General features: G+C 48.2%; 7 protein-coding genes and 1 pseudogene across 10 annotated transcripts; 6 read left to right on the top strand and 2 right to left on the bottom strand.

Moving 5' to 3' along the window:
• Positions 1–7,652: 7,652 nt before the first annotated feature.
• LOC112873360 lies at positions 7,653–13,376 on the top strand (annotated as a pseudogene).
• Positions 13,377–13,768: 392 nt separating this feature from the next.
• Positions 13,769–14,717, top strand: LOC112873838. The gene has a single exon (XM_025936919.1). The coding sequence runs from the start codon at positions 13,960–13,962 to the stop codon at positions 14,434–14,436; it is 477 nt and encodes a 158-aa protein (XP_025792704.1). The 5' UTR covers positions 13,769–13,959; the 3' UTR covers positions 14,437–14,717.
• A 1,027-nt stretch (positions 14,718–15,744) lies between these two features.
• LOC112873837 (geraniol 8-hydroxylase-like) lies at positions 15,745–17,613 on the top strand. The gene is made up of 2 exons (XM_025936918.1): positions 15,745–16,705; positions 16,911–17,613. Exons 1-2 carry the CDS (start codon positions 15,815–15,817, stop codon positions 17,514–17,516), a joined length of 1,497 nt encoding a protein of 498 aa, XP_025792703.1. The 5' UTR covers positions 15,745–15,814; the 3' UTR covers positions 17,517–17,613.
• Positions 17,614–20,480: 2,867 nt separating this feature from the next.
• On the top strand, positions 20,481–24,368 carry LOC112873361 (protein IRON-RELATED TRANSCRIPTION FACTOR 2-like). The gene is made up of 3 exons (XM_025936332.1): positions 20,481–20,750; positions 20,856–21,197; positions 24,177–24,368. Exons 1-3 carry the CDS (start codon positions 20,481–20,483, stop codon positions 24,273–24,275), a joined length of 711 nt encoding a protein of 236 aa, XP_025792117.1. The 3' UTR covers positions 24,276–24,368.
• A 1,103-nt stretch (positions 24,369–25,471) lies between these two features.
• Positions 25,472–32,623, top strand: LOC112874685 (autophagy-related protein 9). Of its 4 annotated transcripts, none has more exons than XM_025938159.1 (10): positions 25,472–25,724; positions 26,453–27,086; positions 27,174–27,494; positions 28,175–28,397; positions 28,571–28,750; positions 29,224–29,430; positions 30,167–30,244; positions 30,323–30,393; positions 30,490–30,600; positions 31,134–31,437. In XM_025938159.1, exons 2-10 carry the CDS (start codon positions 26,512–26,514, stop codon positions 31,165–31,167), a joined length of 1,800 nt encoding a protein of 599 aa, XP_025793944.1. In that variant the 5' UTR covers positions 25,472–25,724; positions 26,453–26,511; the 3' UTR covers positions 31,168–31,437. The 4 variants fall into 4 exon arrangements, with proteins under 4 accessions (XP_025793944.1, XP_025793945.1, XP_025793942.1 ...); XM_025938160.1 differs by having other exon boundaries at positions 25,473–25,724; positions 31,168–31,437; XM_025938157.1 differs by lacking the exon at positions 31,134–31,437 and adding an exon at positions 31,460–32,357 and having other exon boundaries at positions 25,476–25,724.
• Positions 32,624–35,074: 2,451 nt separating this feature from the next.
• LOC112878003 (ACT domain-containing protein ACR8-like) lies at positions 35,075–38,156 on the bottom strand. The gene is made up of 4 exons (XM_025942377.1): positions 37,601–38,156; positions 36,674–37,499; positions 35,972–36,076; positions 35,075–35,755 (listed from the first exon to the last, which is right to left on the bottom strand). Exons 1-4 carry the CDS (start codon positions 37,660–37,662, stop codon positions 35,396–35,398), a joined length of 1,353 nt encoding a protein of 450 aa, XP_025798162.1. The 5' UTR covers positions 37,663–38,156; the 3' UTR covers positions 35,075–35,395.
• An 11,401-nt stretch (positions 38,157–49,557) lies between these two features.
• On the bottom strand, positions 49,558–51,858 carry LOC112875218. The gene has a single exon (XM_025938988.1). It carries the CDS (start codon positions 51,740–51,742, stop codon positions 49,790–49,792), a length of 1,953 nt encoding a protein of 650 aa, XP_025794773.1. The 5' UTR covers positions 51,743–51,858; the 3' UTR covers positions 49,558–49,789.
• A 2,263-nt stretch (positions 51,859–54,121) lies between these two features.
• Positions 54,122–59,097, top strand: LOC112877294 (ATP-dependent Clp protease ATP-binding subunit CLPT1, chloroplastic-like). Its single transcript, XM_025941542.1, has 6 exons — positions 54,122–54,428; positions 54,627–54,662; positions 54,743–54,852; positions 55,820–55,999; positions 58,418–58,545; positions 58,628–59,097. Exons 1-6 carry the CDS (start codon positions 54,220–54,222, stop codon positions 58,658–58,660), a joined length of 696 nt encoding a protein of 231 aa, XP_025797327.1. The 5' UTR covers positions 54,122–54,219; the 3' UTR covers positions 58,661–59,097.
• The last annotated feature ends 1,851 nt before the right edge of the window (positions 59,098–60,948 follow it).

The following is a 60,948-nucleotide window of genomic DNA, read 5'->3' on the forward strand; positions in this document are numbered from 1 at the left end:
CCCGAAGCCCAAGTATAACATCATTAATGCTATGCTTCAAAAGGAGGATCTTGACACAATGGAAGTAGGAGAACTTGTGGGGGAAATTCGCGCTCATGAAATGAGCATTCTTGGTATGTCCGAATAGTCAAATTCAAGCAAATCAATTGCTCTAAAGACCAAGACAAACAAATCCCGCAAGCTCAAGATGATCAAGCAAGATTCAAGCTCAAGCAATGAAGAAGATGATCATCATGAAAGCTCATCCGATGTTAAAGATGATGGAGAACTTGCCCTCATGATGAGAAAGTTCACACGCTTGAATGAAAAGATCAATAAAAAGAATTTCAACTTTGATTCCAAAAAGGGAATGTTTCGGCCAATGGACGTCAAGAACAAGATTTGCTACAATTGTGGCGAAAAAGGTTACATCCGTCCAAATTGCTCCAAGCCGGACAAAAGAAACAAGGATAACAAGAGTAAGCATCGCCATGATTCGAGCGATGATGAAGAAGAGGAGAGGAAGAACAAAAACAAGAAATTTGGGAAAAAGAAGACCCATGACAAGAAGACCAAGCTCTTCCCAAAGAAGAAAGGACACATCAAGAAAAGTTTCTTGGTGGAAAAACAAGAGTGGGTGACCGATGTCTCATCAAGCGAAAACTCAAGTGATGAAGAAGACATTGTCACCATCGCCCTCACCAATGAAGAACCACCACTACCTCCGCCTCCTATGTGCCTCATGGCAAAAGGTAACACCAAGGTATGTGAGGTAGATAGTGAAGATGATAGTGATGAAGAGTTTGATCCTAATGAATTCACTAACCTCATCAATGAGTATACATCCGTCATCAAGAGGGAAAAGGGCAAAGTCAAAGTTCTTGAGAGCACTCATGCCAAGTTAGAGCTTGCCCACTCCGACTTACTTGGTAAGTACAATGACCTGCTCAAAAAGCACAATGAGTCACTTGTACTTGCTAAGCAAGTTGAAGAAAGCCACAAAAAGCTCAAACAAGAGCATAGGGAGTTGGCTCACAAGTATCAAGAACTTGAATTTGCTTATGAAGTTATTGACCCAAGTCTTGAGAAAGTTGCTTATAAAAAGGTCAATGCTTCTACTTCATGTGATGACCTACTCATTAATGCATATGCCACTAATGTTGTGCCCAAGCTTGCTCCTTCTAGGGAAAAGGAATTGATGGATCAAGTGGCAAGCCTCAAGAGTAGTGTGGAGAAACTCTCAAGAGGATAATACATCCATAAGGAGATTCTCTTCAACAATGCCCGTGACTATGGCAAGAGAGGTCTTGCTTCATTTCCGGAGCCAAACATAGCTACAACTTCTTCTCCGGAGATCAAGACAAGCTTAATCAAGGAAGTGGGTTCATATTGCCAACATTGCCAAGTCACCGGGCACCACACTAGGGAGTGCACTTTGCCATCACGTTCTCTTCCTAACTTACCCAAGAATTACTCATCAATGTTCCAAAATAACCATTTTCTCTTGAGTAAAGTGAAGGGCAAGGTGAAGGCCAAGTTCATTGGCAAAATTGCTAAGGAGTCGAAGAAGAAACTCCCCAAGCAACTTTGGGTCCCAAAAGCTCTTGTCACACATGTGCAAGGCCCAAAGCTTGTTTAGGTTCCTAAAACTTAAAAATGAATTCTCATGTGTGTAGGTGAACTACAAAGCCGGTGGAAAATATTGGGTACTTGATAGCGGTTGTTCTCAACACATGACCGGCAATGATAGCATGTTCACCTCTCTTGAAGACCCCGGCGATCATGAACATGTCACTTATGGTGATAACTCAAAGGGGAAAGTTTAACGTTTGGCTAGAATTGCAATTTCAAAAGATTTATCCATCTCAAATGTTTTGTTTGTAGAAGCACTTAGTTTTAATCTTATTTCTATTACACAATTATGTGATCTTGGACTAACGTGTGCCTTTGACAGGAATGGTGTTGTAGTGACTCATGAAAAAGACAAGTCATTGGTATTCACGGGGTTTAGGCATGGCAATATCTATTTGGTGGATTTCTCTTCAAAGCAAACACACACTATGACTTGCCTCTTCACCAAGTCGTCTCTTGGGTGGCTTTGGCATAGAAGAATTGCTCATATTGGCATGAGCAATCTCAAGAAAGCCCACAAGAGAGGGATGATCACCGGCATAAAGGACGTCACCTTTGACAAGAACAAGCTATGCAAAGCATGTCAAGCCGGGAAGCAAGTTGCAACACATCATCCTATCAAGACGATGTTGTCTACCTCCATGCCGCTCGAGCTACTACACATGGATCTCTTTGGTCCAACTTCATACAAGAGCATTGGTGGTAATCTCTATTGCCTAGTAATTGTTGATGATTTTTCACGCTACACTTGGGTCATGTTTCTAGGCGATAAGGGTGAAACTCCGGAAATCTTCAAGACATTTGCAAGAAAAGCTCAAAGGGAATACAATTCCCCAATCGTGAAGATCCGGAGTGACAACGGCACCGAGTTCAAAAATATAAAGATTGAAGATTGGTGCGATGAAGAGGGAGTCAAACATGAGTTTTCCGCCACCTACACGCCTCAATAAAATGGACTGGTGGAAAGAAAGAATAAGATACTCATCACCCTTGCAAGAGCAATGTTGGATGATTATGGCACGTCCGAGAAGTTTTGGGCGGAAGCAATCAACACGGCGTGTCATGCATCCAACCGAGTGTATCCTCACCGACTCCTCAAGAAAACTCCATATCAGCTCATCACCGGGAGGAAACCAAATATATCATACTTTCGAGTCTTCGGTTGCAAATGTTTCATCTATAAGAAGAAAAGGCTCGGTAAGTTTGAAAGTAGATGTGATGAAGGTTTCTTTTTTGGTTATGCATCAAACTCCAAAGCATAAAGAAGATGTCCATTGGGGATATGAAGCCGGAGGAGGTGAATGAAGACAATGATCAAGGGGGAGAAACTTACTCATCTTTACCAAACACCTCCACGGCACCCCAAGTGGATGAAGATCAAGATAAAGTTGATCCACTACCTCAAGAAAATGTGTCAACGCCAACACCCCAAGTTCAAAAACAAGAAGAGCAAAATATTCCACCACAAGCACAAGTCACTCATGATCCACCCCAGCAAGCATCCACGCAAATACCGCTAGTAAAGCATGGTCGTATCTCCATGGATCATCCAATTGGTCAAATCATTGGTAATCCTTCCAAAGGAGTAAGAACTCGCTCTAAGCATGCTTCATTTTGCGAACATCACTCGTTTGTTTCTTATATTGAACCCACTAGCATAGAGGAAGCACTTGAGGACTCGGATTGGGTGATGGCCATGCAAGAGGAATTGAACAATTTCACCCGCAATGAAGTTTGGGTCCTCGAAGCTCCTCCGAAAGACAAGAACATCATCGGCACAAAGTGGGTCTTCCGAAACAAGCAAGATGAACATGGGGTGGTGGTACGCAACAAAGCAAGACTTGTGGCAAAAGGGTTTTCTCAAGTCGAAGGTTTGGATTTTGGTGAAACTTTTGCTCCGGTCGCAAGACTTGAAGCTATCCGCATCCTTCTTGCTTACTCTTCACATCATAATATTAAGCTATATCAAATGGATGTGAAAAGTGCTTTCTTAAATGGCTTTATTAACGAACTTGTTTATGTCGAGCAACCTCCCGGATTTGAAGATCCGAGGAATCCTGACCATGTTTATAGGTTGCACAAGGCACTCTACGGGCTCAAACAAGCTCCAAGGGCTTGGTATGAGAGGCTTCATGACTTCCTAATCATGCAAGGCTTCAAAATCGGGAGAGAGGACACCACCTTGTTCACAAAAGACGTCAACGGGGATCTTTTCATTTGTCAAATTTATGTTGACGATATTATCTTTGGCTCAACTAATGATTTACTAAGTCATGAGTTTGCTACCATGATGTCTAGGGAATTCGAGATGTCCATGATTGGCGAATTGACTTTCTTCCTTGGTTTTCAAGTCAAACAAATGAAGGAAGGGACATTCATCTATCAAGAAAAATATACTAAAGATATCTTGAAGAAATTCAAAATGGATGAATGCAAGCCAATTAAGACTCCCATGGCTACAAATGGGCATCTCGACTTGGATGTGGACGGTAAACCAGTTGATCAATCCCTCTATCGTTCTATGATAGGGTCTTTGCTTGTGTGCCCGTTTTCAAGCTAATCCTAAGGAATCACACCTTTCGGCTGTGAATAGAATCCTTCGGTATCTCAAGCACACTCCTAGCATAGGCTTGTGGTACCTCAAAGGCGCTAGCTTAGATCTCTTGGGATATTCGGATTCGGACTTTGCCGGAAGCCGTGTGGATCGCAAGAGTACCTCCGGGGGTTGCCATTTGCTTGGGCGTTCTCTAGTTTCTTGGTCGAGTAAGAAGCAAAATTCCGTGGCTTTGTCCACCGCGGAAGCGGAATATATAGCAGCCGGTGCATGTTGTGCCCAAATTCTATATATGAAGCAAACCCTTTTGGACTTTGGTGTAAAACTAGACAAGATACCACTCCTTTGTGACAATGAAAGTGCCGTAAAAATTGCCAAGAATCCGGTTCAACACTCTCGCACAAAGCACATTGATATTCGCCATCACTTCTTGCGTGATCACGAAGCCAAGGGGGACATTTCCCTTCAAGGTGTGAGATCCGAGGAGCAATTGGCGGATATTTTCACAAAACCTTTAGACGAGAGTACTTTTGTTAGGCTAAGGAATGAGCTTAATGTGTTAGATGCGGCAAACGTCATGTAAGTTGCCATGTCATATAGAAAAATGCATACATAATAGGACACTTGTCTAACCATGGTAAGATAGTGATGAGCAAGGGTTTAGCTAGAGGTGGTGGTCCACTTGTTTTCCTCTAGACTTGTAGAAAGGCTCATCATGATGAAGCTTTCCATGGGATCAAACTTGACAAGTAAAATTTAAATTCTCGCTATGCATTTCTTGTCATATAGTTGTGCACTTCATGTTTACCTTTTTTTTCGCATGTGGTTGTAGTTTGTATTATCATTGCATGCGTAAGGGTCACAAAGGAGATCACTTGATGAAAATGAGACTTGTTTTACGTACAAGATCTTAATTCATGAGAAGTGAAAAGAGTAAAAGTGTTAGGTGCGTTATTGCCTAGTGAGCAATGTCGTGATGAGTATGAAGCTTTCCTTCCTCAATATTCCTACGACATAGCTCATACATCTTAATTTGGAGTTTTGTCTCTCTTGCGACTTTTCCTTGGTTTTGAAAAGAAAAATTATTTAAGCTAGCAAGCTATCCTATTTACTTTGAGGGGTAAAGTCGCCTATGCAAGTCCATTAACTTGAGTTTAGTTGAATTTTATAAGTTCATTGGACTTAGCATAGAAGAGTGAGCTGAGAGAGCGTTTTTGGCTTCACCGGTTAAACCGACATTCAATGGATCTATACCCATCGGTTTAAACGGCGTTACTAAGTTTCAGGATCAGCTCAGTCATTTCAGGCGTTCAACCGGTGTATACAAAATTTGCAGCATCGGATCAACCGGTGAACAGATCACAAATTTAACCTGAAAATCAGCTGTTGTTTGCATCGATCAGCCGACGAGTTCATTTTTAAGAGCATCGGTTCAACCGGTGTACAGATGCAGATTTGGCAGAGTCTCTAGGAAACTACACCGACGCAATCAACCGGCGCTCAAAACCTAAGCGTCGGATCAACCGGCGATAAGAAATTCTGCGGGGTCCACATGTCATATGACTCTCTTTCCCACTCGCAGCCTCACACTCATCTTCATTTCCGTCGACCCCTCGCCTTCGTTGTCGCTTTCGTCCTCACCGCCGTAGCCTCTGCCACCGTGCTGCGCCGCCGGCCGCCGTCACACCGCCGCCCTCGTGCCGCCGCCGCTTGCGCCCGTGCCGTCTCTCCCGCATTGCGTTGCCGTCCGCCGCTACGCGCCACCATTCACCGCCCGCACTCCTCCATGCCGCCGCCGCCACCGTCTTCCACGCAGCCGCCGCCGCCGCTTGCGCCCGAGCATAAGCACTGCACTGCACATCCACCGTGCCACCGCACTGCACCTCCACCGAGCCGCCGCACACGCGCATTGCACCGCTCTCGCGCATTCACGCCGCGCTCCCTTTCGCTCGCCGTAACTCGCCGCGCCGCGTCTTTGTTCCTGTCGGTGATCGAGATGGGTCGTGACAAGAGGAAGGGTAAGGAAGTTGTGGTCGAGGAGCCCGCTCGCAAGCGGACCCGTGCAGCGAGAGAGGCCGAGAGGGCCGAGATGGTGGCTAAGGCCGCCGAGGAGCAGGCATCAGGCCGTGCTCGTCCGTTCGCCATCAGGGACACGCCAGCCAGGGGCAGAGGCAGAGGCAGAGGGATGGGCAGAGTCAGAGGTGCCAGGGCCACCAGAGCCGCAACAGCAGCAGCAGCAGAGTCAGATCAGTCACCTTCAGCTGCAGAGTCGGATTCAGATACAGAGACAGAGGAGTCCGAGCAGTCACAGGGGCAGGGCACTCAGTCACCAGCTCTACGACGTTCTGGCCGCACCCGGCAGACGTCCCCCGCAGGTGACACTTCAGCAGCGACCGAGCGTCGCACCGGACCGAGGACGCGAGGAGGTCACCAGCCACAGGAGCCTCGCAGGTCCACAGCAGCAGCAGCAGCAGCTCGTCGAGCCGAGGCCCTAGCGGCTGAGCACGCAGTGTTCCGCATGGACACTGTCGTGCGTCTGGAGCCAGATGTGCTGCTCCAGAACTTGACCAAGGCCAATGCAGCAAAGGTCAAGAGGCTCAGGTGGAGTGTACAGGAGGAGGAGTGGTTCCCCGTGACACGTGACTGCAGGGTCGATCGTAGATTCTGGACACTTCTTCAGTCCAGTTTCTACGAGACCTACCAGAGGCGGGGCCACAGGATCTTCCCGTATAGAGTGCTTGACTGGGTTTCACTGAGGACAGCCGCAGGGGGAGCAGATGTCAGGGAGCATTTTGCTCATTTCAGGGGACTCCGCAGGTTGATTTCGATTCAGAGGAACAGATATATCGAGGACTGGGTCAGGGTTTTCTATGCCACAGCTTGGATAGCCCCAGAGCGCAGAGCTGTACATTTCATGTTTGGAGGGCAGGTCTTTGGTTTGTCTAGGGCTACGCTTGCAGGGATTCTTGGAGTTGACCTAGTTGACGTCTCTCTGCACGAGATGGTCTATGGTGATGCAGATCCTCCACGCAGGGCTATGATTGGCGGGATTGCACCTTCACACGAGGCGATCTCTCAGTGCTTCCGCCAGCCCTTCCCGGCCTCCTACGCCAGAGTCCCTAGCCTGCTGACCCCAGAGGCTTACGCTGTTCACATGGCACTTCGGAGGACTTTGCTCCCGAGGAGTGGCTATCCAGAGGGGTTTACAGGTCTGCAGCAGCTACTGCTTCTTCACATCCTTACTCACGAGCCGTTCGACGTTGTTGACTTCATTTTGGCTGAGATTGAGGATGTCATCACTGACGGGATGGGTGTCGTGCGTCAGTTTCCATATGCTCACTGGATCAGCTTCATTTGTTCTATGATTGTGCCAGCTGAGTCCCCCGTCAGTGCAGTTTACAAACAGGACGAGGTTCCATGGTTTCCAGTCTACCGTCCGACAGCACCCTCAGACAGGAGGAGAGGCAGACAGGCCGATCGAGCTGCTATGGCACAGTTGGCACCCGAGATACAGGCCCGAGTGGCCCAGGAGGATGAGGCATTGCTAGCCGCTGAGGCACAGCTTCCAGGAGGAGAGGATGAGATTCACTGGTCTGATCTTGAGTCAGACTCCTCCGAGGATGAGGAGTACTTCCCTGCGCCAGCCCCAGCCAGTCATGATCATGAGGCAGGGGGATCCGGAGAACCAGCTCCAGTGACAGCTGCTGCCGCTACAGTTTCTGAGTCACAGGTGTCTCAGCCGTCTGAGCTCACCGCACTTCTGCAGCAGCTGGTCACACAGCAGAGAGAGGACCGTCGCGCACAGTAGGAGGCCAGGAGAGCCCATGAGGCCCAGCTTGCCGCGATACAGAGAGAGGCCGCCCGAGAGCGAGCTGCTACAGAGGAGCGTTTTGTCGGCCTCATTGACAGAGTATCTCAGAGGACAGACGCTCAGTTTCAGCAGATGCAGCAGGGCATGATGGCGATGTTCGGGATGATCTCACAGCTATACTCTCACACCGGACTCGCCCCGCAGCAGCCGGGTCAGCCAGGCCTTCAGAGCGTTGGAGCACCTCCACTTGCAGTCACACCAGCTCCAGCCTCTACTGCTCCAGCTTCTTCTGCGACCCCGGAGATCATGTTTTCGTTGTCCGCACTACTCGGGTCTGCAGGTCGTCCATCCTTCTCTCCACTGCCAGCGACTTCACTCTTCCAGGAGTCACCTCCAGTTGTGCAGTCAGTCGGCCTCCCCGTCGTACCACAGCCACTACCTTCAGGGGAGGCGGAGAGGTTTCCTTGCTTCAGCAGTCATCACAGCCGGCAGCATCAGCTCTTACTACTTCAGATGTTGACACATCTTCTGCTGAGCCGGCTACTACTTCCACGGATTCTCTTCCCGGCAGTGCTAGCACCAGAGCCTCGACGACCGCTACTCCTCCAGTCAGCTCAACGCCAGCAGGCACTTCAGATCAGCAGCTACCGTCCGTCACTGAGGATCCACCGTCCGACGACGACGACGATGACCCGGATCGCTTCCTTGCAGTACCTCGTCAGCTGGATCCGTAGCTCGCTCCTTTTTGTGCTTTGATGCCAAAGGGGGAGAGGGAGTGAGAGTCAGGGGGAGGGTAGCATTAGAGAGAGCTCGTGATCAGGACTTTGTTGTTTCATATTGTATCATATTTGATATTAGTTCATGGATATGTACATTTGTCATTTGAGCATGTTGAGTTTTTGAGACATATCTATGGATTTGGTTTGAGCCGCTGAGTTCTTTGATTCTCTTTTCCCGAGTTTGCTTGTGACTATCCTTGCCTTATCTTTCTCGCTCTCTCGTTATTTATGTTTATATTGTCATCAATCACCAAAAAGGAGGAGATTGTAAGCATCTAGGCCCTCAAGGTATGTTTCGGTGATTAATGACAACCATTATTGTGACTAATGAGTTTGTGCAGCTTTATAGATCATTATCGCTCATTTGGTTATATGACAAAAGAGGCCCCTAATTTTCATTATTCAAAAAGGCGACCTAATTTTCATTATTCAAAAAGGCGATCTCGACATTCAACTCAATAATATATCAAGACTAAGAATCCTTCTAGTTCTAAGTGTCATAAGGTTGAGAAGGACGCTTAGGTTAGTATAGGTTTTATAGTTTTGTAGTGATCGCATTATTAAGAGGGGTTTAGGCTTAGTAACTTGAGCATGGACATGGTCATTTGAAAATGGATGCACACAATGGTCACTCAGGTTTCTAGAAGCTCAAATAAGTGGTTCTCAACTTATATCTCAAGAATATTTGGATTTCATTCAAGACTCAAATCAGAAAAAGGCAAAATCAGGAAAAACCCTTAATACCGGTTTAACCGACGCCTCAACCTTTCTATACGTCGGTTAAACGAGGTCAGCAGAGTCTGAATAAGTCAATACACCGGTTAAACCAATGATATTTGAAATTGGACGTCGGTGCAGTTGTCCAGAGACGTGGTTTTCCAGTTGATCAATGGATGACTACACTCACCGGTTAAACCGATGATACGACGGTTAATCTGCCCAAGCTGTAACGGCTAGTTTTCAGAAGGGGTAGTTTACATTCACCGGTTAAAACGACGATGACTATTGGATGGACGTCGGTTTAACCGGCGCTACGCAGTTTTCTGGCTGCTTTTTCTCCAACGGCTCTATTCGTGTGAGCTGCCTATATATACCCCTCCAATGGGTCATTTTACTACTCTTGACACCAGGCAACATCCAAACACTCATACTATAGTCAAGAGCCACCTTGAGTTTCATCATTTTATATACTTGTTCATTCAATCATTCAAGAAGCAAGATTAAGGACTTGAGTAGAGAGAAGCATGTGTGCATCCGTTCTTGGTGATCGGTTCTTGCTCAAGTGAAGGTCTTACCTTGTTACTCTTGGTGATTGGCATCATCTAGGCGATCTTGGTGATCGAGGTGATTCTCGCGGAGCTTGCCAAGGATTGTAGGAGCCCGGAGAAGAAGATTGTACGTGGCTTGATCTCCACCACACCGGGATGGTGAACGGAGACTCTTAGTGAGCGCCCTCGTCTTGGTGACTTGGGAGGTGACAATACTCTTTGTGAGTGTCACAACGTGGATTAGTGGTGTGTGCCAACACATCGATACCACGGGAAAAAATCCGGTTGTCCCTTGTCCCTTTTTACTTATTCAAGCATTATCTTTCATGCAATTCATTCATGTGCTTGATTTAGGGATCACTAGTTAGCTCTACCTTGCTAGGCTTTACCTCTTTTTATCTATCCTAGCTTGCGTAGGTAGTTTAGTTACCCGGTTGGTGAATTGGTGTCTTTCTAGCTTTGCATAGGTTAAGGTTGCTTTACCTTATTTTAGAAATTGAAAAAGGCCCAATTCACCCCCCCCTCTTGGTCCATCGATCATTTCAGCAAGGAAACAAATCAATGAAAATTTAACAAGCAGTGGCAGAAACTTGATGAACTAACCGGGAAAAAAAGAAGCGAGGACGCGGCAAAAACCAAAACTGCACAGGACGAAGGAGAGGCTTTTTGTCCTTTGCCAACAGATACTGCACGTACTCGGAGGAGGTCTGGATCAGCGGTCAAAACCTTTTCTGAATGGATTGAGAATAAACCGAAGGAGAAGTGGGCGTTGCTTTACGATACCAATGGTGCAAGGTACGGCATAATTACCACCAACTTCGCCGAGGTTTACAATTGGATGATGCGAGGTGTTCGTAGGCTTCCATTGGTTGTAATTATAGAATTCATCGTCCACGGGTGTACCGATTACTTTAGAGATCCATTCACTAAAAATCAAGCATACATGCAAGATCCTGACAGACATTTTGGGAGCACGATGACAGATTATATGACCAAGAAGGCAGCTAGCGCCCAGCTACACCACGTACGTTAATGTGATACACAGGAGCTCAAGTTTGAGGTAGCTCCCAGAGATAGAGCACGACGTGGCATGAGACGTCAGACTCCAGTAAAGGAGTGCATCCTCAAGATTGATGGTACTTGTTGTTGCTCATGCATGAGGCCAAAGTTGCTGCACAGACCTTGTTCTCATGTAATGGCTGCTTGTGCGGATATTGCACATCCTATCGATATATATATTTCCCATTACTTCAGAAAGGAGACAATTGTCAGCATATGACAGTATGAGATCTATGGGTTCCGTATGGTTGGAGCGTTCACTGAGACAACGAATCCTGTGATCTAGATTCCAGACCCGAGAACAGCTCGGGTTAAGAGAGGGCGCCGTCAGACGCGACGTATTCGTAATGACATGGATGAGTCAGAGCTCCGTACGAGGATACAGCGCTGCAGTGCATGTAACCAGAGTGGACACACGTATAAACGTTGTTCGAACAATGATGCTAGGCCTAGTTCTGCTGAAGCTGGCGCTACATGTGATGCAATAGATGGAAGACCTCCGGTTGCATCAAAGAGTGGGAGACGTCGGTGATTGAGTGCTACTACGATATCAGGCACGTTTAGTTGTAATTTTATTTGAACGTTGTTTGCTCATGTCTAATATTTGCCGCGTTGAGTTTGTATCAGACCTGGATGTGTATTTGTAATTTTAACAGACCATTATGTGTATTTGTAATATTTGCCGCAGTGACTTTTAACAGATCATTATGTGTGTTTGTAATTGTAACTGTGACTTGTCATTTGTATACTCTCTGTTGTATTCGTTATGTATGTTTTTAATATATGTATCGTACTTAATTTTTCATGCAGATATTTCTAATGGCTTGATGTATCGTACTATCGTAATAATTGGATTCTACGTTGCAAAACGTTATCGCTCAACCATCTTCATACGAGTTTTAGATATCGTAATCTTCTTTGTAAAATTGAACTAAAATTTTATATGTATACAAAAGAGTATGACAAATAAATCTTATATTTGAAAAAAGTATGAATTTTAAATAGTTTGTAAAATATAAATTCGAACAAAAAATAAGAAATCCGCACCGTTGGGCACCTCTTCGTGAATAAGAAAAGTTTTTTATTCGTGAAGAGGCCCTCGGGAGGGCCTGGAAAAAGATTTGGCACCTCCCGCCCGTTGGATGGGTGGGAGGTGTCCGGCCCCACGCCTCCCGCCCGTTGATCGGGCGGGAGGTACCCATTTTTGGAATTTTTCCAAATCGGCACCCCTTTTTCGAATTTAATTTTTTAACCCCTTTTTTAAAAAAATTCACTAAAAGCCATACCAACCCACCCAAACAATTTGGCAATTGGACGGCACACTTCCCTATCAAAAACTGCAAAATACAAAATTAAACTGAACTGGCGTACTCTCGTTTCTACGCTTCATGTTGGAAGAACGCAAACGGTCGATAACAGTTAGATACCACAAAGTTCACAGGCGATTCAGTTTGCTTTCCCGGGAGAATTTTGAATTTTTGCCACCGTAAACATGTTCCAATTGGAAAAGACAATTAAAATAAAGAAAAGAGATTAAATGGAAAGGAAATCAACGTGTTAATGATGTTCGAGTTAAATTTACGAAACCAATATTAACAGTGGCCATTTTGTTAAGTCATATATTTACGGTGGTAAAAAATTCAGATTTATCCATTCATTCGCACCTACGACAACGATAACGAAGATACGAAGGGCCCGTTCGTTTCCGGCCTCTAAAGCCCGAAACCTCTAAACTTTAGAGGCCGGGATCCGAACGGCCCACTAGACGCGCTCCGATGGGACGTTTAGAGGCGCAGAAACTTTAGAGCCCGCGAGCCCTCTAACAGCCTCTAATCCGCTCGCCTTTCCCAGCGCTGCCCTCCACCCCCCGCGCCGCCGCCCCTGCTCCCGCCCCCCCCCCCCCGCGCCGCGGCCCCTCCCCCGCCGCCTGCGCCCGCGCCGCGCGCGGGGCCTCTATCGCGCCTGCGCCCGGACCCTCCCGCTCCTCCTCGCCCTCACGCTCCTAGCCGGCGCCGCCTTCCTCCTCTACCCCTCGGCCCCCGCCACGCGCGTCGAGGGCCTCCGCGTCGACCGCTTCCGCGCCGACCCGCCCGCGCTCGACCTTTGGCCTCGCGCTGCGGCTCCGCGTCCGCAACACGGGCTTCGTCCTCCCGCTCCGCTACCGCGCGGTCTCCGCCGCCGTCTCGTACCGCGGCCACCTGCTCGGGTCCGCCCAGGCGCGGCCAGGGTCCGGCGAGCTCGCGGGCAGGGGCGAGGTGTACGCGGATGCCGAGGTGTGGGTGGATAATGGTTAAAACTGTAAATTTACTCACATTAGAGGGCTTTAAAGGGCTATAACGAACACCTCTCTAAATATTAGACCTCTAAAATATTTAGACCTCTAATTTATAGGTCTGTGTTTTAGACCCCTCTAATGCGAAACGAACGCACCCGAAATCCCAGTAGCACACGAACTGTTCTCCCCAGCGACGGTCTGCAGCTCTGCACCCGCCAAAACCATTTCCCCGGTAGACTGCCCTCCCAGGCTCCTGGCTTTCTTCCCCGGGAAGGCTCGCCGGTCTCCCCATTCCACCCATGTGCACCCTCCACTTGCATCCTTCGGAGCTACCACGATGACCGCTTTCCAACAACCACTCCAGTGCTAGTGTTGACACGCTTCAGCAGCTTGGATATCAAGAAATCGTGCGGGAAGGCCGCGACCATAGAGTCCACGGGGCAGAATCTTCCCCCGCACAATTCAGGGGTTTCGAACTCCATGGATATAAAAGGCACGGGACGCCATGATCGTCGCCGTCCGACACCCAACTGCATATACTTCGCCATCATCCCCTCTGATCTGGCCTCTTCGGATCCCGAGAACCAAGGTCGCATAAAAGGATGCTGAACTCGACTGTGGAGCTGATCGCCCTCTGGGCGTCGTCCAGCCCGTCGCTACTGGCCTTCTGCTTTTCCCACCTCATCATCGCCGTCCTCTTCCTCGGCGGCCGCGGCGGCTGCGCGTCAGAACTGGATACTGACGGTGACAGCCGTGGAGAGTGGACTTCGGAAGGTGCCCAGGCTGAACCCCTGCGTGGTGTCCAGGTACACGGAGGGGGAAAGAGCAATGGAGGACAGGAGGGTCCAGCCGCCGCCACGAACATCATCGCCGGAGAGGGTGAGGTTGACGCGGCTGCTGTCCAGTTGGAGGCTAGCGGAAAGGACAGTGGAGGTGACGGAGAGTCCGTTGCCGCTGACGCCTCGTCGCAAGAAAAAGGCGGTGGCGATGCAGAGGAGGATGAGCTGATGGCCCGCGCCGAGGAGTTCATCCAGAGGATGAACCGAGCCTGGAGGACGGAGAACGTGCGCCTATGCTGACGCGCCGTTGCTGCTGCTGTCTTGGCGCCTCCAGGGTGTTGCAAGTGCTCTGCCTGCGCGTCCAGATTCAGGACAGGGAGGAAAGTCAGGGGAAATCATCAAATTTTTTACTTCACTGCTGTCTGCTGACGAATCTTGATCGACTCATTTCGGGAACCTTTCTGCTGATGAAGATGGAGATTGAAATTTGGGTCGTGTAGTAAACAAGTAGTGGCAGGTTTTGCTGTTGTACGCCATGGCCGGATTACGCCCACGAATGCACTGCTTCGACGTGCGTGATTGTAAGAATCCTACTCAATCAGTCGCGGCCAGGAGTAATGTTTTCAAATCGTATAATCATGTCTAGTTGCAAGAGTACCTATAAAATAATTAGTCATGATTAATAAAATGATTAGTCACGATTAGTCGTCGATCGGTCCGAATAGTCGAGTGTAGTCGATACTAGTCGTAGTCTCGTTGTTCCGTATAATCCATAACTGCTATGCTATGCTATATAGTATACTGTTTAAAGAAAAATAAAAATAATGTTGATGGTTAGATGATCACAAATTTAGTAATTTATAAGTTTTGATTTGTAAAGTAGACTAAACGAGCATTAGGGTGCGTTCGTTTCTTACCCTCTAAACTTTAGACCCGTCACATCAAAGAGAATCTTGTCATTTAGAAGTATTAAATAAAGTCTAATTATAAAATTTTTTGCACAGATGGGTGCTAATTCGCGAGACAAATTTAATGAGCCTAATTAATCCATAATTTGCCACAGTGATGCTACAGTAATCATCCGCTAATCATGGACTAATATACCTCATTAGATTCGTCTCGCGAATTAGCCCTGGGGTTCTGCAATTAGTTTTGTAATTAGACTTTATTTAATACTTCTAAATGACAAGATTCTCTTTGATGTGACGGGTCTAAACTTTAGACCCGTGGAAACGAACGCACCCTTGACTAGAATACTCGTTCATTAATGGGCCACCAAATTTCCAGCCCAAAACGCCAAAACCATCTGATGGTCCAAAAGTTACCCAAAATTTGCTGTAAACTAGTCGTTTCTATGCTAATCGGACGACTAATTATGGTTAGTCGATGATTAGTTGGATGACCAGATTTCTAGTCCAGATAATCGTCTCTATCGGCATGATCGGTAATGACGGACCGATAAGCACGATTAGACTTAAAAACATTAGGAGTAACCTCAAGCAGCTAGCAACAGTCCAAAGACGGCGACGCGAGGAATATCCCAGTGAACTCCGACCAGAATAAACTCTCAGAAAACATCCCAACAACAAGAGGAAAACATCCAAAGGCGCGTGTCTACTGCACTTACCACACCGTCACACGTACATACGCCTTTGCAACACGTGCTACGGCGCTCACCATGGAGCTCCTCGTCTACGCAACATGTGCCATCCTCGCCGCCGTTTCCTCCCTGTACCTCCTGCGCCTCATCGCCGGCAGCCACCGCAACCTGCCTCCTGGCCCCCGCCCACTGCCGCTCGTCGGCAGCCTCCTGGACCTCGGCGCCCACCCGCACCGCTCCCTCGCGCGCCTCGCGTCGCGCCACGGCCCGCTCATGGCGCTCCGCCTCGGCGCGGTCACCACGGTCGTCGCCTCCTCTGCGGACGCCGCCCGCGACGTCCTCCAGCGCCACGACGCCGCCCTCTCGGCGCGCTCCGTCCCCGACGCCGCCCGCGCGCGCGCGCACGACGAGCACTCCGTGGGCTGGCTCCCGCCGGGGAGCCCCCGGTGGCGCGCCCTGCGCAAGGTTTGCTCCGCGGAGCTCTTCGCGCCGCGCCGCCTCGACGCGCACCAGCCGCTCCGCCGCGACAAGGTGCGGCGGCTCGCGTCCCACGTGGCCCGGTTGGCGCGCGAGGGCGCGCCCGTCGACGTCGGCCGCGCGGCCTTCACGACCGTGCTGAACCTGCTCTCCTGCGCTATCTTCTCCGCCGACCTCGCGGACCTCGACGACCGCGGCGCGTCGGGGGCGTTCAAGGGCGTGATCGAGGAATTCACGGTGGCCGTCGGCGTGCCGAACGTGGCGGACTTCTTCCCCGTGCTCGCGCCGCTGGACCCGCAGCGCCTGAGGGCGCGCATCGGGAGGGTGTTCGACAAGTTGCACGCCATCTTCGATGAGCAGATCGAGCGGCGCGTGCAGGAGCGCGCCGCCGGGGAGCCCCCCAAGAACGACTTCCTGGACTTGCTGCTCGACTACCGCGGCGCGGAGGATGGCCGGGGCTTCGGTCGGCAGACGCTGCTCTCATTGTTCACGGTATCGTGTTTTTACGTGCTGCATCTTCGGAATTTTTGCACGATATTTCGACGTATCACCATTCCATATATGGTCTGACTAATTCTACGTCGAAATTTTTTAGATCAAGGACCTGAACGTCTGTAGCTAAAATAACACAAACGCAGTTATACTGTCAGCAAAAGCCAATTAAACTGCTCACCTGATTATTCCGATATTTCTTCAGGATTTGTTCAGTGCCGGCAGTGACACAAGCGCGGCAACGGTAGAGTGGGCGATGGCCGAGCTGTTACAGAACCCCTCGTCAATGGCGAAGTCTCGTGACGAGCTCGCACAGGTGATGGGCGCCAAACAAGAGATCGAGGAATCGGACATCGGGAAGCTCAAGTACCTCCAGGCCGTCGTGAAGGAGACGTTCCGCCTCCACCCTCCCGCGCCGCTCCTGCTGCCCCGCCAGGCCGAGGCGGCGACGGAGGTCAGAGGCTACACGGTGCCCAGGGGCGCGCGCGTCCTGGTGAACTTGTGGGCGATCGGGCAGGACCCTGAGCTGTGGGCCGAGCCGGAGAAGTTCATGCCGGAGAGGTTCTTGGAGAAGGAGATGGACTTCCGCGGCAAGGACTTTGAGCTGCTGCCGTTTGGGTCCGGACGGAGGATGTGCCCCGGGATGCCGCTGGCTGATCGTATGGTGCATCTGATGCTCGCGACCTTGCTGCACCGGTTCGAATGGAGGCTTCCGGCAGATGTCGAGAAGAATGGGGTGGACCTGTCCGAGAATTTTGGGACAATACTTGGGTTGGCTACACCCCTACAGGCTATAGCTAAACCAATTTGAGTCCTACCAGGCACGCATTATTCAAACGCTGACCTAGAATGTATAAGTTATGTTCCACAATATTGATGACATTATTATGCTTGTATTTAAATTACTTGCTAATAAGGAAAAATTGTGGTCAAAGGTTAATTTTACGCAGACGCAGAATAGCCATTTTCGTCTTTGAGCTTTCCACCATGATTCAAGTCCATTCTTCAATTACCAATGATGTGGGCATGGGACACATGTATATGCTCATTTAAGAATGATATACGGTGAGCTTGTTTCTATACACTTTTATTAATTTTGAGAATTGTTCTTCAGCTACTAAATTTTGACAATAGTACACCCCCCAACCTTTAGAACACTGTTAGCTTATACTCCCTCCGTTACAAAATATAGGTTGTTTTGAGATTTTTAGATTCATAGTATTCACTACCTATCTAGATATAATATATGTTTAAATGCATAGAAAAATCTATGAATTTAGAAAAAAATAATCTATATTTTGGAACGAAGAGAGTAATTAAGAATAGTTACCACCGCTTATTCGAAAGATATTAAACTTTTGGCCACATGATGGCACGCTCCTTCTGGTTCATCCACGCTTACAACGCATGATGGCAACTGCATGTCGACACCGTTGCGCTACATGATCTTGATACGAGTCCCCTTCCTATTAGAGTAATCAGGGTCACCGTTTTAAAAGTACAGCAGTTGAGATATTATAAGCAGCGCGTACATCTCGGGAGCTGAAAAAAAAGCCAAGTCGTACGAACGTAGTAGGCCAATACAATTGCTATAGACCCCAGGTCCGTACTCGGGGTTACTCTGGATGAATACCATAACCCTGGAGTGTCTCATACAGTTATTAAATTCAAGTTTCAAAACCTCTATACACTTCAAGGTTGCTAAGAAAATGAATACTAATAAGTAGCTTGAATACGATACCTGATCCTAAAGCATTATTCTCTCCATCCTGAAATATGAATCATTTTGATCTATCCTAAGTAAAATTATTCTAAATTTGACTAAGTTTATAAAGAATAGTATTATTAACAACTATCTAATACACAAGTAAATTATGAAACATATCCTTTTTTATAAACCTGATCAAATGTAAAATAATTTGACTTATTATGACAAACTAAAATGCCTTTCTCAAGATGTCTGTGTGTGTTGGGGGGGGGGGGGGGGGTTTACAGTAGCCCTTTAATTTCGGTCATGAAAAAAAAATGATGTTTTGGACATGCTCTCTGTCAAATGACTTACTTTGACAGCTAATACTTTCCGTCTAAAATGTAATGATGTGACTACGTCACCCTTGAGTTAATGATCTGCTAGGTTATGCTGAGTCTTAAACAAAATTGATCCTTTGTTCACTAGCATAAGACAAAATTAGAAAAAAAGGAACATAATTGTGGCTCAAGAGTCTTACAACTTACATTTGATGAAGAGCTAGCGGCCGAGAAGTATAAAACAACTTAAAGGAAATAGTATACTTAAAAACTTCATATTTGAAACATAAAAGATCATATATGAAAGTTGTTTTTTGTAAAGGAATAGAGTAACTTTATCGAATTTGACTTCTTTTAGTTGTTTGGAAGGAAAAGGACAAAATTATGTGGAAAAGGAAACCCAAATACAGAAGAAATAAAAGATAAGTCTAATTTTTATTTCCTGGGTTTTACTTCTCCTCCTCAAGGACACTGCATTTCAGTTAAATTTCTTTCGGCTATTTATTTAATTCTAACATGCACTATCTTAAAAATTTTCTCATATGGTGGTTATTGCATAGAATTACTCTAAAGGCAGTGTATGTTAACACTTATTAAAACCTGCAAAAAAACACTTATTAAAAACAATGCATAATAGCACATGATACATCATTTGTTATTATTCTACGATTCATCACCCATGCATTTTATCTCTCTATATGGCCAATACTTGGTTCGAATGCTTGAGTGAAAAATCCTGAAGTGGCATAAAAAGGCAGCAGCAAATAATGGATTCTACGACTGAGGCAGCTTATACCTGTCAAGAGTCGGAGTGTCGGACACTGTCTCCTCGCTCATATATTGGAAGCTAAGAGGATACTGTTGATCTCCAATATAAAGGGTGAGAGGTTATTATTCAGATACCCGCGATATGATATTTGTAAGTTTCTCTTCGTCATTATTCTCCTATTTCTCGATTGGTTTGGTGTGTGTTGTGTGTTGATCCTGCTACATATAGGTAGATCTCTCTCTTTTTTCATCTCCAAATTTTCTGGTTTGATTTTCTGTTTGTGCCTGAATTCATGTTGATATAAGATTATAGGTCTGTAGTCGATAAGGTGTGACCGTACTCAACAGCAGGCGCTGATCATAAAATATGCTGTGATCAATTGCAGTACTGTCACAGTACAATGTGCCAAAGCATAGTACACGAAGCAGGCAGTACACAACTACACATTCGTAGTACAAGAAGCAAGGGCAAAAGAGTACTGATTATTGCCATAAGCAAATGCATTCTTTCATGTGCACTGAGGCACAAATCTAACTAGCTAAAACAATGTACACATTAAATTTTTCTCGCGCCACATAACACTGCATCTTCCCGAGCATATATGCCCATTTATTACGCATTCATTGGAGTTGGTATTGAGTAGTTAAAGGAATAGCTTATAACGTATGCGACATTGTTGCACTAAGAAAATGGTATGTGACACTGACATTGTTGCCTAAAACAAAGTCATCTCTTTGGAACCAAGATTAAGCCAACACGATCATCAAATTAAACTCCCATCAGGAATTGTTAATATAGTGCTAGTCGTCATGCCTAAAAATTTTTTGGACTAAAGGGTCATCAGAATAAAGAATAATGATGCCATAGCCAGGCTTCCAGCTTCCTCCACCACCACCGTGTACCTACCCACCTATCTAACACGGATCGATATGATGTTCACAAACAGCTAGCTGCGTGCTAGCAGTAGCTCCACACACCATGGATCAGCAGGTGTTCGACGGCGACCCATTCGTGCGTAGCATCTCGCCGCCGGAAGAGAACACCTTCTCTGCCGAGCTGCCGTGGCCGGATCTTGACTTCGACGCCGGCCTTTACGAGCTCCCCAAGCCGGTCGCCAACGAGACCTCCTCGGGCGGCTCAAGCTCCCAGAGGAAGCTCAACCACAACGCGTACGAGCGCGACCGCCGGAAGCATCTCAATGAGCTCTACTCCTCGCTCCGCTCTCTCCTCCCTGACGCCGATCACACAGTACACACGTCTTCGTATAAATTTGCACTCATGCAAGGGGCATCACATACAGGAGCTGATCCTCTGATATCATGTTGACAAGTGCTTTCGCTTCTCGTGACGCAGGAGAAGCCCAGCATTGCCACCACGGTGTCTGAAGTCCTCAAGTACATTCCCGAGCTGCAGACGGAGGTTGAGAATCTAGAGCGGAGGAAGAAGAAGCTGATGAATGCCAACTGCAAACGAGGAGTGGCGAACCTGAGCGGGAGCACAGCTCCCATTGTTTCTGTTAATTGCCTCAACGAGATGGAAATCATGGTTCAGGTCAGCTTTTTGAGTAACTCGGCAGAAGCAGCTCTTCCCTTCTCCGTGTGTATAGAAGTACTGGAAAACGAGGGTCTTCACCTGATCAGTTCATCCACTTTCTCCCCCACTGAGAACAGAACGTTTTATAGCCTCCATCTTCAGGTACATTACTTCCCCAGATGGCACCGTGCTAGATTGATGTTTATTCGACCTTGTGTAATTTTAACACTTCTTATAGTAGTTGTCACATATTTTAAAGCTGGATACTAAAAATGGCATGCACAAAAGAGTATACACAGCATGTTTCTGCCATATATACAACTAAGAAAAGACCAACATATTTCTAAAAAAATGGAAGGAAATCATTTGCAGGCCGTTCAAATCTTAATTTAATCAAGTGATCACATTCTTATTAGGTCATCAGCCTAATTACCCTTTACTTAAACGTCCAGCTTAAGCTACGACCTTAATTATATTAGTTGGAGAGTTTTTTCCAGAGTGCAACAGTAATCCCATATATACCAAAGGAGGAATTACTAATCTGATCGAATAACTACGGATGATGTTCACATTATGGCACCACTCGTCTTTCTGTCACTTTGGTTTCAGGTTCCACAAATCCGCCTTGCATTATTGTGTGGCAGATTTTGGAATGTCATCAGTTGTTTAATTAATTAATGGCGTGCTGTGTTACTCTCACATTATCAGATTTATACACTGTCAACTCTCTTGGTGATGTTATCCCGGACCCGGAAACCTACATTTTGGGCCCCATATAAATCATGCACTAAATCAGTTGAAGACGACAAAAAGTAATACTGAATTTTACACCAAGGTCTTGGATAATATTATGGTATCCCTATTAATACGATGAAAAAATCAGTCACATAAGAAAGACACTATATGCAGGTGCGGAGCTTCTCGATGGCTAACGTGCGTTTTCATTTGCATTGCTAACACGGAGGCATTTCCCACCCTGTATAAGAGCTACTTTCTCCATTCTGTTTCAAACTGTAGGTCTTCGTTCTGTTTTAAATTGTAGATTGTTTTGGCAAATCTCGATATGTAGATTTTGCTATGCATTTTGATATACACTGTTTCTAGATACGTATCAAAAATTATATATCTAGATTTGTTAAAACGATCCACAATTTGAAACGGATAGAGTAACAGCATGTAAGTATGATCTCATTCTCATCATGTAATCACAACGACTAGCTGATACTCTAATATCTAGAGAAGAAATAGAAACCTGGTATGCTTGCGAGCTTGGCATGTAGGCACATCTTGTTTGGCATTTGGAAATGACAATAGTGCTCAAATATCTGTATTTTAAAATATAATGAAAAGTGAAAAGAATAGATGAAATTATTTCTTAAAAAGGTGAAATTACTCCAACAATATATATAATCATCGTTATAATTCAATTAGGTAGGATCCCCATACGCATACGCAGGGATCGGTGCTCAGGTTTTTGGAAGTTTTTTTTTGTATCAAATTGTATCTGCCCATGCTATGTGAGAATAAACCTCCAAGGCTATGAGCTAGGCATGAGAGAGTCAGGCTTGTGATAGAAAAAAATGTCTCTTAAGTTTTCTCAGTGCAAACAAATAATGTCTCTAAAGGAATCCCCACATGATCGCTCACCGAAGAAATTAAACAGCCCCACCGACACCACTATGAAAGTCTTTCTTTTCTTTTACTTCTCTTCTCAGCCCAAGATTTTGCTGGCCCTTCATTGATTAGAACTTGCATAATGCTCGAACAGAAACAAACTGCAAAAATATGTTGTGGAGACTGGAGAGTACCTATCAGATGGAAACATGAATATAGTCCCACGAAATCTTCACATGTTGGAGAGACGACACTATACGTACGAGTTTGCTTGTGAGATACATGAGAATCAAATTAAGCAGTACTCGATCTGTTTCTTTTTTCTTTGTTGTCTGTCAATTTTATATTATCTCACAAAGAAACAGAGTTTGATCTTAAAAATGTTACATGGCTACACAACCTCGCTTACCATACATATATTTCTCTTCGTAAAGATCTTCACAAAACTTGTACAAATGTTGAGGTTTTCATGTTTGGGCAGGCTAGTAAGTGGTTTTCACCAGATATGTACTCCTCGACAAATGTCCCTTTGATTTTGTTTTTCCTTCATCCTCTCTATATACATGTGGTGCTATGGTTAGTTAAAGAGTAAAATGCAACGCTGACCTTCAAACTTTTGTTGTGTCATGGCGGTCCTCAAACTCCCAAAATGCACACTCGTATCCCCAATCTTGCTAATTGTTTCATGCGAGGTCCAAATATCTATAGTTTTCATTAAGCGTGTCTAAGAGCCAGGCAGATTAGGAGATGATGTGGACCTAACATGTGGGACCTACATGTCAGTCCTGTCTCTCTTCTCCTCTCGGCTCTCTCTCATTTCCTTCACCAGCGGTGTGGCCCACCTCACCCGCGGCGGCTCCCGCACGGCCATCCGGGGCGTAGCGACGGCTTCCGCATGCCCACGGGGCGGAGCGACCCTGCGGTGGCTACCGCACACTCGCGGGGGCGGAGCAAATGGCGAAGCTCGCCCGTGGGGTGAGCGGCGGGGCATATGCCCGCAGCGGCTCCCGCTCGCCCATGGGGGACGGAGCGGCGGCGCGTGCTGCTCCCGCTCGCTCGTGGGGCCGGACAGACGGCAAGCTCACCCGTTGGGGGTGGAGCGATGGAGGCGCACGCCCGCAACTGCCTCCGCTCGCCCATGGGGGTGGGGAGTGATCGTCGGCACCGTCGACCCTCGGTGGAGAAGAAGAGGAGAGAGAAGATAGAGATAATATAGGTGGACCTGATACGTGGGCCCCACATGTCAGGTCCGTCTTAATTCTCAGGCAGCAACCACGTAATGTAGTTTAAAATAAATAAATATGATTTGGACCTCGTATGAAACAATTAGCAAGTTTAGAGATTTGGATGTGCATTTTGGGAGTTCGAGAACCGTCATGATATAGCAAGTCAAGTCAAGTTCAAGGGTCGGCGGTGCATTTTAATCTTAGTTAAATTTGCCCCTACAGATACAACACCTTTTTAGCCCTTAAATTCACCATTTTTCACTCCAGGATAACGTGCTGTTTATATGTGCTGCCTTGACAGAGGAGTGAGGCCGTAATCAGCAAGGAGTGCTCCGCGTTCTGTGATGAGCTGAAGAAAGCCGCCAGGAGCAAGAGCAAAGCAGCACGGATGCAGCAGTGAGTGCGACGGCTGAACGCTAGCTTCTGAGGCGTGCTGGTGATTTGCAAGTATTGGACTGTGGTGTTGTGCCGTGTGCTAGATAATAATGAGATGGACCAGACCGACCGGTGGCTATCCATCAGTGGCGACGTTCCGTGGTGTATCTTTACAGACACGGAGGACCCTGGACCCTGCATGTAACTGTTCTGAAGTCTGCCGCCCTGTGGCTAAGGCCTAAGGCTTCTTGCTCAAACCGAACCACATTAAGCTGGCAGTTTTTCAATTTTTTTTAGATACGCATGTGACATCCCGAGTGATGAGACGGCGCTGTGCAGGGTCTTGATGCAAGATGTGTTCAGTTCCAGCGCTTGTTTGCGAGGCGTAAACAGGCCACCATACTGTTCTGCTTCAGACGGCCTCACTAATCGGCCCATATATGCTCTGTATTGGTTGGGCTTTCGAGCCCAGCCATTCACCGCTCAGTGTCAGGCCTGAGTGGTTGGCTGGCTGGCTGCTGGATGCATCTACGGGCGTGCTGGTGGACTGGTGGTAGTGGTACCGCCGCTGCCGCTGCCGCCGGCTGCCCGGATCGATCCACCGGGGGAGGCGGCGCCGTGGTACGCCGCGCAGCAGTGCGTGGCGCGCCCTCGCCGGTGACGACGGCACGAAATAGAGGTGCGTGGCCGGCCCGGAAGCAGCGCCCAAGGAGACACGTCTAGCTATAGCGCGCAGCCGCGCACGCGCCCCACGTGTAGACGCCGTGGTTAACCAGCTAAGTCACCATGCCGTGTGGTTTATCGCGCACTCTCCGCTCTCCGAACAACCGAACCGAGTACTAGAAGTAAGTATACTGTAATGATCTAGTACGCTACTGCAAAGTCAAAAACCTGCTAGATCCATATACATCGTGCCAACAAAGATGTTTCCGGGACCTTAGAATTTTATCGTGTCACACGGCCACCGCGCCATCCTTCGAATATCTTTCGTCAAAAGAAGTGCATGTTGGCGTGCAATCCGTACATCCTCGCTCGCAGCTTCTTTCTTTCTAAAAGAAGGCAGTAAATTATAAAAGCCCTCTGGTCACAAATGACAGTGCTTAACAGAATAACAGCGAATGAGTAAACTAAACAGCCGGCGGGGCCCGATGCGACTCCCGATTCCTTGGCGATTAACGCAACACGAAACCCGCGGATAAACGGAACGAACAAAACGATCCCCTCCCCTACGATTCCCCTTCCCGATCCCGTCACGTCTCCTGAGACGCACGCCCTCCCTTTGGCCTCCCCTGCCTTGCCGTCCCCTCGTCTCCCTCCCCCTCGCGCGATTTCCCCACCCCTCCTAACCCCAGCGCCGGCGCCGCCCGGAGTCCACCGCGAGTCATCTGCTCACGCGGATCCTCCAGCCCCAGCCGCCCCCGCGCGCCTCCCCCGGTCATCGCGCTCGCGCCCGGCGATCGCCGGCGCTCCCAAGGTCGGTGCAGCTCCTCTCTGCCCCCGTCTTCGCGTGGATTTTTATTTTTTCATGGCGATTGTGCGGATAGATTGGCGGGACTAGTTCGATTCGGTTCCCGAGTTCCGCGATGGTTGGCGGGGAACTCCGGTGGTTGAATCGGTCTTATGTTGTGTGGTGGGGTGGGTTAGACAGTAGGGGCTTCTCTGGAAGTTAGCTCGCGACCTGTTGGTTCGCTGCTGAACCTTGTGGAGCGGGGCACCGAATTGGCGAATTGCTTTTCGTGGATGTGACGTGGGGGGGGGTGCGGAGGGAGATAGGTGTTGTGCAATTACGTCTGGCCTGTTTTGTGTCAGGGGGGAGTCGATTGATCAATACATCAATACGTTTGGAACTTAATGGTTGTTTAGTTTGGACTGCAAGTATATCTGCTTGCAGTTACAGAGGATAGACTGGTAGATAATTAGTGCTTGATGTAGGAAAATTACATCTGCTCTGAGATGATGGCTACAAGTAGTATTTTCAATTTGGTTTTAATGCCTTCCGAATGTAGCTGCTTAAGCTTGTTCAGGACTTAGCTTTGGCTTGTCTACTGATCCAAATAGTAACGCCTCTACGTTTTGCATAGTTTGTCCAGTTTGGTGCTTTTGTCGTATTTGTGAGTTCTGAAGGAACGTTGAATTTATTGTACTTTTACTTCCTGGAAAATGGTGGTATGCAAAATGTGGATAATTTGTTTTTACGTGTAGGTTCGTACGTCTGGCATGGCAAGGGAGTTATCAACTGCCCCTGCCTTCTGTTTTCATGAATGATGTCCTTCCTTTCGAAGGACACACATGCACAAACAAGATTTAACTGGCCATGGAGAAGCCAATCCCCATTGTCAGCACAACTAATTGTTGATATTCCACCTGAAGTAGAGTTGTCGGACTACCGACAGTTGCCTAGTTCTGGAAGTGAGAGCCCGTCAGGACTTCTCCATGGTGAAGGCTTCAAGGAAGAACCGATTCCTGACTTGGATATTTTCTTTGAAAGGCTTTATGAATATTTCTGCGCAAAAGGGCTCAGGTGTATCATTACCAAATGGATAATAGAAATCCTTAATGTACTTTTTATGGTATGCTGTATCGGATTTTTCTTCTTATTTGTTGATTGGGATACCCTTATTCATTTGAAATGCGGTGTGGAGGCACTTGAATCTGGGGAGAAACCATGTGATCTGATGAAGGTCATTAAGCATGACCCATTAGTCCCCTTCACATTGCCCAAAATGATAACTGTTGGTTCAATGGTCATATTGACAAGCTATGGACTTACCAACTTCCTCAAGTTCTTTGTACAGTTAAGAAGTACACTCAACGTTCGTCAATTCTACTATGACAGGTAACCTTTCTGCTTATGTAGTTCATGCTTAAGTTTTTTTTAGCTCAGAGCAATGACTTTACCTATATTATGTGTACCTTCATGCAGGCTTAAGGTCAATGACCTTGAGATCCAGACCATATCGTGGCCCAGAATAATCGAGAAGGTTGTCCTGCTCCAAAAATCTCAAAAACTTTGTGTTGTTAGGGATCTCTCAGAGCATGATATTATCATGAGAATCATGAGGAAAGAAAATTATTTGATTGGGATGGTCAATAAGGGCATCCTTTCATTTCCAATTCGTTCTTGTGTGCCTGGAGCTGGTCCAACTGCCAGATCACATCAGCATGGCAGGAGAAACCATCTAATACTTCCAAAGGCCCTTGAATGGACCTTAAATTGGTGCATCTTCCAAAGTATGTTTGATAGGTAAGGCAGCCCGTAGCTCTCATCTGTAACTACTTATGACCACCGGATTTTTTTTTCAACTATAGTTGGCTAAAATACTTCAGTCTCTACATGACCAAGCTATGTGTTTGTTTTTACATGCTACTCTTTCTTTGGATATGAGCTCAGCCTAGATAGGCTGTCAAGCTGCTGCTCACGTAGCTGCATTAGATGGGTGATATAAATCAACTAACTGTTAATGCAATCTTTATTATTTTACCTTTTTTATTTAATTTAATACTGGTGACACTTTGTTTAAAAAAGAACTATCGACATAATTCTTACTAGTCCAGTGTGCATTGCTAAATTTTAGAACAATCTGTACTAATACATTTTCTTGGTTACCAGATTTAAATTCTTGTTACTTTCATTAGCTTGAATAGTCAATCCATGAAGGAACCATAAGGGATCCCATTTCCTCACATAAGTCTGAATCTCTTCCAGCAGATCAAGTGGGGGTTTACATGTTAGCACCTAGAGTCTTCCCCAACCTCCAATGTGTATACCATCCATATATCTTTCTACCAAGCATTCGTATATTATTTTGGGATGGTTCAAAACATGTAGTTCAAAATGTGTAGCTTACTATATTGTTCTATTTTGCTAGGGTTTGGTCTCTTCTCATTGTGGATTTTTTACTGAACATCCATTCTCCTTTTCAGTAAATTTTGCGTACGGAAAGAGTTTTTGACAAGCCCAGATGTGTTGAAAAAGCAATTTATATTTGTTGGCATTGCAATGCTTATCCTGTCACCCTGCCTTGTGATATTTCCATTGGTGTACGTCATTCTAAGACACGCTGAAGAAATTTATAATCACCCCAGTACAGCATCATCTAGGCGATGGTCAAACTTATCGAGGTGGATCTTTAGGGAGTATAATGAGGTAGCTTCTCCTCAGAACTCATTATTCCCTTTACTGTTATTGTAGCTGCAATAAATGATTTACATGAATATTTGATCTCTCCAGCCCCCTTTCTTAATTTCTGTCGCGCAATTTCATAGTATAGGCACACATTGTTTTCCTGATCTAAAACTCATTGATTACAATTATTTCAGGTTGATCATTTCTTCAGACACAGAATGAACAACGGTGCTGTGCATTCTTTAAATTACTTGAAGCAATTTCCAACCCCACTGGTTTCCATCATGGCAAAATTTGTATCTTTTGTTTCTGGTGGCTTGGCTGGTGCTCTAATAATCATTGGATTTGTGGGCGAATCTATTCTCGAGGGACATGTAAGCCCTATGTTATGAACTGTTGCTTTGGCTAAATTGCAAATGCCCCTCTATAAGTCACTTAAGTGCAGATACCTCCCTGCAAGTAAAATATCTGCGTTTATCACCCACAAGTATAATCAAATGCAAAGGCGAAGGAGAGGGTGTGGGAGGATCTGACTAAATTTTAGGTGGGCACATTTGATCTGGCGGACTTAAGTGCACAGTTATAACCTTCCTCATCCCCACCTTTCTATGCTGCCAACAAGCGCGGAACACTTGAGATCACAACTTGATATGGCATGAAGTTAGAATTTCACATATGGTGATAAATGCAACAATTTTACTTGTAGGGGTGTGTTTGCAACTTGAAGTCACTTGTAGGGGGTATATGAAGCTCGATGTGACTTGTATGGGTGTTTGCATTGTCCTTTGTATTTGGTTGGTACCTGCATCATATTCGCCTTATAAAATCTGATGTGTTATTTTTGCAGATTTTTGGAAGAAACCTGCTCTGGTATACCATTGTTTTTGGAGCAATAGCAGCTGTAAGTCGAAAAGTAGTGGTAGATGAGCTTCAAGTAATTGACCCAGAAGGGGCCATGTGCCTCGCTGTTCATCAAACACATTACATGCCAAAGCGGTGGCGTGGTAAAGAGAGCAGCGAACTTGTGCGAAGAGAATATGACACATTATTTCCGGTAACTAATTCAGCTCTAGTATTTCATTTCACATAGCTCGCGTAAAATTGTTCGTATGCCATATTTTACCAACAGGCCAAGGTACCAATAAAAATTCCTGCGTGCCATACAGTTTGGCTTTAAAATGCAGGTGTTCCAATCCATCCATTTGTTTGTATTCAGCGCTGCTTTGAAATTCCCCATGCCACTGCCATACTAAAAGAAGTTACTCTCAACTTCTTTTTCTACTACCCATTCAATTTTATAAGACATATGTTTATGGAAAATGTCACACTTCCTAGCTTTTGACAAATGATTAATCTAATTATATGTAAGTTCAGTGTACATAAATCTAGATTCGTAGTTCAGAGTACTTTTAGTGTGATACTGATTTGGTAATAATCAGCTATACTGTAGGATATTAATTTGTCAAATTATGCTTATGATGATTTTCCCAGACCAAGCTATGCCTTACAAAATGAAGTACTTTTTATTTTTATACTAGGTTAGTACTAGTGGGGAAAAAGGCAGTTTGGATCCATGCTGGAAAGTAGAAACTATTTTAGATAGCTATGTAAATCCACAGGATGCAAGTAAAATGCTTTGTTTCATAGTTAGAAATCTGTATCGTACATTAAGATCTTGGTTGGTTCTACTTTTATGGCGTATGTCTTACATCATGGGTATAAGCGTATTGGTTATGCGGTTTGCTTCAATTATATGGCACTAAGAATTGACTTGAGAATTTATGATGCAGTATACTATAATTATGCTACTTGAGGAGATGGCCTCGATTTTCATCACTCCTTACTTGCTCATTTTTGAGCTACCAAAGGTAGTTTTCTGAACTAATTCAATAGTGGTTTTCATTTAAACAAGATTACTGACATTTGTGAATTCTTGTCATCCACAGCGAGTTGATGACATTCTGCGCTTCATCTCAGACTTCACAATTTATGTAGATGGAGTGGGAGATGTATGCAGGTTCTCTGCTGCTGTTTCTTTTCTTAGTTTCTTAGCCCTTATTTTTGTTTCGGCCTTTGCAATACTTAACATTGTTATTTCTTTATCTTTCAATAGCCTAAGCTTGTTTGACTTCAAAAGACATGGAAATAGAAACTATGGGTCACCATTCAATGGTCTTAAAAGCCTCAGAAGCTCTCAAGGGAAAATGGAGAAATCATTTTTAAGGTACATGCAGTTTCAAGTATTATTCATATTTTTTACTAGGCATGTAGTGTGGTTTATCACAAATGCATCCTATGTGCTGTCAAGGGTTGATTAGATGGCTTGGAGAGCTCGAGTACTTCAATGCTTGCTCTGAAGTTCTTGTCTTCTGCTGTATTGTAGTTGAATGCGATGCTTGCAAGATTATGTCTAACCACATGAACTATGCATTTGTGCCTGTAGAATATGTACCATCTAAAATGCACAGGTAAACATTTTGGAAAAGGGGCTTTAGGAAGTAATCATTAGGGTTTAGTTAAAGTGTGAACTGAATCCTGAAAATTCCTAGAACATGCCGCCTCTTCCAAACAATCCTTAATATGGGTATTTGGTGGAAATTGTTGCCTAGGAAAATAAAAGCATCCAGTTTATTTTTAGAGTGCTTAATCCTAAGCATGGCCTAAAGCAGTAACCTTTTTATGCCTTTAATCATTACTGCCTTGTTGATACTAGATGTAGCAGACTATAGGCACTGACAAATTTTTACCACTGATCAGAAGTTATTCTAAGCAAGCGACACTCATTCTATAGATACAGTGGAATATAAGCACCGATGAAAGATATATCAAGCACCATTCTATTTGTCCCACACGGTGTACGGTACACTCCCAATCATGTCCTGGCCCTCCTGGGTTTGGCTTCTGCCATACAGGCCTGAACTGCACACTTACATTTTTCCACTATCCTTAGGAGAATGACATCTCAGGGAGGTCGAGATCAGAATAGGTTACCTGTACTCAGCTGTTCAAACCAGATTTTGTGTTTGCATTGCAAAACCAGGAGCAGCATATGAATTCTAACTGTATTACATGATTGCATTCAGTTTTCAGAGTGTCTACCCATCATGGGAGCCAAATGCTGATGGTAAGCAATTCTTATCTATCCTCCAAAAGTTCAAGGAAAGGCAAATACGTCAGCAAGCTCTTGCACAATATCAAGCAATGGAGGCTTCAGGTTTTGTGGCAGGCACTAGAAGTCAAACCTTCCAACAACTCCGAAGTGGTATCCATGGCCATGCTGAGGCCACCCTGCCTCCTGTTTATAACTTGGGCCCTTTGGGATTGCTTGACACAGACCAAAGAACTCATCCATATATCCTGGACTGGTATTATACGTGTCATCCACCACACTCAGATGCAGCTGAGACTCCACAATTTGAGCAAGCATTCCCTGAGACTGGTGTGAGCACAAGTCCACCAGCAAGGGAAACATCTGAAATTGAAGAAGTCGGAAACTGGGAATATGAGTTGTATGAAAGAGTTCGGAGTCATCTGGGGACATCAACATCAAGTGCTCTGTTCCAGAACGCTCCAGTGAAGCACCATGATATAGAAGAGAACTCTAATAGCCATTGGTGGGATCATGCCCCTACATATTCTGGCGGTCCGCAAGGCAGCTTCCTTGAGCCTCCAGAATTTGGAAATCGATACATGTCAGACCCTCATTCCAGTAAGCACAGCGGAGGTATATCAGAGGGGAGCACAGAGGATCTGGAGCGGAGCAATAGCAGAAGCGGCGGCGGCGGCGGCTGGAGAAGCCCCCAAGCCTTGTCCAAGACAAGGTACATGGACGACTCTGACATCGAGGAAGAGCTGAGCCTGCACTTCGCTGATGCCCATCATAAGGATGAAGATGATCGACACCTGGTGGCTGATCATCAGGACCCCACGCCAGCTGGCCTTCATGTAAGAATAATACCTAGAAGCAGTGACCCTGTGTAAGATGGTTAAACTCACAGGATTAGTTAATGCTTGTGTGCTCTTGCGATTCGTCGTGTGAATCACATCAGAAACAAAAAAAAGGGGCACGTCTCGCTCATAAACTGGCAAAACAGCCACAGATTCTTTTGTACAGGTCAGTAACCTCAGTGTATATAGTGTCGTCCTGCTCTGTTTAGGGTGGGGATGATAGAAACATTCTTTTACAAGTTGGAACGCATGCTTGGAAGCTGCAACACGAGTGCTGTAACCTTGGTGATCGTTCGTCACTTGGTGTAGCTCTGTCAAGTGGCATCGTTGATATATAGAACTTGAATAAGCTGGCAATTACTACCCATTATATCCTGGCGACCTGGCGTAGCTTCAGCGTCGTAGATGCAGACACGGACTCCTGAGCCGATCAGCTGCGGATGCTGTGGGATGCGATGCTGGAGCTTCGGCAGCAGGTTGAGCGAAGCAATTGCTTTGCTCGGCGCCTTTGCCATGAAGTTTTCTGCAGCAGAAGTCCCTGGCACGGTGATTCTGCCCTCCTGAGAGCCAGACAAGGATCTGCCAACTTTAGCTTTCTTGTCGAAGCCATCAAGAATTCAAGATCGTCGTCCTTCCAAAACGAGGCCGTTTTGATGGGTGAGAAAGTAGGTTTCGTACGCACGCAACATAGACGCTACCAAACCCTTGCAGCTATAGAACGACAGGCTGGACCAGTAGGACTCTGGACTTCCGGGGCAGACCGGCGACAAGAACGAGGGGGACCTCATTTGGAATTGCTACCCACGTTGCTAACTGTTCATGGTCCAAACTGCTTCACTGTTGTTGATCACCAAACACAGAGTCTAGAAAAATCTGGTGAAAATTATTATTATTATTTTTGCGGTTTGATGGAACTTAGATATAAATCCATGGGTGAAGCGAGCAAACAAGGCCACCGGGCTCATCTCCATTGCACGATGGAGTCGGCAACAATGGTGAGCAGTACTTTTCCATTGAATTGGCACGATTTTGTCCAATGGCAAAGCTTGCCTCAGCGCAGTACAAATCATTAAGTTTCGTTAAAAGAAAAGTACGCTTGGCGTTTGAAACAAAGAAAACAGCTTGTTTTCACCATGTTTCTTAAAGTCAGGTAAGCTTGACTGGAGGGAGAATAACACACGCTTTTGGGTTAGAAGGACTAGCAGTGTAGCACAGGATTGAAAACCTGCTCACTGCAAAATCCTGCTCATGAAAACAGGCAGGCTGAAGAACTCCACTTCAGTACTGCTGTGCTGGCTGCGCCGGCTAGTGGTTGCCAAGGCCCACTCGGAGCGTCCTTTCACCCAGTTGTCCGCTTGGCGTTGATTAATTGCGATGGCGGTCGTAGCCGCCCCGTCACAAGCACACCGAGCCGAACCCACATTCACCCAAGATGGTTTCCCGCACGTTTTGCTCCCCACGCACCATGGACTCCACCGCACCGCAACCACCCGTCGCTTTCGCGGGTTCAAACCGGCAACGAACGCAACGGCCCGGCGGCCCCAATCCCTCCTCCCTCTCGCGCACAGAGAGGGAGGAAGGCAGAGGACTCGGGACTCCGTGGCGGCCGGCGAGGTCGGTCGAGGAGTTTGAGAAAGGTTGGGCGGTCATTTTCCCCAGCCGATCCACCGCAGCAGCTACCCCCCGAAAGCAACGGCGATCCCGCGCCGCCCGGCGCCCGTCTCGTACCAGGTTTCTGGTCCGATCCACGGCGGTTGGGCGGTAGGTCGGCGGTGGTTGGGCGCGGGGCTCTTCTCGTTTCTTGCCGCCAACGCCTGGATCGGCTCCGTCCCCGCACGCATGAGCAGAGCACGACCCGGTTAAACTAAGCGGCGGCGTTTCGGTGACCCGATCGTCACGAGGAGATCGCAGCCGCGCCACCGTGTCCGGGCGGGCAGGTATCGTACCGGTGGCGCCTTCGAGAACCGAGAGGGGAAAAAGGAGAAAAAAATAACCGAGAGGGGAGGCCGGCGGAAATTCCTGTGCGAGAGCGATGCGCCGACCGGTGTGCTACGTGCTGCTGCGAACGTGGGTGGATTCTTCTCCCGGCCCGGTTTCTTATTGAGGGGACAAGGCGAGCCGTGAGCCCGTGAGCGCATATGTCACTGCAGGGGGCACACCTCAGGGATCCATTGGTCGGCTCGAACAAAATTTTCAATGCGGCGGTAGGAAGTCAAACGGTTTTGTTTTGAGCTGACAGCGAAGCGATGTCGGTAACTACTTTGAAAATGGCTCCCCGGGGAGAAAACCGTACTCGAGTTGATGATTTTGTAGACCAATTGGGGGCTCTTGTGCGAAGCGTTTGACGAGGGCGTTTTGCTTGCTGAAAGTTCAAATGAAATTTGTCAAATTCAACCGTCATGCTCGGTTGATTATCCTGTTGCGTGACCTCAATTTTTGACCTTTTTTAATGTTAGTATTGTTACGATTACTCTTCTATGTGGCCATGTGGCAGCACCTTGAAAATTAAGGGAATCAAGCACACAGTTTCACATGAGATCCCTTTCCGGTCTTGCGAGTGCCACTAGCATGGCTTCTAAAGTTCAGGGTGATTTCCTTTCGAACGGGGATGATGTGTGCTCTCTTTTTCCTTACATAACGGCAGAACAAAGATTCATGGTGCTGACTAATGGGGTTTGTTCGTGATTCTCTAATGGCCAGCTTAAAAGAGATCAGAGAAATTGGCACTTATGTGTACGCACGGTCAAATGCTGGACAAGTACTTTGTTACCATCGTAAGGTACATAATATGTACAGCTCTACGTGGATGTATTATATTTCACCCATCTGTCTATTTTTCATGTAAAAGGAAGATAGATACATGGCCCCACCAAAGCCCCAAGCTGTTGCCGACCAGCAACTTTTAAAGCCTTTCCTTTCCACTTACTACTATGTACACGTGGCAACTAAAGCTAGAAACGGCAAATTAAACCCCTACTCAATTTACAAACTAACCCATGCACCACCCCATATTTACACAAGGCTCCCACATTCCCACCGGGCACACGCCGCTCCCCCCGTTGATCACGTCCTCACGAGCAGGATCTTATGAGGCCAAGGCTGACCAGGTTCTTCTTCACGAGGCTTCCCAGCGAGAAGATCCCCGCGCCGCCGCCGCTTCGGCCTGCGTCGCCCTCCGTGGAGCAGAGGCGCGGCCACCGCTCCTCGTCCACCCGGAGGCTCTCCGTGCCGATCCTCTGGATCACGTCGTCGATGGTCTTGGGGTCCGCCGGCCGGCCGGCCACGTCGGTGACGTGGAACACGTTCATGGCCATGTCGCCCCTGGTGTTGATCTCGGCGTGCGTGACCGAGAGGCTGTTCTCCCGGAACACGCGCGTGACGTAGGCGAGCAGCCCGCGGCGGTCGGTGATGCGCAGCTCCAGCCTCACGCCCTGCCACGGACAGAGGATTTCGCACTCGCGTTAGAAGGGCCGCGGCTGGGACTTCCGCCGAACACATGGCGGTGAAGTGGAAAGTTGGGCACACAACGAAAGAGACTTTGCGAGTGGTAGTGTGAAGATGGGAGGAATCCGGGATCGTGTGCTTTTGCCGCGGTGGCGTGGCATGGAGGGAAAGGAAGGGAGATAAGATACTCAGCGATCACGCACCTCGGATGCGCGCCTCTCGATGGCGTCTTGCAAGCATTGGATCACGCGCCGCCTCTCGGCCGCCGAGCTGATTGGCCGCCCGTCCAACCGCCTGATGTAGAACTCCTGCCGCCAAACCAAGCAACGGTTAATCAAACCGACTCAAAAGAGGTTCAGGGACAAAAATGAATGAATTTAACAGCCGCGCATAGTTCACTGTCTGAATTCAAACGGCAGCAGCATTTCGGTAGATCCAGAGATACAATTTTGATGGCAGAACAATGTAACATTATAAATGGGACTAATCTACTACTCCTTCCATTTTATTTGACCTGACTGGCAAGTCCCAGAAAATTCAGTAATTGGAGATTTTCATGAACAGGAACTATCAAAATATTATCTAACCTTATTAACTTCAAGCTCACCCAAGAATCACAATCACGGGCAAACAAAAGGTAAAAGTTGGGTAAAAGTGAGTGAGAAAAAAACTGGCAGGAAGGCCATACGCCTAACGCAATCTGTCACCCATGGAAACGTCGAGATTCAGGACAGGCACTCCAACCCAAGAACAACAGAGGATGGGGAATTTGGTAATAGCGGCCCTAAATTAGCGCAAGAAAATTCGGGGGGATACAAGTCAAGGGCTCCAAATGTGTAGCCCCAACCCGCTTCACCAAAAAATCTTTGCGGGTCAATCGAGAAAGAAACCGCTAGAAGCCTCACCTGCTGCGCGTGATCGCCGTCGGTGTCGAACGTGCCGTGGTACACCACGTAATCCAAGTCCGTCAAGGTGCAGACGACGTCGAAGAGGAGCTTGGGCCGGTCGCAGCAGCTCACGGTGACCACCGAGTACCCCCTCTCCCCCCAATCCTGCACCGCGACCGCCGTCGTCGTGGGCTGCTCCGCCTGGTCTGCGCAGCTCCCGGCCTCCCCGTCCTCGTTGAGCAGCTGGTGGAGCCGCCGGTCCAGGTTGACGGCCGCGGCGTCGGCGAGGACCGTCCTGGCGCCGCGCGCGCCGCCGCGGAGGACGTGCCTGAGCCTGGACTCGACGCGCCTGACCCGCGCCGCGTCGTCGATCGGCGCGCCCGTCTCCTCGTCGCGCACGAACACGAGCGCGGCGACGCGGCCCCCGTGCGTCCACGCCCTGGCGTCGACGATGCCGCAGCGGAGGTCGTGCAGCACGGCGAAGACCTCGGAGAGGAGCCCCGGGCGGTCGGCGCCGACGAGCTCGAGCAGGGTGTGCACCCCCGCGGCCGCCGCAGCCCCCGCGGCGGCGGGCGGCGTGCGCGGCGGCAATGCGTCGGCGGAGAGCGAGGACTCGAGGCGCGCCAGCAGCGCGTCGGCGTCAGCCACCTTGCGCCCCGTGGCGTCGGTGACGTGGAAGACGTCCATGAACCACCGGCCGTCGTCGGAGGAGATGTAGCCCTTGCGGACGCAGACGCCGTGGTCCGAGAGCGCCGCCACCGCCTCCAGCAGCACGCCGTGCTTCCGCGCGCTGTGCACCTGCACCAGCGTCGCCGTCTCGCACACGCCGTTGTCCACCGCCACCCTGCGCGTCGCCGACCGATCACCGACCGCCCCACCCAGACGAAAGGACCCAAGAACAAGAACCGCTGAAGAAAGGGGGGAAATTCCCCCACGCTCCCTTACCTCGGGGTGTTCATGTGGCGCACGAAGAGCTCGTACACCTCGGAGGGATGGCACCGCTCCATCGCCGGAACCCTCCTCCTCCTCGCCTCAGCCTCTCCTCCCCTCCGCTCCCCTTCAGTTTCCCGGGCTCTCGCGTCGCGACGGTTCCTTTTCCCGCGGGGGCGTGCGTTTCTTTCCTCCTGGGCAGCGCTGGCGGAGATTTCGGTTCGGTCGGGGGGGTGGGTGTGGTCGTAAATCTGGTTGGGGATTGGGGGCACGGAGCGTCGCGCTGGTTCAAAATTGGGTGCGGGAACGGTGGGATCTCGCTCGCTCCGGTCTGTGCTGGCTCCTGGCTGCGGCCTGCCTGTGGGCGCGCGCGGGCGTCTGGGGATGGATGGCCGGGGTTGTCTGGGTCAGCGCCCGTCTAAAATGGGGGACGAGCCCAGACCGGCGATCTCACGCGATCCCTGCCACGGATCGTTGCGTGGGTTCGGCCCGGGCTCCGGAGTCAAACGGCGGTCGCGGGCGAGGACCGGGCAAACGGAACGGTATGCGGCTTGGACTACTGGAGTTCGACCCAACGGGTCGGGTTGCAATTTTTTATCTTTTTTATCATTTTTTGAGCCACTGCTAGTACTGGTAGGAGGCCAGGCTACTCCTACGACATGAGAGGAGGCGCTGCCCGCTGGCGTGTGCTAAAAGCTTCCGGGATCCGGTGGGAAAGTGATGACTCACTGGCCTTGCCGCCGTGGGAAGGGAAAGGATGATGGGGGATCGCCGCGCCGCTGGCCCCACGCGTGGCTGCCACCAGGCACCTGGCAGCCTGGCGCCACGCCCACGCGCGGGCGCCCCCCCTGCCTTTTCCAGATTCTTTCGTGCCCCCGGACGCACGGTCGCTTGCTCCGGCACTCCCCCGCGCTCACTGTCTGTTACTGGTTTTAGCAATCGCCCGTTTCCGCTCGGCGTGCTCGCCGGCGACGACGACGGGCGTACGGGCGAGTCGCGAGGGCACGGGACGCGCACCGGCTTTCGGCGAAAGGACCGGAACGTCTGAACTCCCGGTGGCTGCGTCTGTCTGTGTGGGCGCTCACACTGACTTGAGGAAACGTTGTCCGGTTCGGTGTGATCCGGGGGACCCCAGAAGCAAAGCAAAACTGTAAGCAGGGCCGCGTCGAAAGCGCCTTTTACCCGCGGTGCCGCCTCTTCCCATGCTCGGTGGGGACAAGTTCTTTGCCGGAAACGGAAACGGAGGGGGGAAAGCCGGGGCGTCGGCGAGCCTTGATAGCGCCGGCCCGGGTCAACCACCGCGCTCGGAGGTCGGAGACCACCACGCGGAGCTGGCTCCCGTCCGCACCTGCCACGCCCAGCTTGCGCGCACGCTGGCACGCACGCGCGCCCGCACTAGGATTTTCTGATGCGCGGCGAGTCCGATCCCACCGAACCGTGGGCCCGGGCAGGCGGAGGCATCTGCCTCCGTTCAGACGGGTCAGTGGCTGATGGCCGATGGCTCAGCGCCGCCGCGCGTCCATGATCCACCCTTCCCCTGTTGCTTGCCGTCCAAGCCAACTGTGTACCTGGAAGATGCTGGGCGGGCTCCTCTTTTTCTTGGACCTGTCAAGGCAGCTAGTACTACGAGTAGGCCAGAGAAAGACGGCCGGAGCCGGAATTCGCTCGGTCAGAGAAAAAACCGTCTCGGGGGTGCTAAGCACATTAGAAAAGACTAAACGTGCCATGAATTCCAAGGGTAAAGAAGACCGTCAGTATCCTCGCCAAAAAATTCAAAGGATGCACGAGCTTTCTCAGAAGTGGTTTTCATTGTAAAGGATGATGTACATCATTAATTAATCGAGGTTAGTTGGTGTCAAGTCCATCCGGTAACAGTGATTCCGTTGCGACAAACCTGCGATCCGAAAGGCACGTAGTGGTGGCAGCCAGCAGAGTTTCTCGCCGCGTCCCGTCGTGTCGACCTCATGCCGGCGGGGCGCGCTCGTGTCCGCCGCCCGGTTCCCGTCGACGCCGCTGATCGATCAGATCGATTTTCCCCCAGCTGGATTTGCTTGCGAGCGAAACACGCGTCGTCATGCAGGGCGGCGGCGGGTGGGGGAAAAAAAATCCGGCGAGATCTCACAATGAAGCCATTCGAGTAGCTTGACCCCTAATGATGCTGTCCTTTCCGCACATGCCCTTTCTTTTTTCTCCCCTCCTCCGCGCAGAATTTCTCGCCCGTCCTGCGGATCCTTTCAGGTTGGTTCTACAAGGTTGCGACTTTCTGGCCCATGATGAGGGACATCGCACGTGATCTTCCTCCCAAAGTTGCACACGTCCAGGGTCCGTTTCCAATGCCGATCGTTTGTCTTGTCCCCTCCACAGATCGACACAGTTCGTGAGGTGGATCATTATCATTTGCCGGTCTTTTTCTTGATCGCTGATGATGGTGTGCTAAATTCCTTGTCGAGGTGGTGGTGTGTTTTGCAGCAGCGCTTGCTTGCCTGCCTTGCTCTCAGTGATTTCCGGCTTAAGATGGTGTGGGGACGGCCAGTAGGGAGTAGCTAGTGAGTTTCTTGCCGAAAGCGGAGGCGCGAGGTGATAAGATCGCCGGAGGGAGACGGACGGAAAGCGCGCGCCACCGTGTGGCTAGTGCCGCACCCAGCGTTATTTATTGGCCCGATGGCATGCACGAGCGAGATAGGAGCGTGACCCGTTCGACCACCTCGTCGTGGCCGGCCGCCGGCTGCTGGGCTACCGGAACGGATCAGCATGCATGTGATGCGATCCCCGTGTCGAGACCCCTGTCCTAGGCTCCTAGCGACACTAAGTAGCTAGGCTGGGGTGCGGCTAGAGCTGCTCGGGACCGCGTGGGCACCAGGCGGGCACGTGCCAGGCGGCACGCGGGAAAACGACCGTGTGGGCGGCGCGCGCCGCGGAAACGCGCCCGCAGGCGGAAGAGCACGGCGTCGCGCGGCGCGGCACCGAGCGGGGCGGGTTATCGGATCGTGTCACGTCCCCGGTCGCCGGTCCAACTGAAGAGAACACCAGGCCAGACGCTAACCTGGACGGGAACCCTCGGGCAGGGTGCGTTGGAGTTTGGACCCCTACCTGGCTGTCGCGACCCCCAGACTCCGGGGACACGGCAGGCCGCGCGGCGTATGCCGGCGCGCCACGCACGCAGCGGCCGCCTGCTGCTCCTAGGCCCCTAGCGTAGCCGTGCGGAAACCACGCCGTCAGGGAACAGGGGCAAGGGAGGACACGGCAACGGCCTGGGCGAGGCAGGGACGTGCAGGCGCAAGTGCAAGTGGCGCGTGGCGCCTCCCTGTTGGCGGCCGGGGCGACGTGGTGCGCCCTCGGGCTCCGGACACGGATCGGCGCGTGGGGCAGCGCGCCACCCCCCTCCTCCGGCTTCCTCCGCGCATGTGCGCGGCTCTGGGGAGAGAAAGGGCCAAGCGAGCGCGCGGACGTGTCGACGCCCCACGCGCTCACGTGAGGCCGGCGCCAGAGACGCGGCATGTGCCGAGCGCCAGCGGGCGCGGCGGACCATGTGACGCCGGCCTGGCCGGGGAACGGCGGACCCGGGGTCCGAACCCGCGGCGCGCGCCGGGGTTAGCCGAGGCAGACGCCTCGCCCTCCCGCCCGAGTCGCCTCGAAACCGACGAGATCGCACGGGGGGAACCACGGCCGAACGGTGGGCGCCTGTCGCCGCGCCGCTGCCCGGCTGCCCGGCGCGGCGCGGCACCACGCATGTGACGCCTCCGCCGCGGTGTGTGCCCGCCCTCGCCTCGCGCCAAGCCCCTACCTAGCTCCCCCGTGCCCGTGGCCTCTCCGATTCTTTTTTGTCCCCATGTGCGCTTGTTTAACCGGATGCGCGTTCGTGTCTCGCTCCGGCGACTCTTTTTTTTCTTGATCGAGGGCAGCACGCCGCACGTTCCTGCGAAAATCTTTTCCCCGCATCATCCGGATCGCTGGATGTCTGGAGAAGCCCGGGAAAGCGACAGTGCTCGTACGAGCATTAGTATTCTGATCAAGGAACCGGATGCGTGCCGGGTCGCTCATGACTCTGAGGTAAGCTTACACTCCTACAGGATCCTCCACGATCTTGGAGGACAGCGACGCCCTCGTCCTGCGATCCTTTGTTTAGGCGAAGGCTTAACTTAATCGCGGTTCAGCACGAGGGCCGACTCGCGCTTCACTTTCGGTCGTTTGCCCAGCTGGACGAACAACCGCATGTTTTACCCCGGCGTCATGGTCAGAGCCTCAGAGGATCCAGGTCACCGCGTGCCTACCTGCACCTGTTTTACGCGCGCGCACCCGGCGAGGTTGGTGCCTGTTGGGTCACCAACCCGTCGTCACCGTGACTCTCTCTCTGTGTCCCTGCCCGTCGCTTGCGCCGGTGCGTGGGCTTGTTGGTTGTTGCCGTTGCCGCCGTCTCATTCTCGTGCATGGCCTGGCCCTCGTGCTCGCTCGCTTTCGTTTCGTTCGCGTCGTCTGGGGATTTTGTTGCCTGGCGTGCTGACGAGCAGACGAGCAGGCATGCTGCGAGGCTAAGCGTCTTCCTGCCTGCTGAAAACTACTGGTAGGAGGACGCCGTAGTAGAATTCAGTCTGTGCTAACTAGATTCAGGAGAAAGGGAACTTTTGCCCAACAAATTCCCTGGCGGTTGGGTTCGAATTCCATGCAAAGCTAATCCAGGCAGAGACAGCACGGTCGCGGAGTGACGAGCACGACGGCTGGCGAGCTTGAATCACGCTGTGTTCGAGATGCTGATGCTTCGGCCACTTTGGCCAATGCATCTGCGGATCTGCCCACCTGGGGATACGCCTACCCACCCCCCCACCCCCACCCCCACCCCCCAACGAGATGCAGCTTCCTGCGAACTCTGTGCAGGTGCTCGGTGCTCCCTGGCCCGAGCGAGCCTTTGTTCCTGACCCCTCATAGCTGGGACGGCGACGATGCTGATGGGTCGATGCATCTCTTAAGCTTTTGCAAGCGGTGTGAATCGGATCAGAGTCGATCGGCGAATGCTTCTACGCTCGATGCAAAGCTGCGTAAGATCGGAGGCAGGCACCGGAGTATAGTTGGCCAAATGGGCCGCCCGGCCAAGCACGGCACGTCCTGTTTTCGGCACGGCCACGTTAACGGGCCGTGCCGAGCCGCCCGAAGTGCCGTATTGCTGGCCTAGGCACGGCACGAGGGCATGATAATCGTGCCGGGCTGGGCCGGCGAGCCTGACGTGCCGTGGTGGCCTGCTAGCCCGAGAATCCAGGAGCGGAGAGGCTGGCACAGCGGCGGCCAAAGCGAAGCGCGGCGCGGGACGGCCGGTGGCGACGGCGGCGCGTGTCTCGGGAGGCCGATGACAGCGAGTGGCGCGGGAGGAGGCCGGCAACGATGGCGAGGGTTGCGGGAGGCCGCCGGCCATTAAGTGCGAGTGAGAGAGAAGAAAGGTGGCTGGGTAGGGAGAGGGAGGGAGGTGAAAATTAGGGTCGAGGGAGAGAGAATAGAGTATATATATGAGAGGAAGTGAGCTGTTAATGGACTGTTTCGTGCCTGGTCTTAGTCAGGCCGTGCCTGGACGAGCACTGCAGGTTGGGATGGCGGCCAGGCACGGCCCACACGATCGTGCCGTACCGGCCGGGCACTATGACAATCGTGCCAGGTTGTGCCTGGACCGTGCTTTTCCGGGCTGTGTTTTGGGTCGCCCATTTGACCCGGCCCATCTGGCCAACTATACACCGATGGATGCATGCGCGGTCTGCTCTACGTCTCGATGGGACGATGGCTGAGCTGCTTCAGTCACCTGTACCACAACCCAAACCAACGACGAACTCGGAGGCTCGTTAGCTCTGCAGTCCGGCCTCGTTGTCAGAAACAGGTTGCCGAATGGCCGGACTCGGAGACACGAGGGCTCATCCAGCGAAACAGTTCGTACGCCGGCCGGCACATGAGCCATCGGACGCGAGACCGCAGATGATTTTTCAACAGAAACATGACAAGCGCGTCAGTTCGGAACAAGATGAAGTGCGTCAACAGTAGGCGCCTGGATCACACATCCGTCATCGCAGAACGCAACGGCACAGCTCCGGCGGGGCCTCGAAAGAGACGCGGCGGACGACGCATCCCGTGGAGCTCACGCGGACGCTCGCGGTGTTCGTCTGATCACGAAGGGTGCGGCGCGTCGGCGCCAACTGCTAGCCGCTTCAAGAGCCATGCCCTTGCAGATGATCAGCTAGATGGATCTTCAAGCAAACTTTTAAGTCAGAAGCTGAACCACATTTCAAGTGAAGAAATTGAAATTTCGACTAAGTTTGGAAGGTTCCTTCTTAGAGTGGAGACTGAAATTCAGAACTGACTTGCAACACTAAGAGGAGCTTTACAACTTTCAAATGGGAACTTGAGAACTGAGTGAGGCCTGCTGACTCACTTAGGTCCGATTGCTGCAAGTTGAAGGTCGTTTTTACGATTTAACCTTGCGTCAATTGTACAGCTTTCCGGACTGTAAGTTGGGTTCAAGTTTAGCAACACATGAAACAGCTCATCTCTAGCTATAGGACAGAAACAGAACAGGCTCTTCATCACTTCAAAAAACAAGGAATATGGCAGAGAAAAGGACTGACCGATGACAACACAGGCAACCACAACCACAGGGAATCTCAGACCGGTGCAGACCTTGCTCACTTGCATTTGGATGTGTCTTCCCTTGCATTTGTCTGCACACAAACAAGAGATGCTGTTGCCACCGGGCCCCCGCAACGTTATCTGAACACACATGAAGATATGGACCAAAGGGGCTCCAATCTGATGAAGGCCAGATGGAGCCGGCTCCAGTACAGTACTACTTCAGGGCAACATTGAGAATTGCTGCCTGGGAAGCTTATTAGTAACCTCGAGCGAAGCCACAGTAGCCGACCTTTCCGGCATTCTCTGGCCGCTGCAAACTTCTCATCGGAGTCGCCATCAGCTGCAGAGGCAAGTAGGCAACACACATGACCAGGAACACGATGACCCATGATTCGGCGATCATGGTACAATAAGAGTCGCTTCAGCAAGTTGCTTTCACTTGTATCCGACTCTTACTGCAGTGCTAAGCTTAGGGGAGATCCCCGGCCACACATGCTGAACGGGCCCATACCAGAACAACAGGCAATACAGCTAACATGGCCATGGTCCTGGAAGTTCTTGATAATTTCACCTTGGTGGCCACAAAAATATCCAACACACTTGTCGCCACATTGTGCAGAATCATTGCATGGACTTGCGTTGCGTGCAAGAGGATGCATTCCACAAATGCTATCTTTTGACATCACTTGCATAGTTGCTGTACATGTGCAACTGCTAGGCATGTTACTGTTACCATGTGCTTACTGAAGCGGTGAAGCCCATGCAGGCATGCACTTATGTGTTAATCTGAAAACTGAAGATGGTTAAATAAAAGGTCACAATTGGCAGAGTTCAGTAAACCAAACACAAGCTGCCGACAAATGATAAGCTCAACCCTCATCCATATCTGACCTGCTAACCAATTGGAAGGCATCGAAGTATTCAAGTCAGTGGCCAGTCAAACAAGGAACACTGGGTAATGCAATGCGACTATTTAACATTGCCATCAATGAGTTGCTTGAAGCAAAAGGAAAAGTAGCCTGCCTATCCCTTTCACCTGTTCAGCTTTGCAAGGCCCTTTCAAAAGCAGCAAGCTTGAATGACCGAATCACTATATTTCCACTGCTGGCAAACAAAGGAAATTACTTCAGCGTGGTTATTCTGATTCATGCAACAAAATAGTACAGCTACTCAGAAGTTCAAGATACCACAGAGTTAGAACGCCCCACCTAGCCAACCCAACCATAAAACCCAGGTGTTATAGTGGGAGGGGTGGGGACCTTTATCCTTGGTCCAACATTCCCCCTACGGCGTGCGAGCCCGGCGTAGCCCGCAGCAGGTCTCAGCACACGAGAGACGCAGGGGAAATCGCGCAGCGGAAATGCGTGGCCGAGAGAGATCGAACCCAGGACCTCGGCTCTGGTACCAAGTTAGAACGTCCCACCTAGCCAACCCGACCATAAAACCCAGGTGTTTGAGAGGGGTGGGGGCCTTTATCCTTGGTATATACTAAACATATCTCACGGAGCATTAATTGGCTTATATTTCATGAACCATACCTCAAATTTCATTTGTTGCCTTGCAGAGTTTACCCTTGGTGCAGTTCTGATGATTCTGTGGCATCACCACATTCACAGTTGTCCATATTGTGGCCATAAGGACGGCACGTCATGCTATCAGCAAAGCAAAAACTAACAGGCTCATCACTTAACAAACAATAAATATCACAAAGAGATCATCGATGACACAGCCAACTACAGCACATGAACATAGCGGCAACTAGCGAAGACCCAAATGCAACTCGTACAATATTATCTGGAAACACATGAAGGGATGAACCAAAGGGAATCCATCTAATGATCAAGGCCAGACTCAGTTCCACTGTTTTCAGGCATCCTCAGCGCGTTCGTCCTGGCAAACCATCGTGCAGTAATCGCCGGTCATACCCACTGCAAAGCAACCGGCTGTGCACATAGTATAGCAATCAAAGCCTACATCTGCGGCATTCTCAGGCCATTGCCGCTGCAGAATGTCTAATGATGCAGGCAGCTTGTCGCCACCAGTGGCTACTGCAGAGACAACACACATGACCAGGAACATGATGGCAGCAACCATTGATTTGGCTGTCATGGTGGCAATGGAAGTTGCTTGACGCTCTTCAGAAAAGCCTCTTTGGCTTTCACTAGGACCTAACTCTTAGTTTCACACTGCAGTGCTACACTTAGGGAGACCTCTAGCCATATATATAGATGAAAGAGGAACTGATCCGTACCTCATAGCAGTAAGCAATGGGCAATGGCTAACATGGGTTACTTGTTAAATTCTAGTTCCCCCTCAGATCACAAGTATCTAGATATCGCGCTTGTGGAGTTGTGGTACAGTAGAGAGATCGGCACATAGATTTGAGTGCTTGAGGTTGCATTTAGTAAGAATATCTTCAGGCACCACTTGCACGGTTGGTGTTAGGGTCAACTGGTATGCAGGTTACCATTTGCTTTCTGAGCCTATGCACTGAAAGCTAAAAACTGTTAAGTGAATGGTCACAATTGCCCAGGATTTAATAAACTGAACCTATGCTGCCGACATATGAACCCTCATCCAAAATTTGAGTTGTTAGATGATGTGGAGACATCAGAGGATTCAAATCACTGGCCAGCTCTAACAGGGAAAATGGGCGATGCAATGCAATGATTTAAAGTAGTGGTCAATAATTAGCTTGGAAGCAAAAGGAACAGAAGCCTGTCGGTTCCTCACATCAACTCAGTTTTGTAATGCTGTTTCACTGACAGCAAACATCAGTGAGCAAATCACCATATCTCCATTTCTCACAGGCATAAGAAACTGCTTAAGCACAGTTATTCAGATGTTCATGATCCCACATAACATACCAGGCATCCCTCACTTAGCAGTAATTACCTGCTATTCCATGGAATAAGCCAGATACTTCACTGTTGTGATTGCCCCTGTTCTGCAGTTCTGATGTACCACACATGATTTTTGTGGAATGATATTTGTAATTCTCTGATCATACTCTGGTCATGAGGAATGACATGAGGATGGACTAGCTTGGCTCTTCCCATCATTCCTGAGAGCAACCAAGAAGTTGAGAAATGAGTTTCAGAGGATTAATCCATTCTGAGCAAAAAGAACTGATCGTGTTAGCTAATGGATGGCAACAATCTCACAGCCAAAAAAGGTTTCCAGTGTAAGTAGCTTAGATTGACAGAAGTGAAGGGAAAAAATAACTCTAGTGCATTTCTTACCTCATTTCAGATATATCAATTCATGCAGCAACTCCACCTTGAATACTGCTTATTCAGAAGGGCTTAGCTTTCATCAAAAGTCCAGAAATCAGACTTGTTGAATAATCTAGGATATGGCCTTGTATTCTCAGAAGAGTTCTGCAAAAAACTACAACCACTTACTTACCTTAGTTCAGATATATTAACTCATGCAGGAATACATCAGTTATACCATCATATATTAGGCTGAAATACTAAGTAGTGATTCCATAAGTACTGCTGGAGGAGTGTCTCTAGAATCCACATTTCAAATGGCAAGGATGGAACCAATTTAATCAACATAACGGTAAGTTGTAGGCACATCCACGGTCAGGCTGTATGAGAGTTGCTCAAAATCCACTGCAAGTGCCAATTGCAGTTAATGGGAAAAGCATACAACATATTACATACCACATAAAAGCTATCTCCAGATATTCAGTTTAACATCTTAACCCTGATTCGATCAACAGAATGCTTCAATTAATTCAAGAATCAATGTGAAGTATGGTTACAACTTACAAATTTCCTCCCCAAAAAGCATGGATCTAGTTCAATCATAAGAGTTCAAAAAAAAACAGGGATCAATACACTATATTATGCTCAACTGTTTAACCAGACCACACTAGTTCCATTGTTAGCATTGGTTTGCCAGCTTTTTAGCTGCAATTGGGCCCAAATTGTAACACTAATTACTAACAGGCTAACATATAGCCCCTAAATAATGCCGCACCATAAACGGGAAAGGCATAAGAGTGAATTTAGGTTCTCCTAAACTCAAACTGATGGCATGCCATCTGATGCCAGTGCTGACAATAAGCTGAAGGAATTCCCAAGCTGAAAGGCTGCACATCTCAAACATTGTTGATGAACCTATATGCCGAAGGTCAAGAACAAATGGTTAGTGACTTGATCAATTGACATGGTTTACGAATACTACTGGTAAACCCAACAGTGTAAAAAAAAATATATGTGCAGCAAAGGAAATGGTGCGATGCAGTTATCCTAAGGAACTAGAGTCACTCCTTGAAAATCTAATACTATGTATACGCTGGCCAAGACAACTTCTACTAGGGCAGAGAAGCATAATGAAATAACCTTTCCGTATTAAGTTAGTAAGTTACATAAGTTATGCAGGTTGCCATTCCTTGAAGAAAGGGACCAGATTTGTAGAGTCCGAACTTGCAAGTTCATTTGTGTAATTTGCTGTATTGTTAGTTCTCCAAGGTTCCGAATCAAACATTTACATATCTATTACTATGCTATCACATTTCAAATAGCAAATAATAAGAGAGAATTGGAGCATGTGGTTGCAACACACAGTTTTGAAACATGACGTTGGCCCACAACATGTGTTCCCCCGTCCCACTTCACAGTGAAATATACACTGCATTTTATACTGCAAACACTGAAAGACATTTATCCGAAGTTCAAATTAAACAGAAAACCCCACTTAAATCATGACAGAAAGCAACACGGTGGACTAAATACAGAAACCACGAAAGCGTAAATGTTCCTGAAGCATATGGTACTCCCCCAAAGACATAGTATATGACATGGAGAAGTCCTGGAGCTTGGGAAAAGGGGGCATGGAACCTCAAAAATGTATTCAAGTAAAACTTGGCTCTTCTAAGAAATCATGTTTCATGTTATGTCAACATGGGAAGTGTCAGAGTCAGATGTTATGGTAAAAACCAACCAGTCAACCACATTGAAACAGAAGGAAGCAATATCCATTTATGGAGGAAAATTGAATTATACAAGCTATAGGATTCAGTAGATGCATAATACAAAATACTGTATGATTATCGCATGCATAATTTTAAAATTCAGAAGGGTAGAGGGGAATAAAGAAGTTAAAAACACGAGCAAGTTTCTAAATCTTTGCATCCAAGATATGTCCAGAACAAGGAAATGAACAATTAAGCATAGGTACTTAGCAGTATTAGTTAATAGCAGATGCAACAGATTGAGAACAATGAGACTGATACAACATTGTGAAGTAATGAGAAAACTCACATAATTGTATCCAAACCGTTGACAAGCTCGTGTTCAGGCGCGAACACAGAGTTAATGACTTAATTCAACAAAATATTAAATAACACAGAAAAATAACCAAGAACAGAACCATAGTTTTAATATCTTGAAGCAAGCCAGTAATCAATACAGGGACTATATACAAGTTAAACAGAAGTTGATTTGATAATGCAGCCTGTATATATCAGGGCAGACATGTTACTTTTGACTGAAGCTCCACCTACAGGCACTACATCAAATTGGTGTGAGCTAAATACATCTAGTATACAGAATTTACAAGATCCTTCAGGTATCAGGTTATCACAACTCACACAATTTCACCATGCCTAAAACTACTATCCCCTGCATCAACACTGGAATCCAAACATACTGGTGAATCATACCATTTTGTTCCAGTGTAAAATCCTTCTACATGAATACCTACCAAACTTGGGTCAGTTACCATGGTATCATCATGCATCAATGGTTTGATGATCTTGGAATCCTCCACGCCGTCGTCATCCCCACAGTTAAGAATACTCTTCGCATCAAAGTCACCCACATCATCCTTCAGCATCCACTTGTCACACTTTGGGCTATCACCCATTAGCATCTTTCTATCTTCACACTCCGCTGCCATCCTATCCCATGAGACAATAGGTCCAAGGCTCGAGCCAAAATCAGTATCATCATCATCGAGCATCTCATCATCCTTGCAGAATGCTGCATCATGCTGGTCTAAATGGCGGGACACATCTCCTACCCCCCATCCCCCAACTTCTTCATTGCCTACCATCATTGTCTCCTCTGGCTGGTAGACATTACTTTCCAAGTTAAACTTCCTAATCCTGTGCAAAACCTCAGACAACTCAGTGGACAGAGGCCCCAACAATTCTGGGTGCATCTTAGCCACTTTCCCTTCTAGCAAGAGAACTTCTGATCTGAGATCCCGTACTTGTTGCAAGACCGCCTGATGCGAATCATCAATATCAACATCTTCATCCCCCTTTGCTGAAAAGGTCGGATCCCCTTCCTCATTGACACCATAAATGTCTGGATCAAACTCGAGAGCCCCCTTATGACCAACCAACCTGTGAACAATTCGTGCATTGCCATCAAGCGGACCTGGCTCATGCCCCGAGTGCACCGCGTAAAGCTTGAACACTGCAGTGCCCTCCTCCAAGTACACAAAAGTCTTGTCCTTTTCATTATAATTGGCTATTGGCACAATTGCTCGAATACGGAACCCACAACCACACCTCTTTGACTGGTATGGCTCTCGCTTTAGAACCCGTGCCTTCTTACCCTCAGAATTACTGGCTGAGGAGGAAGCAGCAGTTCCGGCACTTGAAGTCGGCACACCAGCACGGTGGCACGCATAATCCTTCACCTCAGCCATGAATGGCTTATACCTAATATACTTCTGCCTGATACAAAGGACAACCTTGTGTTTGGCAGCCAATTGTTGTAACCTGCGCGGGACATCTCGAGCAGGCACATCCAGTGTCTCGGTGTATTCAAACCTGCGGCGCCGCTTCCCGCGTCCAGGAGATGAAATGGCAGAATCAGGTTGGCCAGCAGGTGCAGCCTTACAAACGGGGCACGCAGCAACACATACGCGGATAAATGATTCCGGGATACCGTAGAATTTGGCCCCCACAGTCCACGAGTGCTTGATGCGGTCGACGGTGTCCTTGAACGCGAGGTGCCGGAGCAGGTCGGGGTCGGCGTGCGCCTCCGAGACTATGTCCCTCCACATGCCGACGTGGGAGACGCGCTGCGCGGCGTTGGTCTTGAAGTGGAGGTGCCGCCCGTCGGCCGATGTGGCGAGCTTGTCCTGGATGCGCTTCCACGCGGTGAGGTAGGCGGTGTCCTCGTTCCGGTCCTTCCACACGGCCCGCCACGAGGCAAGCACGGAGAGCGACGTGGCGGAGCGGATTTCGTCGGAGGAGGCGGGGCGACCGGCGAGGATGCAGCGCAGCATGAGCCCGTACGAGGCTGCGCTGAAGGTGTAGAACTGCGAGGAGATGTGAGGGGCCGGGTCGATGGCCGGCAGCAGCGCGAAGGGCGCGGAGGCGCCCACCAGGCTAGGGTTCTGGCCGGGGATTTGGATCAGCGCCTCGTCGTCGGCGTCGGCGTGCAGGAGGTAGCTGCAGGGGCTAGGATTCGGGTCGCTAGGGTTTGGGTCCGGCGGGTGGGGCGATTTGGGGAAGGTGGAGGAGGGGAGGAGGGGATTCATGGCGGAGATGGTGGGGGACGGCGACGAGGTGGTCTTCGGCATCCCGGGATTTTATTTTTTTTCCTTTCGATTTTTGGGGAATTTTTCCCTCTTCAATTTCACTGTGGCCTGTGTGTGCAGCTATACATCGCCCCTGGTCGCCGCTCGCCGGTCGTCTTCCTCGAGCTTTATCTATCGCCCCTGCCGCGACGCTTGGGCTGTGGGGATGGAGGACGGCCGCGTCGCGCTCGGTGACTGCAAGCTGGGTCCCGCCGAGTGATGTGAGCGATGAGCCCGTGTGTCAGTTGGTTTGGTGCCTGAGGTGGGCTTGGATGCCGGGCCAGTCCATCTCTCCTGCCGTGCCTGCGCACTGCTTGGCTTGGCTTCTCTCGCCTGGCGAAAGGGCGGATGGCGACAGAGGGCGCTGGGGGCTGGGGCGCGGCAACCGTGACGGCGTGACCCGACGGGCCCGGAGCAGGACACTGCTGCGCTGCAATCTGGGAAGGACTAGCCTACCTGTCAGAAATTATGGTTGTTCTTTGCCACAAGTGGTTACTCCATGTTCTGTGGGGCCAGCTCCGGTACAAGACGCAATGGGCCGTTGTGACTGACGGCCAAAAGCCCAGCAACGGAGGGGTTAGTCAACTCGGCCCTCAAAAGTATGGCCCAAGGCTTTAATCTGGTCCCTGATATTATCATATTATCCAACTTTCGTCCTTGAACTATAGCAATTAATAAATGGAAAGAATTGGGCATTAGTTCACGAGGAATTCTGTATGAATAGGGATAAAGAACTCTTTGCTCCTTACATTCAGAATTGTCCCTAAGCTGATGCCACATATACATGGTGAGTCAGCGGTAAAACTAGGAAATGTCCATTTTATCCCTTATTCAAGTTGACGTTAAGAAGAAAAGACTGACAAGCGATCTCATGTATGCTGTACTGATATTTGTTTTTGTCAAAATCGGTCAGGTACATAAAAAAGTTCCATAGGAAAAGGTACATAAAAGTTGCGCAAACAAATTTTAACGGCAACTTGAGCTTTTTTTTTCCTCAGTTTCTTCATGACATATAGATACGTTTTCATCCTCAAAACTTTCAATCAAGGTTCAACTTCTCAAACTTCTACATGCAGGTCAATTTAGGGCCTGTTCGTTTCCTACCCTCTAAACTTTAGACCCATCACATCAAAGAGAATCTTGCTATTTAGAAGTATTAAATAAAATCTGTTTATAAAACTTTTTGCACAGCTGTGTGCTAATTCGCGAGACAAATTTAATGAGTCTAATTAATCCATAATTTGCCACATTGATGCTACAGTAATTATTCGCTAATCATGGACTAATATACCTCATTAGATTCGTCTCGCGAATTAGCACTAGAGTTCTGCAATTAGTTTTGTAATTAGACTTTATTTAATACTTCTAAATAATAAGATTCTCTTTGACGTGACCCCTCTAAACTTTAGGTAGCCGGAAACGAACACAGCCTTAGTCTTTTGTCCTATCCGTCTTATCATGTTGGCACATCATATCAGTAATTTGTAAAGTGCCCTTTCAACTCTCTAAGATGCATATGTCTTTACATGATGTACAAACAGGTACACAGGGACCTCTTTTGTACTACTTGCCACTTGTAACTTTATCCATGCGTGCCTGTATGAAATTCTATATTTATCAAACATAAATGCCCATTATGGCAAATGGGTGTCTTTTTTCCTTGCGGGTTCTTACATTCCACTTATATCAAAATATATTTTCAACCTGGGTGTCCCTATTTTTTAGCATAAGTTTTTTTTTGAAGAAAAATTTTAGCACATCAACATATATTGGTTCATACACATATCATGATGATACAACAAAACCTTAGGTTCTATCTACATGAATATTTTTGCCAAAAGAGATTTTTTTATGAGTGTATTAAATTTATACCTTGATTTGGGATCAACTCATTTCCCCAAATTACATAGGATCGACCCTAGATTTTTGACTCAATTACTCAAGTATGCCATTCCTTTAAAATCAAACCATTTTAGAATCAAGCCAAAACTATCTTAAATATATCTGATAATTGATCTATCTTTTTTAAGTTCTAATATTTCTTTTACCACTATTATGTTTTATGATTACTACATTGTGGATTCTTACATCTTCACGTTCCTTATTTTGTCTTCTATAATCTGTGTTTTGCAATTTCATTCCTTTTCGTTCTACACTTTCTTTTGTTTTGATTCCTTATTTCTCCTTTTCCCAACATGTCTTAAACCAAATCTTTCCTCTGTCCCATTTATGCCTAATACGTGTTCTTTTGCCTCTAATTTACCATCGATAGTCATAAGATGCGATTTGACAAATTTCTCCGAAACCGAAATCAGCCATGTCAAACACGAAAAAAAGAATATTTAAAACGCTGTCTATCCTTGGCCTTTGCCGACCGCGGCTGTTCTCCTGCCCGTTCTCACAATCAGTCCGCTTCCGCTCTATCTCTTTCCCCTATCCAAGCCAGAAACCCCCGGAAAGCCCCGAAAAGCTTCCCTGCCATGGCGACCGCCGCCCAGGCCGCCGCCGCCGCCTTCCTCTCGTTCCTCTCTTCCTCCCCCAGCCACCACACCGCCCCCTCCTCCGTCTCCCTCGGGGCAACCCCTGTCCTACCAGTCTCCCTCCGGGCCGCTGCCGCCGGTGGCCCACGGCTGTCTTCCCCCCTCCGGGGCCGTCGCATCAGCGCCGTCACCGCCCAGCTCCCCACCGCGTAAGCAGAAAGCTGATACTCCCACCTCTCACCTACGTCAACCATCGCTGATCTCGAGCAGTCGAGCTGTTATTGTGTCTTAGTCCTAAATCTCTTGGAAGTTAGCACATTGATTTGCTAGTTAGCTTGAGATTTATTCTAGTGCTACTGGATAATTTGATGATTTTGATCCCAGAATTATGTGTTGTTAATTTTTAGGCATCCCGAGGTAGCCTCTGGGGACAAGAAGATCAGGTGAAGTGGTGAACTAACCACTCTGTAGTTATCCTCAGGCATTAGTGTCTATTTCTAGCTGACATGATGATTCCTTGCAGATGGTCTTCAAGGGCAGTGCGGTCATTTGCAATGGCGGAGCTGGAGGCCCGGAAGATGAGGTATCCTACAACAGGCACTGAGGGGCTCCTCATGGGCATTCTTGTTGAAGGTGAGGCAAGGGATCTTTGATTTTCTTTCACCACTAAAGTTTTCTTTTTCGCTAATGGATGAGGCTAGCCTCTAGGTTGTAGTGACAGTTTTAAGCCAACCAAGAAACCTGAATGCATCATTAACTACATAGGATCGTAGGAACCTTTGTGGGTTTGAAGATGCAATTTGCATATGGTTTACACGGCTAAAATTTGTTTCTGTAGTGATAAAGAGATAAAAACTGAGCACTACATCCACATGCATGATAAATATGAGCCGTGAGCCAGTGACTCGAATCTAGTTGATGCTGAATAGTATAGAAACATTAAGGCCAGTGCAATGAACTGCTCTGTATACTGGATCATTATTGGCTGACTAATTTAGTTGTAGGTATTATAGCATCTATATACGTATAGATGTGGTAACAACTACAAAAGCTTCTACTTATGGAGAACCACGTGAAGCCAACAATTTACTATATTGTGACGCCCTGGCCCCGTAGCGTGAAACCCATATTTGGTTCAAGATGTAGGAGACATTAACCTTTCGACTTATCTTATCTCACTGATTTGTTGAGGTACTGCTCATGAACCCTGCAGTTCTAACCCCAACCTTTGATTGATAATGAGGAGTTCAGACATGGTCTGTTTTGTGACAAACCACTACTGTATGTTCCAAAAGAACATTCACATGTTTACAAGGAGCCTCTTAGATCTTATATCAGCTGTTCTAGCTGATTTGTGATGTTGTTGATGGTGTATCCTTTTTTATCTTTAGAATTGGCACCTAAGTTCTAAAGCTATAATCAGTCCACAAGTTTTGATGGGCAAGTAAGCATCATCCTAGGAGTCTGATGCAAAGTGTGGGGAATATGCTAGTTTCACCATGACAGTGTCAACTTTGAGTTAACACTTGTTATTCTTTACTGATTTGCCACATTTGTGATGCATATTGCATTGCTTGAGCCACTAGTCCATTATTTTCAGGAACTAGCGGTGCGGCAAAACTTTTGCGTGCTAATGGAATCACGCTTCTCAATGTGCGTGAGGAGGCAGCAAATGTGCTTGGGAAATCAGAAATGTTTTATTTTAGTCCTATGCATCCACCATTGACAGAAGCTGCACAACGAGCTCTTGATTGGGCTGTCAATGAGAAACTGAAGTCAGGTAATTTCTGTTCAACATACGAAATTCCATTGTTGTTCATTGCTCATTTATATCAAAAAATTGCAAAATTGTATGTATGTAGTGTCACCTCCTGATTGCACAATTTGATTTGCTTATAGTATTCCAGTATGTACACACAAGCAAGAATGAACTAATCTTTTCTCAATCCAAAGGTCCTTTCATTACATTGCGTAGTCTATTTTGCCTCCAGATTCCCTGATTCCTTAGGGGCATGCCGTTTGGCCCTATTCTTTACAGGACGTATCTAGTTGTCAACTAACCTTCGCAACAACTTAGTTTCAAGGCATACACGTGTTCCAGTGTTGGGACTACCGGTGCCCATTACTTATTCAACAATATGCCTCTTACAGGAGACTGCAAAAAATGTTCCTCCACTCATGGTTTAGGAATGTTTTTTCCGCCAGAATTAAGGGTTCCTGGTCATTGTGAATTCTGAAATTTTGTCTCTTTCATATAACGTAGATTAAATATACAAATGCAACACATAATATCTGCCTATACACTACCTATACACCCTGCTATACACATAATAAGTTCTGAGAACATGTTTGAAACATTTAGACCATACTTCATCTGGAGGTATAACGTTGGCTCCGAGACATATATCTTGTTGGAACTAATTTCTGGTCATCCTGAAGAATTGAACTCATCTTGCTCAAAGGATTTTATTCTTAATTTTGTGGTGCAAATGTTGGCACAACAAAAACAAATCGGTAGTGTTGTAAATATTTTTCTCTAAGTATAGGAATATCCTTGAAACATCAGGCCTTACTGGGTTCCCAATGGTGGCGGTAAAACCTTTTTTTAACCTGAATGGAAGATTTACGAACTCCATGCTTGCAGTGGTTTGGTAAAGCTACAACATAGTCTTGTTCGGCAGATATATTTGTGGCTAAAGGTTCCCCCCATCAAACATGCAGGGGAGCTGTGTGTCCTTGTATGAAAGAGGAGATAAAAAGACATAACCCTTACGTTACATGCTCATCCCAGGCTGCACACCCACCACACACACACAAAAACCAGCCTTTTTACAAAAACACAAGCTCCACAAATTAACAAGAAACAACCACCATCATGAATAAAAAACTTAGGGACAGAAACCAGTAAGCCCTTTTGCCCCTGCCATACACCACAATCTAGCGGTCTAGCCTTATTCTGAATGTCGCGTATGACCACCTGGACATTTGGTGATCTTCCCTCGAACACGCAGGCATTGCGGTGGTTGTGGACACAGCCACCATGCAACCAAAATAGCTAGCAAATTGAAACCCTCCTGGAACTGCCTGGGAACCTACTGCTGTGCATGTCACCACCAGTCCTTGAACACTAGCTCATCCTGCTTGTTGTGGCTGGAGGGATTAGAACTGATGGTACTACGTATTTTGTATGCAACACAGACTGAGGTTACCTTTTGTTGACTTTTCTGCTCAGCATAGCACCATTTGATGATATATTGCAAGATGAGTACCCATTAAACATACACCAGGGACATGTTTTTGTTCCATGTGTTGCATTTGGATGAAAGGGTTTGACCCAGTTTTTTGTGGGACCATGTTTATTCCATGTATTGCATTTGCATGAGGAAAACCTGCCCACAATACCAGAATGGTGTTCTTGGGTTGGTAGAACTTCGGGCATGCAGAGCTGCAGGCTTATCTCCAGTTCTCCACTTTGTTCTGTTGTGGTGGGTCATAATTTATGAATGTATATGTTTGAAAGTGCAATAGATGATAAATTGAAGATGATATTTGATTGAATCTGACATGAGATTTGAAGAGCTTGGAGAATGTTGTTTGGTTTTAGGTACCTAGAGCACAGTTTCTGTCCTAATGCCATTTTTGTTATATACCTAGGAGTAGGGCCTGGAATTTAAGTCATGCACTCTTGTTATTGCAAAGTTTGGTAGGCATCAATGCCAGTACTAGTTTTAAATTGTCAAGAAACCGTGCACGAAATGACTAACTTGATGGCCAACTGTAGCTACTGTGCATCCTAGTCCTAGAAGGTGCTTTCTGTTGTTTGAGTAGGTCTGTTGCTATATTTTTGGCCTAGTGACTAGCCTATAAGATTAGAGGCCTGGCGGTGAATTTTCAAGATCAAAGGCCGATGACCCCACCTTTTTAGAAAGACAGTCCCAGTGGTTGGTGTTGACTTGAATTTTCCTGGAGGTTACTCTAATTCAAGGGTACGTGGATTTTTATGGCCCTTCATGGGTACTTTGGCTCATGATTTTTCTAGTTCACTTCAGTTACCTTAATGTTGCTGATCCCCCCGGATGTTGGGTTCCTGATCTGCATGTGCAGCCGAGCATAATTGGTTTTGAATTCTGCTGTATTTCATTTTTTTTCTTCAATGTTTCTACTATCTAGTACGTAATCCTTATTTCTGTGCGTTTAGGCGAGGATGGAGAAGTAACTGCCAATCATTTGCTGCTGGGGATATGGTCAGATAAGGAGTCAGCCGGTCATAAAATCCTAGCTTCACTTGGGTTTGATGATGAGAAAGCCAGATTACTCACCAAAACGGTAATATTGTCCTCCATGCAAAGGTAGATATTTCACAACTGATCATGTCATGGTTTCTCAAATCGCCTATTTGCCTCTGCAGGCCGGTGAAGAGGCTGCAATGAGTCCTAGGTAGCAAAGTGAGGACCTAGTTATTCTACTTCTTTGAGGCTGGTGGTGTGCACTTGGCAACCTCTATGCACTTGCTGGCGGCTCAAGTACTGTCGACGCACACTGAGTCGGGTTGCTTCTGCAAAGTTTAGACATAAGATACGTTAGGTTGAATCCAATATTTGTACTCCCATTATAGCTGATGCCTGTAAAAGCGTTGTGATTTCTTTGCAGGATGGTGGCTTTTGTTCCTTGCGCAGCTGGATTTATGAACTGTTAGGTCAAATCCGATATTTGTACTCGCACTACTGCTGATGCCTGTAAAAACATTGGGATTTCTTTGCACGATGGTTGCTTTTGTTCCTTGCGCAGCTGGATCTGTGAACTGTTAGGTCAAATCCGATATCTGTACTCACTATTGCTGATGCATGTAAAAATATTGCGATTTCTTTGCACGATGAATGCTTTTGTTCCTTGCACGGCTTGATTTGTGGACTGCTGGTAAATGACCTTTTTAAAGTCAAGATTGAGTGGACATGATGCTGCCTTCAGAATTTTTAGTTCGCTCTGCATCCTGAATCCTGACAAGCAGCAAGCATTTCGCCGAAAGTCACTGATAATCTGTGCCCACAAATGTGAAATGAAGATATGGGGCACATTCATTAGATGCAAATAACGTACCCTATGGAAGTCTTTTTTTTTAAAAAAAGAATTATTGTATGCCATTTGGCAAAAAAGAAATATACTTTCTATCAGTATTCAGGCAGGGGAAGCATCTCGCACTTTACACCAAATCTGCACGAGGTTGGTACTTGACGACGCTATGCTTTGATTCCAAGAACATCTACCTCCATATCTTCTACATTGTTTATCCTTGTTCACCCTGCCTTGTGCATCAGACCTCTGCTTATTTGCACAACGCTAATCAGCCGACAGAGACTGTATCTGGACGGTTACCCATTGCGTTCGTGGACAGAGAAGCGTCGTGCCCTGACAAGACGCATGCACAGACTGGAAGCCGACGCCATGCCGGTGGCCTGCCGCAGTCCTGCGCTTAGGTTTCGGCTGCGAGGTCCCCGTCAGGCGTCAATTCCATCTGCCATCGAAAGAACATCCCCTTCCGATTGGGTAGGAACTCCAGGAGACGGATGGAACTTGGAACGGACAGCACGTGCGCGCTTCATGCTGCTTCCTGTTTGGGTTAGCAGTGGAAGCAACAGGATTAATGGCGGATACTTCTTGCGTGTCAGCAACCGCACTGACACCCTCAACCAGATCTCTTGTCATCTCAGCTCCTGGGATGTGTATTCGTCGAGTCCACCTTTCAAGCTGCTGACACTACATGCGCCAGTAAGGAGCAGGGTTTGCAGTTTTTTGGACTGCTGCAGGGGGGTTGTCAACTTGAAGCCTCGTGCTTACTAAGTACTACCAGCTGGCATTAAACAAACCTCCAAGGTTAATGAGCACTAACAGATGAGCAAGCAAGCAAGAATCGCTGTGCCACTCCGTGTTGACTTTCTTTCCCTGTCACGTAGCAGCATGTTCAAGCGTGTAGGGGCTCAATGGCAGGCGATAAACAACAGGGGAGTTTCACTTCTCCAAGCACCACGTATAGTATTCTTTCCGGCGTCTCTTTTCTTCAGTTCCTTAGAATGTTTGCATCAAAAAGCATGTAGTACCCCCGGCTTGTTTATTCCTGGGTTGGAGTTCCCTTGGGTCCTAATTCAGATCTCTTTGGGAGCTGTGGCCAGTGAACATCCCAAGTCTCCCCCCACGTTAAACTAATCACTGTCAAATCTCTAGTTCCTTTGCCACACGCATGCATTGCATCCATGAGTCCTGTAGACATCTAGATTTCATATATAGCTCAACTGCTCAAGTTGTAAAGAAGACCATACCCTTCCTCTAGCTGCTAAACTGCTTTGACTATTACAACTGCAAAGAATGGGCAGTGCACGTGCCCACCTTTGTTTTTTCAGTCTCGCACGTGCCGTCTACTGGGTCCTGTTCATGTAGGTTTTCTTCTGGCTCCCCACATTGAAGTCCCCTGCCACTGCTGCCTCTGCCAATGGAACCGAGTGGGAGTCTGGATTTGGTCCTGCAAAGTCTCACGTCCTCCAGGTGTACCGGCTCCTGCTGCATGCACTCTTCGTCCAATCATTCAGGTGTCTCAGTCGCCTCAGCATTGATGGGTGTGGTTACTGACTGCACTGCGCCACTGTACCATCAATTTTGGTTTGGCACAGACATGGCTCTGTCCTTATTTTCTTTTCAACACGAATGTGATCTTTGCAATGTTTTGCTCGTATTCTT

Source organism: Panicum hallii, chromosome 9, assembly GCF_002211085.1.
Source record: "Panicum hallii strain FIL2 chromosome 9, PHallii_v3.1, whole genome shotgun sequence".
Lineage (NCBI taxonomy): Eukaryota > Viridiplantae > Streptophyta > Magnoliopsida > Poales > Poaceae > Panicum > Panicum hallii.

Bases quoted from the DNA above. Each gene is read 5' to 3' on its own strand.
- LOC112873837 (XM_025936918.1), top strand. From the start codon at position 15,815: ATGGAGCTCCTCGTCTACGCAACATGTGCCATCCTCGCCGCCGTTTCC. The intron at 16,706-16,910 runs GTATCGTGTTTT...ATATTTCTTCAG, and splicing joins CGCTGCTCTCATTGTTCACG to GATTTGTTCAGTGCCGGCAG.
- LOC112878003 (XM_025942377.1), bottom strand. From the start codon at position 37,662: ATGGAGCGGTGCCATCCCTCCGAGGTGTACGAGCTCTTCGTGCGCCAC. The intron at 36,077-36,673 runs GTGAGGCTTCTA...GTTTGGCGGCAG, and splicing joins ACGGCGATCACGCGCAGCAG to GAGTTCTACATCAGGCGGTT. The intron at 35,756-35,971 runs GTGCGTGATCGC...TGTCCGTGGCAG, and splicing joins TCGAGAGGCGCGCATCCGAG to GGCGTGAGGCTGGAGCTGCG.
- LOC112873838 (XM_025936919.1), top strand. From the start codon at position 13,960: ATGCTGAACTCGACTGTGGAGCTGATCGCCCTCTGGGCGTCGTCCAGC.
- LOC112877294 (XM_025941542.1), top strand. From the start codon at position 54,220: ATGGCGACCGCCGCCCAGGCCGCCGCCGCCGCCTTCCTCTCGTTCCTC. The intron at 54,429-54,626 runs GTAAGCAGAAAG...GTTAATTTTTAG, and splicing joins ACCGCCCAGCTCCCCACCGC to GCATCCCGAGGTAGCCTCTG. The intron at 54,663-54,742 runs GTGAAGTGGTGA...GATTCCTTGCAG, and splicing joins TCTGGGGACAAGAAGATCAG to ATGGTCTTCAAGGGCAGTGC.
- LOC112874685 (XM_025938157.1), top strand. From the start codon at position 26,512: ATGATGTCCTTCCTTTCGAAGGACACACATGCACAAACAAGATTTAAC. The intron at 28,751-29,223 runs GTAAGCCCTATG...TTATTTTTGCAG, and splicing joins AATCTATTCTCGAGGGACAT to ATTTTTGGAAGAAACCTGCT. The intron at 30,601-31,459 runs GTACATGCAGTT...GATTGCATTCAG, and splicing joins ATGGAGAAATCATTTTTAAG to TTTTCAGAGTGTCTACCCAT.
- LOC112873361 (XM_025936332.1), top strand. From the start codon at position 20,481: ATGGATCAGCAGGTGTTCGACGGCGACCCATTCGTGCGTAGCATCTCG. The intron at 20,751-20,855 runs GTACACACGTCT...CTCGTGACGCAG, and splicing joins TCCCTGACGCCGATCACACA to GAGAAGCCCAGCATTGCCAC. The intron at 21,198-24,176 runs GTACATTACTTC...CTGCCTTGACAG, and splicing joins TTTATAGCCTCCATCTTCAG to AGGAGTGAGGCCGTAATCAG.
- LOC112875218 (XM_025938988.1), bottom strand. From the start codon at position 51,742: ATGCCGAAGACCACCTCGTCGCCGTCCCCCACCATCTCCGCCATGAAT.